Below are 72089 nucleotides of genomic sequence, written 5' to 3'. Positions count from 1 at the left end.
TGAGACCTTTGATTGGTAAGAATGTGGTTGTGTATTTGGATGACATTTTGATTTATTCGCCAGATCTGGAGACCCATTGGCAGAGTGTATGTGAAGTTTTGCAGTAATTGAGTGATAATTTACTCTTTTCTAAGCTGGAGAAATGTGAGTTCGCTGTGCAGAAAATTAGTTCTTTGGGTTACATTGTCTTCAGCGAGGGCTTTGAGATGGACCCGTTGAAGGTTCAGGCTGTGCAGGTATGGCCTAGGCCTATTGGTTTGAAATCTATACAGAGATTTTTGGGTTTTGCCCATTATTACAGGAAATTCATTAAGAATTTTTCTATAATTGTTAAGCCTCTAATCGATCTCACCAGGAGAGGTGCGAATATGGTCCAATGGACTACTGAGGCCATTGAAGTGTTTAAGTATCTCAAAGAGAGGTTCAGTTCAGCCCCTATCCTTATGCAGCCTGATGAGTCCAAGCCTTTTTTGGTCGAGGTCGATGCTTCATCGGTGGGGGTCGGAGCAGTTTTGTCTCAGGAGAACAGGGATGGAGTACATCTTTGTGCCTTCTTTTTGAAAAAAATTTCGGAAACCGAATTGAATTATGATGTTAGAAATCGGAAGTTGGTGGCTATTAAACTCGTGTTTGAACATTGGCATCATTTTTTGGAAGGCGCTAGACTTCCTATTCAGGTTTTCACAGATCATAAGAATTTGATCTATCTAGATGCTGCCAAGCACTTGAATGCCAGTCAAGCTAGGTGGGCACTTTTTTTTTCTCGGTTTCATTTTTCTGTTACCTATATCCCTGGTACTAAGAATGTTAAAGCTGATGCTTTATCTCGCAGCTTCTCTCCTGCGGTCGGTGCCGAGGAGGAGGAGAACATTTTACAGAAAGGAGTTGTGATGGCGGCATTGGACTCCGTCTTGGAGAATGGGATTCTCAAAGCTCAAGATGATGCTCTTTCTAACACTCCCCATGGGAGGTTGTTTGTGCCTAGAACCTTTAGGAGAGACTTGCTTGTGGAGTGTCATGAGTCTCGGTTGGCATGTCGTCCAGGAATTTCTGAGACTAAGAGACTTAACAGTCACAGTTTTTGGTGGCCTGGATGGCAGAAAGAAGTCATCAAGTGGGTGCGTCAATGTACGGTGTGTGCTAGGTCAAAGGCTTCACATACTCCTGCTGCGGGGTTGCTTTGCCCTCTGGAGGTTCCTAGTGCGCCTTGGACGCATCTCACAATGGATTTTATTACTGATCTGCCCGTGTCCGTGGGTTTTACTGTCATCTGGGTGGTCGTGGACCGTTTTAGTAAGATGTGTCATTTGGTTCCATTCATTAAGTTGCCCTGCACCAAGACACTTGCTAAGGCATTTGTTAAGGAGATTGTCAAGCTTCATGGCATTCCCATGGATATTGTTTCTGATAGTGGACCTCAGTTTGTGGCTTGCTTTTGGCGTGCTTTTTGTGACAGGTTGGGAGTCCATTTGTCATTTTCGTCTGGGTATGATCCTGAGTCTAATGGACAGACTGAAAGAAAGAACCAGGATGTAGAACAGTTTTGCAATGTTTTGTGGTGGACAATCAAGAGGTGTGGTCTAAGTTTATGCCTCTCGCAGAATTTGCTCTTAACAATCATACATCCTCCTCAGATGGGTGTTATCCTTTTTTTTGTTGTACTGGGAGACATCCGTCTTTTGGTTCGTTCTCCAAATTGGGGTCGGCGGTGCCAGAGGAGGAGAATTTTTCCGGTGATTTGGAGAGAGTTTGGACTAATGTACGTTGCAACCTTCAAGAGGCTAACAAGAAGTCCAAGAAGTATTTTGACAGGAAACAAAAAGGAGGTTTTGTTCACTGTGGGTGACATGGTTTGATTGTCCTCAAGGAACCTGCGGTTGAGGATTCCCTCTAAACAACTGGGTCCTAAGTTTGTGGGTCCATTTAAAGTGCTTCAGGTTGTTAACCCGTCTGCTGTTAGGTTGGATGTTCCTACTTCCTGGAAGATTAATCCTGTGTTTCATGTTTCCTTGTTGAAAAAGGCGGATGTATCTAATAGGGATGCCACTGTCTCAGTTCCTCCTGTGGTGGAAGACGGCGAATATGAAATTTCACCTATCTTGAATTCTAGATGGCATAGAGGGAGAGTACAGTATTTCGTCTCCTGGAAAGGTTTCGGTCCCAAAGATAACTCCTGGGTAAGGGCAAATGATGTCTCTGCTCCTAGGCTTGTTAGAGCTTTCCACAAAAGGTTTACGGATAGACCTGGGCCTGGAGGATCCGGAGGATCCTCTTAAAAGAGGGGGTACTGTTAGAACCCCCCTGTTTGATTTTTCCATCTTGTGTTTTGCAGTCACGTGACCATCTACCTTTATATTCAAGCTCCGCCTTTTTGGATGTGCTGGACGTCAGTGTTGTTTGTCTATTTTGCTAGCCAGGTGCTTCTGTGCCTATATCTCTCAGTTCGCTTGGTCCTTTTGGGACCTCTAGTACCTTTTTGTCAGTTTATCTTTTGTGTTCTGCAACAACCTTCTCTGTTCAGGAGGTGTCCCATTTTTGTTCCAGTCCTTAGTTCTTTTAGAGACCCCTTCCCTTTATTCTATAGGTCTTCTTTCAGACTAGCCTAGGACTAAGGCAGGTCTGTTCGCTAGAAACAGGCAGCCCACTCCATCATAGGGATTCAGCTTAGTCTTACTGTAAGTAAAGCTTTCCCCTTCTTTCCTTAGTACTTGTTTGCAGATCATAACTCCCTCACAGGGGGTGATGTCATGCCTGGAAGCAAGGAGGGGTTCCCTAATCAGGTTTACCAGCATACAACACTTTCCTGGCTTCAGACCAGAGAGGGGAGCTCTTCCCCTTCAAACTGGAATCTGGAGGTGGGGTTAGAAAGAGTTGTTAGTTGAAGGAGAGTTGGAGTCAGGCAGCGACGAGGATGGACCTGGGGAAGGGAGCTGTGTACAAGCTCGCCCCAGAGGAGAGAAGCGCAAGTGAACCGGATATCGGAGTCCGTGGTTGTGAGGCACTGAAGGCCCAGCAGCAGAATCCGGAAGGCAGGAGACTACAGGTCTCCTGGCCCCACCAGACACCCGGCGGCACAGCAGTACCATAGGGCCCAGCACGGCCATGTGGGAGCTACACTTGAGGAAGGCCCGAGCTGCCTGCCATACGGGTGAGGAAATAGACGTTTTACTCAGGGACCAGGGCCGCAGCTTAGCTTCAAGCTGCAGGGCCAAAGAGAATAGCGCAGCGGGAAGGTCTACAACTCCACCTGGCGAGGTGGATCCCCAACTTGCTTCCAGGCCGCCCGGACCTCTACTACCAGCTAGTACCCATGCCCCGGTCTGTGCTGCCAAACAGCAAGTAAAGCTAAGAGGAAACCGCCATTAATGTGTTGTCTGTTAATTACCTGCGCCCTCAGCCCTGCACGACACTGTCCCAGCCGACAACATCTACTCTTCAAATCATCTACACTGCCTCGGAGCTTAGCTCTGCCTGTGGAGAGCTGAACCAAGTCTGCTGCGTCACCATCAGCTCCAGGGGTTCAGCACTAGAGATGAGCATTGTTCTACTCGAACTGTGCGCCAATCTCAAATTCGAGCTGTTTTGGGCGGTGTTCGAGCCGTTCGGCGAACACGAACAATTTGAGAAAAATTCGGCTGTTCGAGGTTATGTTCGATAACTGTTCGTGCACCAAAATCATAACTGGATTTTTTCTCAGTAATGATGAAAATTAATGTTAATACGCAGTTTGAGTGTACAGCGGGGTGGGGGGAGGGGCAGGGGATGGATCTCTGCAGGAACAATGAAGATCTCCATTTTTTTTTCTCTTTCCCGCATTTGCAGTGGGGAGGTGCAATCTGTCAGCCTATCAGCAGCGCACACACGGAGCGAAGTGCTTTTTTTCACACAAGCAAGGGCATGTGTCATTGGCAGTGTATGTCACATGTCCTTGCCCTATAAGACCAAGCCATTTTCCCCGTCGCCACCATTTTCTCACTGCTGCAGCTGCGTGTTAGACGGCACCGCTGTTGCTGTGTGCGCTATACCTTGTTAATTTCAAGCCAATTTTCGCACAAATCTACAGATAGCTTGGGAGTAGGGAATAGTTGTGATTGCAGTCCTTTTAAGGACTAGGTTACAGCATTTCCTACGACTTTTATCAGGCAGGTCTGTGCTCTTAAATAGATAGATTGTGGGAGTAAAGACTAATTGTAATTGGAGTCCTTTTCAGGACTAGGTTACATCAGTTCCTATCAGTTTTTGCCAGGCAGGTCTGTGCCAGTGCTATGCAAGTTTTTTTCACAGCATTTGGCTGAATCTAGCAAAGCTAATCCTTTTTGGCCTATTGCAGAGTGTGTTAGTCAGTGGAGTAGCCTATCTGTGATGCAAGATATACCACCTGTGTATAGAATACCAATTTTTTTACTGCACCTAGTGAAGTAAAATCTTTTGGGCATAGCATCATTCTATTAGTCCATCTATACTGACCTCCATCAGGTTGCAAATTGAATATAATTTTTTTCTGCATCTAGCTCTGAAAAAATATTCGGCTTCTAGCTGTGTGTGGGACTTGTTCTATTAATCCATCTATACAGACCTCCATCAGGTTGCAAACTGAATATATTTTTTTCTGCATCTACCTCTGAAAAAATTTTGGGCTTCTTGCTGTGTGTGGTACTTGTTCTATTAATCCATCTATACAGGCCTCCATCAGGTTGCAAACTGAATATATTTTTTTCTGCATCTACCTCTGAAAAAATATTGGGCTTCTAGCTGTGTGTGGGACTTGTTCTATTAATCCATCTATACAGACCTCCATCAGGTTGCAAACTGAATATATTTTTTTCTGCATCTACCTCTGAAAAAATATTGGGCTTCTAGCTGTGTGTGGGACTTGCTCTATTAATCCATCTATACAGACCTCCATCAGGTTGCAAACTGAATATATTTTTTTCTGCATCTACCTCTGAAAAATATTGGGCTTCTAGCTGTGTGTGGGACTTGTTCTATTAATCCATCTATACAGACCTCCATCAGGTTGCAAACTGAATATATTTTTTTCTGCATCTACCTCTGAAAAAATATTGGGCTTCTAGCTGTGTGTGGGACTTGATGTATTAGTCCATCTATACTGACCTCCATCAGGTTGCAAACTGAATATATTTTTTTCTACATCTACCTCTGAAAAAATATTGGGCTTCTAGCTGTGTGTGGGACTTGTTCTATTAATCCATCTATACAGACCTCCATCAGGTTGCAAACTGAATATATTTTTTTCTGCATCTACCTCTGAAAAAATATTGGGCTTCTAGCTGTGTATGGGACTTGTTCTATTAATCCATCTATACAGACCTCCATCAGGTTGCAAACTGAATATATTTTTTTCTGCATCTACCTCTGAAAAAATATTGGGCTTCTAGCTGTGTGTGGGACTTGTTCTATTAATCCATCTATACAGACCTCCATCAGGTTGCAAACTGAATATATTTTTTTCTGCATCTACCTCAGAAAAAATATTGGGCTTCTAGCTGTGTGTGAGACTTGTTCTATTAATCCATCTCTACAGACCTCCATCAGGTTGCAAATTGAATATAATTTTTTTCTGCATCTAACCCAGCCAATAGTTTTGGCCTAATACCACAGTTTGGCCACTCAGCTCTGCTCGGTTCCCATCCATTGTTTTTTTGTGCAAACAACTCCAGAGTTGTGAATTAGTTAACCACCAAAATGAGTGGAAAAAGGCCTGCTGCTGGTGGAAAGGGGAATAGGCGTGTTGGGAAGGGGAAAAAAGGTTGTGTCCGTGGGGTAGGTGTTAAAGCAACAGTAACATCTGCAGAAGAAAGACCATCTTCCAGCCAAACTAAAATGTCTACTTCTTTTTGCGGACAATGTGATAAGATCCCTTTCTTACGGCCACGCCAATCGCTACAAATTCCAGATGAGGCACAAAAACAGCAGGTGCTTCAACGGATATCAAGTGCTCCTTTAAGTGGGCTCTCCTCCACATCAACTTCAACATCACAAATACTCCAGTCCTCAAAGGTGTCACCCCAATGGCACTTGCTTCCTCACAGCTCCCAAATCTCCAGCTGCCCGTCTGAGTATGATGTAGAACAGATGGTTGAGTCTGCAGAGCTGTTTACTCATACTATAGCCTGGGAATCAGAGGTCGACTCCAGCGCTTCTGTGAATCCAGACGAGGAAATGATCTGCACTGATGCCCAGAATCTTTATGAGTCGGATCCAGGACCAGACGCAGAAGGTTCTGACCATAATGTAGACCCTCATTCCCAAACTGTAACTCCTGTTGGTGGAGACAATGAGGAAGACGATGATAAGACTCAAATACCTGATTGGAGCGACAACTTTAGTTTTTTGTCAGGGCAGGAACAGGTTGGCTCTGAGGACGACGGGTGTGATAACGCACAGGGTGATGATGATGAGGTTGGAGATCCCACTTACTGTCAACCCACAGTCAGCCAAGAGATGAGGTCAGCAGAGGAGGTGGAGGAAGATGCTAGTGACGACGAGGTCAGGTTGCGCCTTCCTGGACAGAGACGTAGTACTGGAAGCACGTCAACAACTGCATCCTCAAACACAACTCTGCCTCTCACCACAAGTCGTGGTGGCTCTTCAGGTCGCATGGGTGCTAAGCCTTGCATAGCCTGGGCATTTTTTCAGATCGATAAAGATGACCCAACTCGTGTTATCTGTAACATTTGTCAGCAAAAGCTAAGTAGAAGCCAAAAAATACATAGTTTGAGTACTTCATGCATGAACCGGCAAATGGACATGAAGCATAAGTTGCAGTGGGAAGCTCAGTGTGCTACAATGCGGCCTAGCCGGCCGGGCCAACCACCGTCTGCCATATCTTGTGCATCCGCGGCCTATTCATCCTCTGTGACTGGGGGGAAAGCAGTCACACCTGTTTTGGGGCGCAGACCTGCCACCTCTTTACCCGCAACAGCCAGCGTGATTGGCAGGTCATCATTTTCTTTGGAGGTAGTAACACCAGCTGGTGTTGAGCGCTGTCCGACATCGATAGCACCACCTTTGGATCAAGGCAACCTAACATGTCCGCCTGCATCTTCCTCACAGACCGGCAGTTTGCCAGGGACACCCTTATCAACCCCGTCTAAGCACAATAGCCAGCCCTCGGTCCCTCAGATATGGACAAGTAAAAGACCATTTCCTCCTAGCCATGAGAAAGCTAAGAGGTTGAATTTCACCATCTGCAAGCTCTTGGCTACAGAAATGCTGCCTTTCCGACTGGTGGACACAGAGGATTTTCGAGACCTTATGTCCGTCGCAGTGCCCCAGTACCAGATGCCCAGTCGGCACTACTTCTCAAAGAAAGGTGTGCCTGCGCTCCACCAGCATGTCGCACACAACATCACCGCTTCTTTGAGAAACTCTGTGTGTGACAGGGTGCATTTCACCACAGACACTTGGACGAGTAGGCATGGACAGGGGCGTTACATGTCGCAGACTGGGCACTGGGTAACTATGGTGACAGCAGGACAAGGGGCTGCTGTCCAAGTCTTGCCGTCCCCACGAGTTGTGCGTCAATCCTCTTTATGTCAAAGTTCCTCCACTGCTTCTGCCTCCTCAACCTCCTCTCGGTCTCCCACCTGCACCCAAAGCCTGTCTGGTCATGCCACAAGCTTTCTAACTGCGCAGAAGGGATCCTACACACCTCCTTACTATGCTGGCAGTAGGGCTCAACGTCATCAGGCGGTTTTTACATTGAAATGTCTGGGAAATGTGAGTCACACAGCTGAGGAGTTGTGGGTAGCTCTGGAGAACCAATTTCATGAATGGTTGTCTCCACTGGACCTGAAACCAGGGAAGGCCGTGTGCGACAATGCTGCAAACCTGGGTGCGGCCCTTCGCCGGGGCAATGTCACACACGTGCCTTGTATGGCTCACGTGTTGAACCTGGTTGTCCAGCAATTTTTAGCCCACTATCCCAGACTAGATGGCCTTCTGCAGAGGGCACGGTCGCTGTGTGCTCACTTCCGCCGTTCGCATCCCGCAGCTCAGCGACTTACATCTCTACAGAAGTCGTTGGGCCTGCCACTTCACCGGCTAAAATGCGATGTGCCTACCCGGTGGAATTCAACTCTGCACATGTTTCAGCGACTGTGGCAGCACCGACAAGCCCTGGTGCAATACGTTCTGACGTATAGCCTGGGCCAACGAGATTCAGAGGTGGGGCAAATCACGCTGGAGGAGTGGTCTCAGATCAGGGACCTATGAACCCTTCTGCACAGTTTTGAAATGGCGACGAAGATGTTTAGTGCTGACGATGCCATTATCAGCATGACTATTCCGGTGATTTACATGCTGGAGCACATGTTAAACAGAATTCGGAGTCAGGTGGTGGCACAAGAGGAGGTGGAGGAAGTAGAGGAGGAGGAGTTGTATGCGGAAGGGCTAACATCTGCAAGGTCCAGACGGTCGGCAGCACCAAGGCGGCAGGCATGTGAGGGTGGGGGAGATGGTTTTACCAGGGCGCATGGTAGCAGCCAAACTAGTGAGGAAGGTGCAGGAGCCCAGGAAGAAGTGGAGGACGAACTGATGGAAGACTCATCAGATGAGGGAGACCTTGATCACATTTCTGTTGTGCGAGGTTGGGGGGAGAGGACAGAGGAAGGAAGCATGATTGTTACCTCGCCACCAACACAACAGGGACTTGGTGCTCCTGGATGCGCAACACACATGAGTGCCTTCTTGCTGCACTACCTGCAACATGACCCTCGAATTGTGAGAATTAGAAATAATCCTGACTACTGGGTTGCCACACTGTTAGATCCCCGGTACAAAAGTAAATTTGCAGAAATTATTCCTGCCATAGAAAGGGATGCACGCATGCAGGAGTATCAGCAGAGACTGTTGCAGAATCTTACATGTGCTTTTCCACAAAATACCAGTGGTGCACGTAGTGAATCTCACAGTTCCAACTTGCCAACCGTGGGACCGTCAAGTGTTCAGCACTCAAACCGTAACAGAACCACAGTATCTGCTGGTAACATCAATTTTGCGGAATCATTTCACCACTTTTTTAGCCCATCCTTTGCAAGGCCACAGGAGACAAGAAGTCTGACACATAGTCAACGCCTAGAGACGATGGTACAGGAGTATCTCCAAGTAAACATTGAAGCCACGACTGTGTCACTGGACCCTTGCTCTTTTTGGGCTTCCAATCTGGATAAATGGCCGGAGCTAGCCACTTACGCCTTGGAGATCTTGTCATGCCCCGCAGCCAGCGTTCTGTCTGAACGTGTGTTCAGCGCTGCTGGTGGTGTGCTGACAGATAAGCGCACGCGGCTCTCCACTGATAATGTAGACAGACTCACGTTCATAAAGATGAACAAATCATGGATCCGAAACGACTTTTCTACCCCTGTGTCATCCTGGGGAGAGTAAAAGCTTGATGATTGGTTAAAATCACCCTACCAACCGTTTTAAGCTTTCAAATTACTAATCATGTTTATCTGTATCTTGACTGGAAAATAATTTGGGCTTTGTAGCAGTGTGCAGCACTGATCCTATTAGGCCATCTATAATAAGCTTCACCAGATTTAAAATTAAAAATAATTTTTAGCTGCATCTAGCCCGGAAAATAATTTTGGGGCTCCGAGATGCGCAAGACACATAAGTGCCTTCTTGCTGCACTACCTGCAGCATGACCCTCATATTGTCAGAATTCGAAGTAATCATGACTACTGGGTTGCCACACTCTTAGATCCCCCAAACTTTTCGATCAACCTTTTCATTTTAATAAAGACCAAAAAAATGGTCATTTTTGAAATTATAAGCATTAGCAGGTTGTTAGAAACTGAAATCAAACAGTTTTCAACTCAAAACTTTATTCTAGGTGATGTTACATTTTCACATAGGACCCCTTGTTCGAAAGGAGCTTCTGAACTCTCTCGTCCATTGAATTTGTCAGGTTTTGGATGGTTTCTGCTTCAATTGTTTTGCATGAGGACAGAATACCCTCCCAGAGCTGTTGCTTAGATGTGAACTGCCTCCCGCCATCATAGACAATCCTTTTAATGATGCTCCAAAGGTTCTGAATGGGGTACAGGTCAGGGGAGCATGGGGGTCACACCATAAGTTTGTCCCCTTTTATGCCCATATCAGCCAGAGATGCAGATGTTTTATGTGCAGCATGAGATGGTGCATTATCATGCAGAAAAATGATCTTGCTGTGAAATACACGGTTCTTCTTCTTGAACCATGGCAGGAAGTGCTGTTTGAGAAAATCCACATACATTATGGAGTTCATCTTTAGCGCCTTCAGGGATCCTAAAGGGGCCGACAATCTCTCTCCCCATGATTCCAGCCCAAAACATTACTCCACCTCCTCCTTGTTGGCGCTGTAGCCGTGTTTGCGTGGGGTGTCCATCAACCAGCCATCCTCCACTCCATCCATCTGGACCATCGAGCGCTGCACGGCTCTCATCCGTGAACAAAACAGTTTTGAAATCAGTCTTCATGTAATGTTTGGCCCACTGGAGCCGTTTCTGCTTGTGTGAAGTGGATAGAGGAGGTCGACAGGATGGCGTATGCACAGCTGCAAACCTCTGAAGGACCCTGCATCTTGTTGTTCGGGGGACGTTGGAGGCACAAGCAGCTTCAAAAACTTGTCTGCTGCTATGACAAGGCTTTTTTGCCGCTGCTCTTTCAACCTGACGTAATTGCCTGTAGGAAAGAGTCCTCAATTTGCCCTTATCAGCACGCACACGTGTGTACTGTGAATCAGCTACATACTTCTTGATTGCCAAGACACTTCATCCTGATCATCGCACAATGTTGATTGTAGTCATGCCTTGACCTAAACACTCCACAATTTGTTGCTTCTCAGCAGCCGACACATCCTTTTTCTTTCCCATTTTGGCAGAAAATGTAGGCTGCTTAATAATGTGAGACAGCCTTCTTAAGTAGTCTTGCCTTTCATTGGACACACCTGCCAAACTAATTAGCACAGGTGTCTGCAATTGCTTACAGTGATATAAAGAGCCCTGACACACATCACCATCAATGAGTTTAACTGACAAACAAACAAATTCTTCCCTTATCACTCCTAAACACTTTTTGCATAATAATTTGGAACACAGTGTACATGTGCTTTTCCACAAAACACCAGTGGTTCACGTAGTGAATCTTACAGTTCTAACTTGCCAACCGTGGTCTGTATGGAGTTGTTCAATAAAGGGCCCAAAATTAAGATAACATAGATGGGAGAGGTCTCTATGAATAGGAATTCCTAAGTATTTGATACCCTGTGAGGGCCAGGCAAAGGGAAAGTTGGACTGGATGGAATCCTATATGGATTTGGGGAGGGAGACATCGAGGGCCTCAGACTTCGCTGCATTGATTTTAAAATTTGACCATGTAACAAAGTGATCTATTTCAGCCATAACAGCATGGATGGATATATGTGATTGAGTGATATATACTAGGACATCATCAGCAAATAGAGAGCACTTGTACTCGGTGCCTCCCACCTCAATCCACCTAATATTGGGGTTATGGCGAATTGATGAGAGCAGGTGCTCCGTCACTAGGATGTATAAGAGAGGGGACAGAGAACATCCCTGCCTTGTCCCATTGGTGATTGTGAAAGGTGATGAAAATGTTCTGACGCGCCCCCTGGGCCTTGGGACACCCGGAGCCGGACCCTTTTTGGTGGATGCTGGTGGTTGTAGTCTCCGTGGCGGCGACCCGGTTCCGTGGCTCAGGGCGGTCAAACCAGTGGCAGAACTATTTATGTGGTTTTGATGTTTAAATGTCCGACTACGCCACCCGTGGATTGCGGTCAGAGTGAACCGCCGCTGCAGGGCAGACCGCTGAGGCTGGTGTTGTGGGTGCAGCAGAGCGTAGCATAACTCCCCACGGGAGGAGTATAGCCTCAGGGCAGTGTATGCGGAGGATGGGGGTGATGGTGCAGGGCAGCAGCAGTAACGACACGGAGTCAGTGATGCAGTCCAGGGCCTTTACTCACAGTTCTTATTATCCAAACCACGTCTGCAGGTAACGGCTGCCCACGTCGTACTGTGCTCACCAGGTGAGGGGCTCAGACAACTCCCAGATAACTTTGGAGTGCTTCACAGGACCCCCTTTGTGTGTCCTTTGTCTGGCCTTTCTTACCATCCCTTCTGTCCGGCTGCCTCGGGCCTCCTCTTGGTAAACTTGGCGCCAGTTTCCCTGACCCTATGTGGTGCCTTCCTAGCGGGTGTAGCGAGGGGCTGCGCCACATAAAATGTCACAGCCTCCGGTTTCTAGCTGAGGGTCGTTTCCTGCCTCCACTAGTTTCGGGGACCGGTCTCCCCCTTTGGCCTGACCCCTCCACGCAGGTGGATTCGGGCGTGCGGTGGCGACTCGCCCGTCCGCACCCCTGGGATCCCTTCATTCCTCGTTCCTGGAGCCTTCTCCGCTCCTCTTCCTTCCTTCTCCCTCTTCCAGGCCTGGGCCTCTGTTACTAGGCCCGCCTCTGGAGCAGAGCTCATGCAGAGCCCCTGCTCCCTGCCACTTCTGCTCAGACTTCTCTGCACTGAACTAAGATGGTGCCCACCTTTTATACTCCCTTCTCAATGCACCCAGGAACTGCTTCCTCCCTGCTCCTGCACTACAGGGTTCCCCTTCCTCAGTGTTCCCTCCCCCCACTCCAGCCAGGGACAGGGACTGTCGTGCCCATCTCAGAGGCATATTGGTCGCCCTGCCCCACGGCAATGTGGTGTAATGCATGCAGGTGTCGGGTCCTGATCCACACTCCATCCTTATCTGAGAGTGAGATATCACACCTCTGGGTGAGGTGCAATACCTCTGTAGCAACCGAGCCCTCAGGGTGCTACAGTTCCATTTATCTTCAGCCTAGGTGACGTATTGTGATACAGGGCCGTGATTTTGGCTATAAAAGGGTCCCCTAGACCCCTACACCAAGCTTTTTAAGAGAATCATATATGGCGTGCCAGGAGACTCTATGGAATGCTTTCTCAGCATCCAACGAGAGTATCTAATTACAAATTTTTAACTGCATCTAGCCCAGGAAATACTTTGTGCCTAGTAGCAGTGTCTGCTAGTCAGCGGATTATCCCGGCTGTTAAGCAAGCTACACCACCTGTAGTTTAGACACTTAATTTTTTCAAAGGAAATGCTTCGGGACCATGGGATACTCAGTGAAGAGCATCAGGAGTAGAGATGAGCGTTGTTCTACTCGAACTGTTCGCCAATCTCAAATTCGAGCTGTTTTGGGCGGTGTTCGAGCCGGTCGGCGAACACGAACAATTTGAGAAAAATTCGGCTGTTTGAGGTTATGTTCGATAACTGTTCGTGCACCAAAATCATAACTGGATTTTTTCTCAGTAATGATGAAAATTAATGTTAATACGCAGTTTGAGTGTACAGCGGGGCGGGGGGAGGGGCAGGGGATGGATCTCTGCAGGAACAATGAAGATCTCCATTTTTTTTTCTCTTTCCTGCATTTGCAGTGGGGAGGTGCAATCTGTCAGCCTATCAGCAGCGCACACACGGAGCGAAGTGCTTTTTTTCACACAAGCAAGGGCATGTGTGATTGGCAGTGTATGTCACATGTCCTTGCCCTATAAGACCAAGCCATTTTCCCCGTCGCCACCATTTTCTCACTGCTGCAGCTGCGTGTTAGACGGCACCGCTGTTGCTGTGTGCGCTATACCTTGTTAATTTCAAGCCAATTTTCGCACAAATATACAGATAGCTTGGGAGTAGGGAATAGTTGTGATTGCAGTCCTTTTAAGGACTAGGTTACAGCATTTCCTACGACTTTTATCAGGCAGGTCTGTGCTCTTAAATAGATAGATTGTGGGAGTAAAGACTAATTGTAATTGGAGTCCTTTTCAGGACTAGGTTACATCAGTTCCTATCAGTTTTTGCCAGGCAGGTCTGTGCCAGTGCTGTGCAAGTTTTTTTCACAGCATTTGGCTGAATCTAGCAAAGCTAATCCTTTTTGGCCTATTGCAGAGTGTGTTAGTCAGTGGAGTAGCCTATCTGTGTTGCAAGATAAACCACCTGTGTATAGAATACCAATTTTTTTACTGCACCTAGTGAAGTAAAATCTTTTGGGCATAGCATCATTCTATTAGTCCATCTATACTGACCTCCATCAGGTTGCAAACTGAATATAATTTTTTTCTGCATCTAGCTCTGAAAAAATATTTGGGCTTCTAGCGGTGTGTGGGACTTGGTCTATTAGTCCATCTATACTGACCTCCATCAGGTTGCAAATTAAAAATAATTTTTTTCTGCATCTAGCTCTGAAAAAATATTTGGGCTTCTAGCAGTGTGTGGGACTTGGTCTATTAGTCCATCTATACTGACCTCCATCAGGTTGCAAATTAAAAATAATTTTTTTCTGCATCTAGCTCTGAAAAAATATTTGGGCTTCTAGCAGTGTGTGGGACTTGGTCTATTAGTCCATCTATACTGACCTCCATCAGGTTGCAAATTAAAAATAATTTTTTTATGCATCTAGCTCTGAAAAAATATTTGGGCTTCTAGCAGTGTGTGGGACTTGGTCTATTAGTCCATCTATACTGACCTCCATCAGGTTGCAAATTGAATAAAAAAAATTTCTGCATCTAGCTCTGAAAAAATATTTGGGCTTCTAGCGGTGTGTGGGACTTGGTCTATTAGTCCATCTATACTGACCTCCATCAGGTTGCAAATTAAAAATAATTTTTTTCTGCATCTAGCTCTGAAAAAATATTTGGGCTTCTAGCAGTGTGTGGGACTTGGTCTATTAGTCCATCTATACTGACCTCCATCAGGTTGCAAATTAAAAATTATTTTTTTCTGCATCTAGCTCTGAAAAAATATTTGGGCTTCTAGCAGTGTGTGGGACTTGGTCTATTAGTCCATCTATACTGACCTCCATCAGGTTGCAAATTGAATAAAAAAAATTTCTGCATCTAGCTCTGAAAAAATATTTGGGCTTCTAGCGTTGTGTGGGACTTGGTCTATTAGTCCATCTATACTGACCTCCATCAGGTTGCAAATTAAAAATAATTTTTTTCTGCATCTAGCTCTGAAAAAATATTTGGGCTTCTAGCAGTGTGTGGGACTTGGTCTATTAGTCCATCTATACTGACCTCCATCAGGTTGCAAATTAAAAATAATTTTTTTCTGCATCTAGCTCTGAAAAAATATTTGGGCTTCTAGCAGTGTGTGGGACTTGGTCTATTAGTCCATCTATACTGACCTCCATCAGGTTGCAAATTAAAAATAATTTTTTTCTGCATCTAGCTCTGAAAAAATATTTGGGCTTCTAGCAGTGTGTGGGACTTGGTCTATTAGTCCATCTATACTGACCTCCATCAGGTTGCAAATTGAATAAAAAAATTTTCTGCATCTAGCTCTGAAAAAAAATTTGGGCTTCTAGCGGTGTGTGGGACTTGGTCTATTAGTCCATCTATACTGACCTCCATCAGGTTGCAAATTAAAAATAATTTTTTTCTGCATCTAGCTCTGAAAAAATATTTGGGCTTCTAGCAGTGTGTGGGACTTGGTCTATTAGTCCATCTATACTGACCTCCATCAGGTTGCAAATTAAAAATAATTTTTTTCTGCATCTAGCTCTGAAAAAATATTTGGGCTTCTAGCAGTGTGTGGGACTTGGTCTATTAGTCCATCTATACTGACCTCCATCAGGTTGCAAATTGAATAAAAAAATTTTCTGCATCTAGCTCTGAAAAAATATTTGGGCTTCTAGCGGTGTGTGGGACTTGGTCTATTAGTCCATCTATACTGACCTCCATCAGGTTGCAAATTAAAAATAATTTTTTTCTGCATCTAGCTCTGAAAAAATATTTGGGCTTCTAGCAGTGTGTGGGACTTGGTCTATTAGTCCATCTATACTGACCTCCATCAGGTTGCAAATTAAAAATAATTTTTTTCTGCATCTAGCTCTGAAAAAATATTTGGGCTTCTAGCAGTGTGTGGGACTTGGTCTATTAGTCCATCTATACTGACCTCCATCAGGTTGCAAATTGAATAAAAAAAATTTCTGCATCTAGCTCTGAAAAAATATTTGGGCTTCTAGCGGTGTGTGGGACTTGGTCTATTAGTCCATCTATACTGACCTCCATCAGGTTGCAAATTAAAAATAATTTTTTTCTGCATCTAGCTCTGAAAAAATATTTGGGCTTCTAGCAGTGTGTGGGACTTGGTCTATTAGTACATCTATACTGACCTCCATCAGGTTGCAAATTAAAAATAATTTTTTTCTGCATCTAGCTCTGAAAAAATATTTGGGCTTCTAGCAGTGTGTGGGACTTGGTCTATTAGTCCATCTATACTGACCTCCATCAGGTTGCAAATTAAAAATAATTTTTTTCTGCATCTAGCTCTGAAAAAATATTTGGGCTTCTAGCAGTGTGTGGGACTTGGTCTATTAGTCCATCTATACTGACCTCCATCAGGTTGCAAATTGAATAAAAAAATTTTCTGCATCTAGCTCTGAAAAAAAATTTGGGCTTCTAGCGGTGTGTGGGACTTGGTCTATTAGTCCATCTATACTGACCTCCATCAGGTTGCAAATTAAAAATAATTTTTTTCTGCATCTAGCTCTGAAAAAATATTTGGGCTTCTAGCAGTGTGTGGGACTTGGTCTATTAGTCCATCTATACTGACCTCCATCAGGTTGCAAATTAAAAATAATTTTTTTCTGCATCTAGCTCTGAAAAAATATTTGGGCTTCTAGCAGTGTGTGGGACTTGGTCTATTAGTCCATCTATACTGACCTCCATCAGGTTGCAAATTGAATAAAAAAATTTTCTGCATCTAGCTCTGAAAAAATATTTGGGCTTCTAGCGGTGTGTGGGACTTGGTCTATTAGTCCATCTATACTGACCTCCATCAGGTTGCAAATTAAAAATAATTTTTTTCTGCATCTAGCTCTGAAAAAATATTTGGGCTTCTAGCAGTGTGTGGGACTTGGTCTATTAGTCCATCTATACTGACCTCCATCAGGTTGCAAATTAAAAATAATTTTTTTCTGCATCTAGCTCTGAAAAAATATTTGGGCTTCTAGCAGTGTGTGGGACTTGGTCTATTAGTCCATCTATACTGACCTCCATCAGGTTGCAAATTGAATAAAAAAATTTTCTGCATCTAGCTCTGAAAAAATATTTGGGCTTCTAGCGGTGTGTGGGACTTGGTCTATTAGTCCATCTATACTGACCTCCATCAGGTTGCAAATTAAAAATAATTTTTTTCTGCATCTAACCCAGCCAATAGTTTTGGCCTAATACCACAGTTTGGCCACTCAGCTCTGCTCGGTTACCATCCATTGTTTTTTTGTGCAAACAACTCCAGAGTTGTGAATTAGTTAACCACCAAAATGAGTGGAAAAAGGCCTGCTGCTGGTGGAAAGGGGAATAGGCGTGTTGGGAAGGGGAAAAAAGGTTGTGTCCGTGGGGTAGGTGCAGAAGAAAGACCATCTTCCAGCCAAACTAAAATGTCTACTTCTTTTAGCGGACAATGTGATAAGATCCCTTTCTTACGGCCACGCCAATCGCTACAAATTCCAGATGAGGCACAAAAACAGCAGGTGCTTCAACGGATATCAAGTGCTCCTTTAAGTGGGCTCTCCTCCACATCAACTTCAACATCACAAATACTCCAGTCCTCAAAGGTGTCACCCAAATCGCACTTGCTTCCTCACAGCTCCCAAATCTCCAGCTGCCCGTCTGAGTATGAGGTAGAACAGATGGTTGAGTCTGCAGAGCTGTTTACTCATACTATAGCCTGGGAATCAGAGGTCGACTCCAGCGCTTCTGTGAATCCAGACGAGGAAATGATCTGCACTGATGCCCAGAATCTTTATGAGTCGGATCCAGGACCAGACGCAGAAGGTTCTGACCATAATGTAGACCCTCATTCCCAAACTGTAACTCCTGTTGGTGGAGACAATGAGGAAGACGATGATAAGACTCAAATACCTGATTGGAGCGACAACTTTAGTTTTTTGTCAGGGCAGGAACAGGTTGGCTCTGAGGACGACGGGTGTGATAACGCACAGGGTGATGATGATGAGGTCGGAGATCCCACTTACTGTCAACCCACAGTCAGCCAAGAGATGAGGTCAGCAGAGGAGGTGGAGGAAGATGCTAGTGACGACGAGGTCAGGTTGCGCCTTCCTGGACAGAGACGTAGTACTGGAAGCACGTCAACAACTGCATCCTCAAACACAACTCTGCCTCTCACCACAAGTCGTGGTGGCTCTTCAGGTCGCATGGGTGCTAAGCCTTGCATAGCCTGGGCATTTTTTCAGATCGATAAAGATGACCCAACTCGTGTTATCTGTAACATTTGTCAGCAAAAGCTAAGTAGAGGCCAAAAAATACATAGTTTGAGTACTTCATGCATGAACCGGCACATGGACATGAAGCATAAGTTGCAGTGGGAAGCTCAGTGTGCTACAATGCGGTCTAGCCGGCCGGGCCAACCACCGTCTGCCATATCTTGTGCATCCGCGGCCTCTTCATCCTCTGTGACTGGGGGGACAGCAGTCACACCTGTTTTGGGGCGCAGACCTGCCACCTCTTTACCCGCAACAGCCAGCGTGATTGGCAGGTCATCATTTTCTTTGGAGGTGGTAACACCAGCTGGTCTTGAGCGCTGTCCGACATCGATAGCACCACCTTTGGATCAAGGCAACCTAACATGTCCGCCTGCATCTTCCTCACAGACCGGCAGTTTGCCGGGGACACCCTTATCAACCCCGTCTAAGCACAATAGCCAGCCCTCGGTCCCTCAGATGTGGACAAGTAAAAGACCATTTCCTCCTAGCCATGAGAAAGCTAAGAGGTTGAATTTCACCATCTGCAAGCTCTTGGCTACAGAAATGCTGCCTTTCCGCCTGGTGGACACAGAGGATTTTCGAGACCTTATGTCCGTCGCAGTGCCCCAGTACCAGATGCCCAGTCGGCACTACTTCTCAAAGAAAGGTGTGCCTGCGCTCCACCAGCATGTCGCACACAACATCACCGCTTCTTTGAGAAACTCTGTGTGTGACAGGGTGCATTTCACCACAGACACTTGGACGAGTAGGCATGGACAGGGGCGTTACATGTCGCTGACTGGGCACTGGGTAACTATGGTGACAGCAGGACAAGGGGCTGCTGTCCAAGTCTTGCCGTCCCCACGAGTTGTGCGTCAATCCTCTTTATGTCATTTTTCCTCCACTGCTTCTGCCTCCTCAACCTCCTCTCGGTCTTCCACCTGCACCCAAAGCCTGTCTGGTCATGCCACAAGCTTTCTAACTGCGCAGAAGGGATCCTGCACACCTCCTTACTATGCTGGCAGTAGGGCTCAACGTCATCAGGCGGTTTTTACATTGAAATGTCTGGGAAATGTGAGTCACACAGCTGAGGAGTTGTGGTCAGCTCTGGAGAACCAATTTCATGAATGGTTGTCTCCACTGGACCTGAAACCAGGGAAGGCCGTGTGCGACAATGCTGCAAACCTGGGTGCGGCCCTTCGCCGGGGCAATGTCACACACGTGCCTTGTATGGCTCACGTGTTGAACCTGGTTGTCCAGCAATTTTTAGCCCACTATCCCAGACTAGATGGCCTTCTGCAGAGGGCACGGTCGCTGTGTGCTCACTTCCGCCGTTCGCATCCCGCAGCTCAGCGACTTACATCTCTACAGAAGTCGTTGGGCCTGCCACTTCACCGGCTAAAATGCGATGTGCCTACCCGGTGGAATTCAACTCTGCACATGTTGCAGCGACTGTGGCAGCACCGACAAGCCCTGGTGCAATACGTTCTGATGTATAGCCTGGGCCAACGAGATTCAGAGGTGGTGCAAATCACGCTGGAGGAGTGGTCTCAGATCAGGGACCTATGCACCCTTCTGCACAGTTTTGAAATGGCGACGAAGATGTTTAGTGCTGACGATGCCATTATCAGCATGACTATTCCGGTGATTTACATGCTGGAGCACATGTTAAACAGAATTCGGAGTCAGGTGGTGGCACAAGAGGAGGTGGAGGAAGTAGAGGAGGAGGAGTTTTATGCGGAAGGGCTAACATCTGCAAGGTCCAGACGGTCGGCAGCACCAAGGCGGCAGGCATGTGAGGGTGGGGGAGATGGTTTAACCAGGGCGCATGGTAGCAGCCAAACTAGTGAGGAAGGTGCAGGAGCCCAGGAAGAATTGGAGGACGAACTGATGGAAGACTCATCAGATGAGGGAGACCTTGATCACATTTCTGTTGTGCGAGGTTGGGGGGAGAGGACAGAGGAAGGAAGCATGATTGTTACCTCGCCACCAACACAACAGGGACTTGGTGCTCCTGGATGCGCAACACACATGAGTGCCTTCTTGCTGCACTACCTGCAACATGACCCTCGAATTGTGAGAATTAGAAATAATCCTGACTACTGGGTTGCCACACTGTTAGATCCCCGGTACAAAAGTAAATTTGCAGAAATTATTCCTGCCATAGAAAGGGATGCACGCATGCAGGAGTATCAGCAGAGACTGTTGCAGAATCTTACATGTGCTTTTCCACAAAATACCAGTGGTGCACGTAGTGAATCTCACAGTTCCAACTTGCCAACCGTGGGACCGTCAAGTGTTCAGCACTCAAACCGTAACAGAACCACAGTATCTGCTGGTAACATCAATTTTGCGGAATCATTTCACCACTTTTTTAGCCCATCCTTTGCAAGGCCACAGGAGACAAGAAGTCTGACACATAGTCAACGCCTAGAGACGATGGTACAGGAGTATCTCCAAGTAAACATTGAAGCCACGACTGTGTCACTGGACCCTTGCTCTTTTTGGGCTTCCAATCTGGATAAATGGCCGGAGCTAGCCACTTACGCCTTGGAGATCTTGTCATGCCCCGCAGCCAGCGTTCTGTCTGAACGTGTGTTCAGCGCTGCTGGTGGTGTGCTGACAGATAAGCGCACGCGGCTCTCCACTGATAATGTAGACAGACTCACGTTCATAAAGATGAACAAATCATGGATCCGAAACGACTTTTCTACCCCTGTGTCATCCTGGGGAGAGTAAAAGCTTGATGATTGGTTAAAATCACCCTACCAACCGTTTTAAGCTTTCAAATTACTAATCATGTTTATCTGTATCTTGACTGGAAAATAATTTGGGCTTTGTAGCAGTGTGCAGCACTGATCCTATTAGGCCATCTATAATAAGCTTCACCAGATTTAAAATTAAAAATAATTTTTAGCTGCATCTAGCCCGGAAAATAATTTTGGGGCTCCAAGATGCGCAAGACACATAAGTGCTTTCTTGCTGCACTACCTGCAGCATGACCCTCATATTGTCAGAATTCGAAGTAATCATGACTACTGGGTTGCCACACTCTTAGATCCCCCAAACTTTTCGATCAAACTTTTCATTTTAATAAAGACCAAAAAAATGGTCATTTTTGAAATTATAAGCATTAGCAGGTTGTTAGAAACTGAAATCAAACAGTTTTCAACTCAAAACTTTATTCTAGGTGATGTTACATTTTCACATAGGACCCCTTGTTCGAAAGGAGCTTCTGAACTCTCTCGTCCATTGAATTTGTCAGGTTTTGGATGGTTTCTGCTTCAATTGTTTTGCATGAGGACAGAATACCCTCCCAGAGCTGTTGCTTAGATGTGAACTGCCTCCCGCCATCATAGACACTCCTTTTAATGATGCTCCAAAGGTTCTGAATGGGGTAGAGGTCAGGGGAGCATGGGGGTCACACCATAAGTTTGTCCCCTTTTATGCCCATATCAGCCAGAGATGCAGATGTTTTATGTGCAGCATGAGATGGTGCATTATCATGCAGAAAAATGATCTTGCTGTGAAATACACGGTTCTTCTTCTTGAACCATGGCAGGAAGTGCTGTTTGAGAAAATCCACATACATTATGGAGTTCATCTTTAGCGCCTTCAGGGATCCTAAAGGGGCCGACAATCTCTCTCCCCATGATTCCAGCCCAAAACATTACTCCACCTCCTCCTTGTTGGCGCTGTAGCCGTGTTTGCGTGGGGTGTCCATCAACCAGCCATCCTCCACTCCATTCATCTGGACCATCGAGCGCTGCACGGCACTCATCCGTGAACAAAACAGTTTTGAAATCAGTCTTCATGTAATGTTTGGCCCACTGGAGCCGTTTCTGCTTGTGTGAAGTGGATAGAGGAGGTCGACAGGATGGCGTATGCACAGCTGCAAACCTCTGAAGGACCCTGCATCTTGTTGTTCGGGGGACGTTGGAGGCACAAGCAGCTTCAAAAACTTGTCTGCTGCTATGACAAGGCTTTTTTGCCGCTGCTCTTTCAACCTGACGTAATTGCCTGTAGGAAAGAGTCCTCAATTTGCCCTTATCAGCACGCACACATGTGTACTGTGAATCAGCTACATACTTCTTGATTGCCAAGACACTTCATCCTGATCATCGCACAATGTTGATTGTAGTCATGCCTTGACCTAAACACTCCACAATTTGTTGCTTCTCAGCAGCCGACACATCCTTTTTCTTTCCCATTTTGGCAGAAAATGTAGGCTGCTTAATAATGTGAGAGAGCCTTCTTAAGTAGTCTTGCCTTTCATTGGACACACCTGCCAAACTAATTAGCACAGGTGTCTGCAATTGCTTACAGTGATATAAAGAGCCCTGACACACATCACCATCAATGAGTTTAACTGACAAACAAACAAATTCTTCCCTTATCACTCCTAAACACTTTTTGCATAATAATTTGGAACGCGGTGTACATGTGCTTTTCCACTAAACACCAGTGGTTCACGTAGTGAATCTTACAGTTCTAACTTGCCAACCGTGGTCTGTATGGAATTGTTCAATAAAGGGCCCAAAATTAAGATAACATAGATGGGAGAGGTCTCTATGAATAGGAATTCCTAAGTATTTGATACCCTGCGAGGGCCAGGCAAAGGGAAAGTTGGACTGGATGGAATCCTATATGGATTTAGGGAGGGAGACATCGAGGGCCTCAGACTTCGCTGCATTGATTTTAAAATTTTACCATGTAACAAAGTCATCTATTTCAGCCATAACAGCAGGGATGGATATATGTGATTGAGTGATATATACTAGGACATCATCAGCAAATAGAGAGCACTTGTACTCGGTGCCTCCCACCTCAATCCACCTAATATTGGGGTTATGGCGAATTGATGAGAGCAGGTGCTCCGTCACTAGGATGTATAAGAGAGGGGACAGAGGACATCCCTGCCTTGTCCCATTGGTGATTGTGAAAGGTGATGAAAATGTTCTGACGCACCCCCTGGGCCTTGGGACACCCGGAGCCGGACCCTTTTTGGTGGATGCTGGTGGTTGTAGTCTTCGTGGCGGCGATCCGGTTCCGTGGCTCAGGGCGGTCAAACCAGTGGCGGAACTATTTATGTGGTTTTGATGTTTAAATGTCCGACTACGCCACCCGTGGATTGCGGTCAGAGTGAACCGCCGCTACAGGGCAGACCGCTAAGGCTGGTGTTGTGGGTGCAGCAGAGCGCAGCATAACTCCCCACGGGAGGAGTATAGCCTCAGGGCAGTGTATGCGGAGGATGGGGGTGATGGTGCAGGGCAGCAGCAGTAACGACACGGAGTCAGTGATGCAGTTCAGGGCCTTTACTCACAGTTCTTATTATCCAGACCACGTCTGCAGGTAACGGCTGCCCACGTCGTACTGTGCTCACCAGGTGAGGGGCTCAGACAACTCCCAGATAACTTTGGAGCGCTTCACAGGACCCCCTTTGTGTGTCCTTTGTCTGGCCTTTCTTACCAACACTTCTGTCCGGCTGCCTCGGGCCTCCTCTTGGTAAACTTGGCGCCAGTTTCCCTGACCCTATGTGGTGCCTTCCTAGCGGGTGGAGCAAGGGGCTGCGCCACATAAAATGTCAGAGCCTCCGGTTTCTAGCTGAGGGTCGTTTCCTGCCTCCACTAGTTCGGGGACCGGTCTCCCCCTTTGGCCTGACCCCTCCACGCAGGTGGATTCGGGCGTGCGGTGGCGACTCGCCCGTCCGCACCCCTGGGATCCCTTCATTCCTCGTTCCTGGAGCCTTCTCCGCTCCTCTTCCTTCCTTCTCCCTCTTGCAGGCCTGGGCCTCTGTTACTAGGCCCGCCTCTGGAGCAGAGCTCATGCAGAGCCCCTGCTCCCTGCCACTTCTGCTCAGACTTCTCTGCACTGAACTAAGATGGTGCCCACCTTTTATACTCCCTTCTCAATGCACCCAGGAACTGCTTCCTCCCTGCTCCTGCACTGCAGGGTTCCCCTTCCTCAGTGTTCCCTCCCCCCACTCCAGCCAGGGACAGGGACTGTCGTGCCCATCTCAGGGGCATATTGGTCGCCCTGCCCCACGGCAATGTGGTGTAATGCATGCAGGTGTCGGGTCCTGATCCACACTCCATCCTTATCTGAGAGTGAGATATCACACCTCTGGGTGAGGTGCAATACGTCTGTAGCAACCGAGCCCTCGGTGCTACAGTTCCATTTATCTTCAGCCTAGGTGACGTATTGTGATACAGGGCCGTGATTTTGGCTATAAAAGGGTCCCCTAGACCCCTACCCCAAGCTTTTTAAGAGAATCATATATGGCGTGCCAGGAGACTCTATGGAATGCTTTCTCAGCATCCAACGAGAGTATCTACTTACAAATTTTTAACTGCATCTAGCCCAGGAAATACTTTGTGCCTAGTAGCAGTGTCTGCTAGTCAGCGGATTATCCCGGCTGTTAAGCAAGCTACACCACCTGTAGTTTGGACACTTAATTTTTTCAAAGGAAATGCTTCGGGACCACGGGATACTTAGTGAAGAGCATCAGGAGGCACCCCAAGGCATAGGGGCTGGGACTGGCACTATGATGCCTTGCGGTGGACAGCCGAGCTCGATCCTTATAAAAGCTTTTTAACTGCAGCAGCTTTAGTGGACGCTACTGGAGCTGGAATTACGCGGCTGCTGGCATGAGACTTGCCCTCCAATAGATCCTTGTAAATGGATTTAAAGTGTATTCATTCAAATTAGAGGGACAATTTAAATTAAAAAGCTTAGAGCTGCCTCCACCACAGGGGGGCTCTCTCGACCCACCAGCGGACAGGCACCAGTATTGGGAGAGGGGGGCTGGCCATCAGGGTTCACCGCGGCTCTGGCACAAACCCGGCGACACGGAGGTGGCACGGGCAGGAGCGGACTGGCCGTGTCGGCTTCTCACTTTTTGGATTTTAGAAGGGCATGACATGCCTATATCTGTGTCTCCCCCTCCTTTTACTCCTCCACCTCTTTTATTTTCGCATGACTATATGTACTTGTCACTTTTCCATGTGTTAGTTATGTCTTCTGAGCAGTTTGTCAGCTTTTGGACACCTTTGAAGGTGTTTTCTATGTGTTTCTATGTGTTTTTGTTTGCCTGCCATTGGTTTTAACGGTGTTCGAAGGTGTTCGACGAACAGTTCGACGAACAATTCGGCGAACACACGGGTGTTCGACGAACCGAACCGAACTCGAACACTACGGGGGTGGCTCAACACTATTCAGCACCGCAGTGGCGGCCCCATATATCCGCATACCACAGGTGGCGTCACGAACATCATCTCTTAAAACTTTATTCCCCTTTCACTTTCCCTTTAATTGACCGCCCTGTGTCATGGACCGGGTCAATGCCACCGTGACATCCCCCAGCATCGACCGGCCCGGCTACCGAGTATCCATGGCCCAGGGGGCACGTCATGAACAAAAAAGGGAAGGGAGAAGGGAGCCTTTAAAAAGGATCACATAACGCGTTTCTGCTCATAGAGAGCCTTCATCAGGATACACACCTGATGAAGGCTCTATGAGCAGAAACACGTTGTGTGATCCTTTTTAAAGACTCCCTTCTCCCTTCCCTTTTTTGTACATCCATGTCCCTTATGTGTATTCATGGTTTTATGATTTTTTAATAAACCTACAAATATTAACCCCATGTAGAATATCCTCCATGTGATTGCACCACATTTGGAAGATTCAACAATTTTTTGGTTACTCTTTCTTCCACGGGAGCGCCTCCAGAATCCATTTGTCTCAATCTGATTGTAGCATATTTTGTTCATTTCAATTTTAATTTGACCATATTGTGTATTTGACAATGTAAGCATACTAAACTGAAATACAAGCATCTCAAGACTATAACAAACACAACTTTAGATAAGTATAAGTGGTAGTAAGAAAAATCAGAACCCAAGAATCTTAATGACTAAATAAAAAACTTGTAGAGCTAGAAAAGGAAGGATTTATAACCTGTATATGTGTTAAAGGGTTTTTCCACTTTTAGTAAAGTGATCCCCAAAAGTTTGGTGACATCATAATTAAAGCCACGTAGCATTCACTCTTCCCAAATCTTGCACCGGCCCCCTGCTGTTGCTACAACACAAATAATCACTGCAACTAATCACTGAGTTCAGAGACTCATCCCATCTACAGTATCAGTGTGGATCAGCTCAGTGATTGGCTGCAGCAGTGATGGACGTTGTAGTCGCAACAACACCGCTGCAATCAAAACAAAGACTAGAGTAGCAACATTGAACCATTGCTGGTCCAAGGAAGGTGAGTACTATCTGGCTTTGAAGAAATACTGCAAGGGAACAAAGTGCACAAAACATAGGATGATACCCTATGGGGGAGGGTGTGTGCAGTATATTGTGGTGCTTACCTGGGGGTGTTGTGAGAGGCACAACTCCTATAAATTATTGAATGTCAGCTGCTGTGGTCTCATGGAAAGGAGATAAAAATCCTCCAGGATTTACTAGACAGTTGTAGAAGTACCACAATGAATCGGCTGCACTGCTGAAATAATACGGTTCTTCACCAGTAGTGGATAGGGTTTTTATTATCTATTCCTTTCAGTGCCGGACCGGCACCTTTTTTTTACAAGAACAAAAAAAAACAACTATATTTAGTTTTTTGTTCTTGAGAATAGCGCCAGACCGGCACTGAACCAAATTAATAATAAAAACCTTATCCACTACTGGCAAAGAATTGTGTTATCTCAGCAAGGCAGCGGATTCATCATGGTTTTTTATTTAAAGCACCACTCTAGGGTTTTTTCTTCACCGCAGGAGTGGTGCTTTAAATGTAAGTCCACTGCCCCGGTCATATACTCACCCTCCAGCGTCTTCACCGTTTTTCAGCTCCGCTCCAGTCCCGCGGCGCCATCTTGTGAGCGCCGCTTTTGACTGGCCAGAAGTCAAAAGCTACATCACAAGCTCTCAATGCAAGTCTATGAGAGCCAGAACAAAGCCACAACAAGCCTCTCATAGACTTACATTGATTAGTGACCTCCAGCTCGCTCCATAAAACACTGGAGCAGCCAGCAGGTCACAAACTATAGGAGATGGACTGGAGCCCCACCGAAAACAGATGAAAACGCCGGAAGGTGAATATCAGACAGGGGGCAGGGGACTTAGATTTTAAGCACCACTCCAGCTGTGAAATAAAAAAAAAGCTGGAGTGGTGCTTTACATAAAACTTATGGCTAATTTGGACAAGCCAATAATTGGGGAAAGAGAGTTTGTAGGAACAAAAAAGACTTGTCTAAACTGACCAGAAAACACCTTTACTTAAGAGCAAAATATGTAGCTTAAAAAATCTTCGTTATCAGCAGCATATCACCCCTTGAAAACAGCAGATGTGCTGTTGATAATAAACAGACATTTTATGGGTATAGAACAATTGTATTATCGATCATTCTTTAGAGTGTTTGCCAGCCTTGACCACGAATCGGCTTGTATATAAGATATTGGATCACGTATCAAGAAAACAAGAACATTTATATGATTTTTTAATAAATGTTTACGATCAATCAATGCACTCAAGTTTACGATTACAGGCTGGCATGCAAGAAGATGCAATTGTAACCAGTCTATGGAATGTTGTGGGAGCTCAATAGCCTGGACTCAAGACTGATGTAGCAAACGATAAGAGAGATTTCAGCAGCTGCTGTTGATGTATTTGGCTCAAAGAACATGGAAAATGAGGAGGCACCATACCGATCAGATGGATAGTTAGCTCTCCGATCATTGTGATTCCTGCTAGGGACAGCAAAAAGAATGAGTGCAAGAAACTCTCTGAACAACTGGATAAAGCTGTGCTCACATAATGCAGCACTCTTCATCAGATTTTCTCCCTATTCTCCCATTCTCACTTTCTTCTCACAGACATCAGTCCAGGGGCCCGGTTTCACAGTCTTGCAACAGTGGAACCAACTTTCGGATCAGTGCCTGGTGTGAACGATTACATAAAAAACAATTCAGATTTGTCCTCCAGCGATTTAATTAAACAACTAATAGAAAATACAATAAAAGACCAGCTACTGTATATGTGTCCAAGGAGATGGGCATACTGCCCATTCTCCCTCTTGAAGATATGAGAACTGTTATGATGTGTAATGTGTATTGGGACATGCGTTAATAGTGATAGTGCTCCCGGCAATAGGTAGAGTTAGGGTTAATGTTTTGAACTAGCCCAGATTGAGAGAGGCTAAGTTGAAGGGACAGAGTTTCCTGTCAGGAAGACAGATAAGGACGAGCGTCCACCAGAAGCAGACCTATGGTCTGAATAGTGAGATCCAGAGGAGAGGAATGAAAGTAACCAAAGGAAAGAGTGATGCACCAGAGACAGGACGCCTAGCAGTACGGCCCTGAGTTTACAACTCAGAGACGTAACTGGCCAGGACGGAACAGGGAAAGCAAGACAAAGAGAGTGCGCCATGCGGGAGTTCTGTGGTGTCAGCAAGCGGAGAAGCAAAGTATCAGCCATAGTCTCAAACTAGTTCCCCTAAGGGGAAAAAGGATTCAGAACTGTGGGTTGAAGTATAGGACTCTCACTTACTGGACTGTAGAACTGTGGGGGTTGAAAGAGGAACTTGGGGGAAGAAGCAAGTAAGCCTGGAAGAGTAGAGAGACCGTGTGTGAAGTTGCTCCATGTTATAAAAGAAACATTCGTGAAGTTATGCACCCTTTATCTATTGTACATAGTTTCCAGCAAGTTACTGTTCAGTAAAAAACAGTTTTTGGTTGGCTGGTGGTTTCTCTCATTGAACCTCTCAACACCTGGTCCTGACCAGCTGAAGTCATCGGCATCATGTGGCCTGCAAGGGCATAGCACCACAGTAGACAAAGCCCACACAGACAGGACCCCCAACTTCATGTAACATGACAGGGCATGGAAGTCGAGTACCTCGCCCACGGCTACCGCCTCGCGCCACGTTACACGTGCACAAAGTCTTGACAAGAAAGTTTATCATACGGAGGGGTGTAATGACCACGGTTGCAAAGATCACGTCTGCAATCAAGCCCATGTAGGTAGGGGTCTGCCGACGCCAGGACAAACTTCAACTGGATGTGCGTCCTCAGACACACATTCAGTTGAAGTGAATTGCGGCGCACATAGCCGTCTGATCTGTGCATGGCTATACACGCTGCTGGCAAATCAGGCATGCACATGACTGGGAATGCATGGCAGTAACATCATGTGCTCCTGTCACTTGCACCCTGAAGTCACCTGGCAACTTCAGAAGAGGACAGTGCGCGACAGGGGAGTGGAGGGAAGGCGAGTATAATGGTTTATTTTTTTCTGTGCATTACAGAACAGAGGCAAAATTGGGGACATATACCGGGATGGGGGAAATATATATAATACCAGGATGGGGGCTATATGTATATATACCAGGATGGGGCCCAGGCATGTGGGATATATATCATACCAAGATGGGAGATATACGGTGTATACCAGGATAGGGTCAAGGATAAAGGACATATATACCAGGACGGAGATATATATACCAGGATGGGCCCCAGGATAAGAAACATATATACCAGGATGGGCCCAAAATGGGAGATATACAGGGTGGTCCAAAAGTAGGTGGACAGAAAATAATAACATTTATTTTGATTTATATATAAAATTATATTTACTAACATAAGCATAACATTGACAATTAAATTTTATTCTGAACAATAATACAAAAGCCCTTACATTTTATCAACGCAGGTGCTCAAACTGTTTTCCATTACAATTTGCATAGCTTTGAAGTCCGCCTCTTACGCTTCGACAAACTTTTTTGCACAAGTCTCTTTGGATATTAATTTCTTGAAATGCATCTCTTATGTAATTTTTCAAATCACTGACACTTTTTGGTTTTCGACTATAAACTTTGTCTTTGAGTACTTCCCAAAAGAAAAAATCCATTGGGGTCAAGTCTGGTGATCGTGCCGGCCAATCAAGTGGGCCTCTTCAGCCAATCCATTTATTAGGAAATGTTTCATCAAGATACTCGCAGAGTACTCTTGAATAATGTGGAGGGGCCCCATCTTGTTGGAAATAAAGGTCATTTGAATTAGGCTGTTGCTGTATCTGGGGAACAACTTGATTCATTAGAATTTCGAGATACTTATCTCCTGTGACTGTTCCATCAAAAAATATTGATCCTAAAACACCAAAACTTGAAATACCACCCCAAACATTGACACCAGGCTCATTTCGTTGTTGCTCTAATGTTAAATGCATGTTCTCATTATACCAGTAAATACAATTATGTCTGTTAATATGGCCGGATAATCTGAAAGAAGCTCCATCACTCCACATAATGTTATCTAAAATTACTGGATTATCTTCAATTTCGTTAAGCATAATCTGACTAAATTGCAGCCGCCTGTCTGGATCAACCTCCAATAAACCATGAATTAGACATGGACGATAAGCTTTCCACCCAATAGATTTCAGGATTCGCATGATAGAAGCTCGTGAAATTCCCAATTCCAAAGAGGCTCTTCTGGTGGACTTTTTTGGACTCTGAACAAATGTTTCAGCAACAAGTTGTTTATTATCTTCTGTACAGACTGTTTTGGGTCGACCAGTTTTTGGAGCATTAAGGATTGAGCCAGTGGCATTGAAATTGTCACAAATGCAGTAAATGGTTTGTCTCTTTGGGGCTTGAATACCAAATGTTTCAACCCAATTTGCTCTAACGGTTTCAGCATTTTGAGATTTCCAATACTCTGTTAAAATCCATTTTCTTTGATTTGTATTTAAATTATTTGTCATTATGTGTTATCTGAATTATCTGAAAAGAAAACAGATTTGGGGGAGATCTATCTGTGAATACTAGATCTGTGAAACTGGCTCAGTTGCCCTTAGCAACCAATCAGATTCCACCTTTCATTTTCCAAGTTTGTGAGGAATGAAAAGTGGAATCTGATTGGTTGCTAAGGGCATCTGAGCCAGTTTCACTTTACACCATGTTTGATAGATCTCCCCCTTCATAACCTTATTACACTTTCTGTCCACCTACTTTTGGACCACCCTGTATATATACCAAAATGGGGTGTATATATATATATATATATATATATATATATATATATATATACCAGGATGGGGCCCAGGATAACGGACATATATACAGGATGGGGGGTATATATACCAGGATGGGGCCCAGGATAAGGGACATATATACTGGATGGGGGGTATATATACCAGGATGGGGCCCAGGATAAGAGACATATATACCAGGATGGGCCCAAAATGAGGGATATATACAGCTCTGGCAAAAATTAAGAGACCACTGAACAGTTTTCTATTGGAAAGCATGGAAAGACTGGTAGAAAGCATGCCATGACGCATGAAAGCTGTGATTAAAAATAATGGTTAGTCCACCAAATATTGATTTCTGAACTGTTCTTGAGTTAGAACATGAGTAATTTGAGGTCTGAAAGCACTGTTTCTTTTTCAGTATTTTGACGCTTTATCATTTGCTGCAAATAAATACAACATTTTTAGCTTTGAATTTCGGAGACATGTTGTCAGTAGTTTATAGACTAAAACAACAATGTACATTTTACTCAAAAATAGACCTATAAACAGAAAAATCAGAGAAACTGAAAATTATACAGTGGTCTCTTCATTTTTGCCAGAGCTATATATATAATACCAAAATGGGGTATATACAGGTGCTTCTCACAAAATTGAATATCATCAAAAATTTGGATTTGGTTTAGATTTATCTATTGTGTATTCACTTTGCATTTTGTTAATTTCTAAAAATAAACTATAAACACTTTTATTTTTTAAAGCATTCTTACTTGACTGCATTTTTTCCACACCCTAAAACTTTTGCACAATACTCTACATATACAGTGTATATGTACAGGTGATTCTCACTAAATTAGAATATCATCAAAAAGTTAATTTTTTTCAGTTCTTCAATGCAAAAAGGGAAACTCATATATTATATTAGAGTTAGTGAAAACAGGGTGATCTATTTCAAGTGTTTATTTCTGTTAATGTTGATGATTATGGCTTACAGCCAATGAAAACACACAAGTCATTATCTCAGTAAATTAGAATAATTAACAAAAAGACCTGCAAAGGATTCCTAAGCATTTAAAAAGGTCCCTTAGTCTGTTTCAGTAGGCTCCTCAATCATGAGGAAGACTGCTGACTTGACAGATGTCCAGAAGTCAGTCATTGACACACTCCACAAGGAGGGTAACCACAAGGAGGTCATTGCTAAAGAAGCTGGCTGTTCACAGAGTGCTGTATCCAAGCATATTAATGGAAAGTTGAGTGGAAGGAAAAAGTGTGGTAGAAAAAGGTGCACAAGCCACCCGGATAACCACAGCCTTGAAAGGATTGTTAAGAAAAGGCCATTCAAAAATTTCGGGGAGATTCACAAGGAGTGGACTGCTGCTGGAGTCATTGTTTCAAGAGTCACTACACACAGACGTATCCAGGACATGGGCTACAAGTGTCGCATTCCTTGTATCAAGCCACTCATGACCAATAGACAGCACCAGAAGCGTCTTACCTGGGCCAAGAAGAAAAAGACCTGGACTGTTGCTCAGTGATCCAAGGTGTTGTTTTCAGATTAAAGTAAATTTTGCATTTCATTTGGAAATCAAGGTCCCAGAGTCTGGAAAAAGAGTGGAGAGGCGCACAATCCAAGCTGCTTGAGGTCTAGTGTGAAGTTTCCACAATCAGTGATGATTTGGGGAGCCATGTCACCTTCTGGTGTAGGTCCACTGTGTTTTATCAAGACCAAAGGTCCACACTGCCAAAAGTACCAATACCCGTTGTTTAAAAACAACAGTATCACTGTGCTTGATTGGCCAGCAAACTCTCCTGAACTTAACCCTTAACCCCATAGAGAATATATGGGGTATTGTCAAGAGGAAGATCAGAGACACGAGACCCAACAATGCAGACGAGTTGAAGGCTGCTATCAAAGCAACCTGTGCTTCCATAACACCTCAGCAGTGCCACAGGCTGATCGCCTCCATGCCACGCTGCATTGATGCAGTAATTGATGCAAAGTATTGAGTGCCTTTACATAACATACATTTCAGTAGTCCAACATTTCGGATTTTAAAATCATTTTTCAAGCTATTGTTATAAAGTATTCTAATTTACTGAGATAATGACTTTTGTGTTTTCATTGGCTATAAGTCATAATCATCAACATTAACAGAAATAAACACTTGAAATAGATCCCTCTCTTTGTAATAACTCTATATAATATACGAGTTTCACTTTTTGTATTGAAGAACTGAAATAAATTAACTTTTTGTTGATATTCTAATTTAGTGAGAAGCACCTGTATATACCAGGATGGGGCCCAGGATAAGGGACCTATATACCAGGATGGGAGGTATATATACCAGGATGGGGCCTGGTATAAGGGACATACACACGTGGTCAAAATTATTGGTACCCCTCGTTTAATGAAAGAAAAACCCACAATGGTCACAGAAATAACTTAAATCTGACAAAAGTAATAATAAATTAAAAATCTATGAAAATTAACAAATGAAAGTCAGACATTGCTTTTCAACCCTGCTTCCACGGAATTTAAAAAAAAATTATTTTAGGAAAAAGGCCTGGACAGAAATGATGGTACCCCTGAAAATAATGTGACAAAAGGGACATGTTAAATCAAGTTGTGTCCACTAATTAGCATCACAGGTGTCTACAATCGTGTAATCAGTCAGTGGGCCTGTATATAGGGCTACAGATACTCACTGTGCTGTTTGGTGACATTGTGTGTACCACACTCAACATGGACCAGAGAAAGCAAAGGAAAGAGTAGTCTCAGGAGATTCGAAAGAAAATTATAGACAAGCATGTTAAAGGTAAAGGTTATAAGACCTTCTCCAAGAAGCTTGATGTTCCTGTGACTATAGTTGCACATATTATTCAGAAGTTTAAGATCCATGGGACAGTAGCCAACCTCCCTGGACGTGGCCGCAGGAGGAAAATTGATGACAAATCAAAGAGACGGATGATGCGAATGGTAACAAAAGAACCTAGGAAAATGTCTAAGATATTAAAGGTGAACTTCAAGCTCAAGGAACATCAGTGTCAGATCGTACCATCTGTCGTTGTTTGATCCAAAGTGGATTTCATGGGAGACGACCAAGGAGAACACAATTGTTTAAAAAAAATCATAAAAAAGCCAGACTGGAATTTGCCGAATTACATGTTGACAAGCCACAAAGCTTCTGGCAGAATGTCCTATGGACAGATGAGACAAAAAATGGAAGTTTTTGGCAAGGCACATCAGCTCTATGTTCACAGATGGAAAAATGAAGCATATCAAGAAAAGAACACTGTCCCTACTGTGAAACATAGAGGAGGCTCTGTTATGTTCTGGGGCTGCTTTGTTGCATCTGGCACAGGATGTCTTGAATCTGTGCAGGGTACAATAAAATCTCAAGATTATCAAGGGATTCTAGTGAGAAATGTCTTTCCCAGTATCAGAAAGCTTGGTCTCAGTCGCAGGTCATGGGTCTTGCAACAGTATAATGACCCAAAACACACAGCTAAAAACACCCAAGAATGGCTAAGAGGAAAACATTGGACTATTCTATTGGCCTTCTATGAGCCCTGACCTAAATCCTATTGAGCATCTTTGGAAAGAGCTGAAACATGCCGTCTGGAAAAGGCAACCTTCAAACAATAGACAACTAGACCAGTTTGCTCATGAGGAGTGGGCCAAAATACCCGTCGAGAGGTGCAGAAGTCTCATAGACAGTTATAGGAATTGTTTGATTGCAGTGATTGCCTCAAAAGGTTGTTCAACAAAATATTAAGTTAAGAGTACCATCATTTCTGTCCAGGCCTATTTCATGAGTTTAATTTTTTTAAAATTCTGCGGAAGCATAGTTGAAAAGCAATGTCTGGCTTTCATTTGTTCATTTTCATAAATTTTTAACTTATTATTACTTTTGTCAGATTCAAGTTATTTCTGTGACCATTGTGGGTTTTTATTTCATTAAACGAGGAGTATCAACAATTTTGACCACATGTGTATATACCAAGATGGGGGATATATATACTAGGATGGGGCCCAGGATAAGGGACATATATACCAGAATGGGGGATATACAGCTCTGGCAAAAATTAAGAGACCACTGAGCAGTTTTCTGTTGGAAAGCATGGAAAGACTGGTGGAAAGCATGCCAGGACGCATGAAAGCTGTGATTAAAAATCATGGTTAGTCCACTAAATATTGATTTCTGAACTGTTCCTGAGTTAAAGCATGACTAATTTGAGTTGTGAAAGCACTATTTCTTTTTTAGTATTTTGACGCTTTATCATTTGCTGCAAATAAATACAACATTTTTAGCTTTGAATTTCGGAGACATGTTGTCAGTAGTTTATAGACTAAAACAACAATGTACATTTTACTCAAAAATATACCTATAAAGAGAAAAATCAGAGAAACTGAAAATTTTGCAGTGGTCTCTTAATTTTTGCCAGAGCTGCATGTATACCAGGATGGAGTCAGGAAAGCCAATCTATATACCAGGATGGAGGATATATATATATACCAGGATGGGGTGGGCCTGGTCCAAATCTTACACCGGGGCCAATCGGACTCTATTTACGACACTGACCACAAGAGAATTAATATAGTGATAGACAGTTGTCTTCAGGATCAGAAATTATATTTTGGAGCAGAAATGGTTGAGCAAGAAATTACTGCAAACAATTACTACATATACTTATCCAGCAAACCTTCAATTTTTTTTACTTTTTGATGGAGATAAACTTTACATATTCCAGTACTTCTGGCATTTTTAAATTTGGAATGAGAAATGTCTAGAAATGTCAAGAATAATCCATTGAAAACTGAAAAGTTCACATTTTTTGTTAGGATTTCAGCATGGCACTGGGGATAAATTGTTTAAAATCAGTCTTACAAAAAGAATTTTTCTGTAAATCAAACAGGGGTCAGATGGTCAAACATGTCCATCTGAATATGAATCTCCCCAGATTGTTTTATTAGCGCTGCTTGGGAGTGCATGATATTCAGTAATGTGTCCCTATGATTTATTTCTTTTACCGGGTTTTCTAAATAGACATATGCAATGTACATCTGTTAGACCTATTTTTTTACTTTCACATATCCTGCAAAGAATGTTCTGCATTGGAGGGATCATTTAAGGCTGTCACTTACGTATCAAACACTCTGCTGTTTCTACCATAGCTATGAGGACAAACATGAATATGTAAGCCAGGTGTTCTTTTAATGGTATGCACAGGTTGGAAAAAACATGGAATTGTCTGTCATTTTCTCTTTGATACTCCAACACATAATGAGAAGTTCAGTCTGCTGTTATCAACTGAGTTTTTTAAAGAAAAATAGAATTCTTGACTTTTGTTTAGAATATCATGTCCAGCTCATCATTATAGGTGATATATAGAAGTGAATATTATACAAGCCCAAAAAGTTTTGACTAAAAATGAGTGGATCTGGCGAGATTCAAATTTGGCAAATCAAAAGGATTTTACCATGAAATTCGTTTTGCAGCAAATTTATTCTCCTAGAATTGAATGTCTTTTATTATGTTCTGAGATTATGGCACATTTTGGGACATCACAATCTTACAATGTGCATGCACAGGGACGTCCCGACCGAGCCTAGTCATATCTGGAAGTTCTGGTCTACAGTGCGCATCGTAAGGCTGGGGAGCACAAGGCGATGTCACGATGTTGTGACCTTATGATGCAGTTGGGCAGAGACGTCCCAGGCCTTGTCACTGCCAGAAGTCCAGGACTAGCGTGAAGAGGCCCGGAGTCGGATAGGGATTAAAAAATACAGTGAAAAATAAAATAAGTTTAAGTATAAATAAAATACGTTTTAAAAAAATATTAGAAAAAAGTAGCAAAAAAAAAAACAATAAAATGTGTTACCTAAAATGGTGCCACTAATAATTTTAGCTAAAAAAAAACCTCAAACCCTTATACAGTTCCATCGAAGGTAAAATAAAAACCTTACGGGTCTCAGAGAATGCCGACACAAACATTTTTAATTTTTTTTAACAAATTTCACAATATTTTTAAACCACTACAATAATAAAAAAAACTATACAAGTTTGACGTAAGTCATAATTATACTGATCTGGAGAATCCTTTTAACAGGTAATTTTTTATCACACACTGAACTCTGGAAAAATGAAACCCAAAACACAAAGTCCAAGTTGCAATTTATTCACCAATTCACTGCACTTGGAATTGTTTTGTTTGTTTTTTTAGTAGATCATATAGGAAAGCGAATGGTGTCAGTCAAAATAACAACTTTTCCTGCAAATAAACAAAGCCCTCGACTGAAAAAAAATAAAAAGTTATGGCTCTGGAAGAAGAGGGAAAAATGAAAGAACAAAAGGAAATATGTCTGTCGTTAACGTATTACAGTCATTAGGCTGGCAGCAATATGGAGCAAGTAAGAGAATATGTCATTATTAATGGCACGTAGGAAAAAGCTGTGGGGTAAAGTGCGCGCAATAGGGTGATCTTGTTTATGGAAGAGAGAAAAAAAGTAAAAAGGTGTTGCTCACCTAGGGGATTGTACAACGCCCCTGTTTGAAATTCCACCTGCTGCTGCCTCGTGGCTGAGGAGAAGCCCCAGGTAAAAATTCTCTGTATAGGGAATAAACGCAATTTGAAGATAGGCTGCGCGGATGGAAAAAAGTCTCTTGCTGCAAGGTACTTCTATGAGTGGTCTCTCATTCAGACAACACATCTCAATGCCTTACCGGCGTCTTTTTCAAGTCATCTGTTGGTTTTTCATCACTTGAAAAAGACGCTGGTACGATGTTGAAACGCATTGTCTAAATAAAAGAACCCTCACTAAATTAGCAAGACACTCTTTTCCATCCGCACAGCCTATCCTCAAAGTGCTTTTCTTGCTTATACAGAGAATTATTAATGGCATGTAGATATGCACGAGGCAAATGGCACAGTTATGGTGACGCTGTGACAGTCACTGTGATAAAGAAACAGAGTCTGTTATGTTTTTTGAAGACATTGTTATGGGATCGCTGATGGTGACTTGTAAATGTGAATGTGTGTATATGTAATTAAGAAATATATATATATTACTTTGTTTCCTTTCTTTTATTATCTCCTATGCATTTAGTACATCGTTTTACAAAAATTATTGCCCCCACCACAGTCACTACAGTTAGAAACGTTGCACGTTTCATTATTATTCATAGAACACAATAATCAATGGTCATCATTTTGAATTGTCATGAGTCTTCCGTGTCCATTGTGTACAAAAATGATTTTATATGTATTTTAGATTTTATTTAGTCACAATTCCTATTCTCATTTACAGACCCATCCCTTTTCCTCTACTTCTTATATAAATTTTCCGTTCTAGCCTACAATTGTGTTGTGGACCCTTTCACATCATTTTCCTACCTCTGGGAACCCTTCTCCTTGATACAAAATGATTCAATATTTGGCAAATAATAATCCATCTTCAGGGAGGGTATTCACTTTGCATGAAGCTGAGGCAGCAGGAAAACAATGGCTCTGAAATGAACAGAAATATAATCGCTCATTCTAAGACTGTGCTTTGACTTTATTCACAATTCCTGTTAGTCTATTTTGCCATAATTTTACACCAGAAAATGTAAAAGCTTTGTTCAAAACTGGTGTGCAATGTTTTTGTGGAAAATTAAAATCTTACTCTATATTAAAACTACTTTGTATAGTTATGTGGTGGGTAGTTTGAATGCGTGTGGAGTCAAAGTTATTTTTACAATTGTAGATTAATCTATATTTTTACTTTTACCCTCATGATCCTCTCCACCCTTCCTTGACCTTTACATCTACAGTTCATGAACCATTGCCTCCCTTCCTCATTTAGGACTTGACGTTTCCACTATGTGTATCATATGCAGTGAACACAACTGCACTTTTTGTGCTAGAATAGAACCTTATAAGGTAAGGGGCATGTAACTTCTGACAGAACTTTTACTATGTAGTTGACCCTACCCTCCATCCACTACTGCTTCAATGCCAGCTACCCTGAAGCTAAAACTGCAATTAGGCCCTGGCTACACAACACGTGATTAATCTCTGTCAATGGGTTTCATGAGCCTATTATAGATCCTTCATTAACTGTAGCCTAAAAATATATGCAGCGAAATGCAGGGCTGCAAGAATCATGTAACACAAACCTTAAATGGCAATTTAAAGTAAACTACCAAATGTAATATATGTACAGTACAGACCAAAAGTTTGGACAAACCTTCTCATTTAAAGATTTTTCTGTATTTTCATGACTATGAAAATTGTACATTCACACTGAAGGCATCAAAACTATGAATTAACACATGCGGAATTATATACTTAACAAAAAAGTGTGAAACAACTGAAAATATGTCTTATATTCTAGGTTCTTCAAAGTAGCCACCTTTTGCTTTGATGACTGCTTTGTACACTCTTGGCATACTCTTGATGAGCTTCAAGAGGTAGTCACCGGAAATGGTTTTCACTTCACAAGTGTGCCCTGTTAGGTTTAATAAGTGGGATTTCTTGCCTTATAAATGGGGTTGGGGCCATCAGTTTTGTTGTGCAGAAGTCTGGTGGATACACAGCTGATAGTCCTACTGAATAGACTGTTAGAATTTGTATTATGGCAAGAAAAAAGCAGCTAAGTAAAGAAAAACGAGTGGCCATCATTACTTTAAGAAATGAAGGTCAGTCAGTCCGAAAAATTGGGAAAACTTTGAAAGTGTCCCCAAGTGCAGTTGCAAAAACCATCAAGCACTACAAAGAAACTGGCTCACATAAGTACCACCCCAGGAAAGGAAGACCAAGAGTCACCTCTGCTTCTGAGGATAAGTTTATCCGAGCCACCAGCCTCAGAAATCGCAGGTTAGCAGCAGCTCAGATTAGAGACCAGGTCAATGCCACACAGAGTTCTAGCAGCAGACGCATCTCTTCAACAACTGTTAAGAGTAGACTTTGTGCAGCAGGCCTTCATGGTAAAATAGCTGCTAGGAAACCACTGCTAAGGACAGGCAACAAGCAGAAGAGACAAGTTTGGGCTAAAGAACACAAGGAATGGACATTAGACCAGTGGAAATCTGTGCTTTGGTCTGAGGAGTCCAAATTTGAGATCTCTGGTTCCAACCACCGTGTCTTTATGCGACTCAGAAAAGGTGAACGGATGGACTCTACATGCCTGGTTCCCACAGTGGTGCATGGAGAAGGAGGTGTGATGGTGTGGGGGTGCTTTGCTGGTGACACTGTTGAGGATTTATTCAAAATTGAAGGCATACTGAACCAGCATGGCTACCACAGCATCTTGCAGTGGCATGCTATTCCATCCGGTTTGCGTTTAGTTGGACCATCATTTATTTTTCAACAGGACAATGACCCCAAACACACCTCCAGGCTGTGTAAGAGCTATTTGACCAAGAAGGAGAGTGATGGGGTGCTACGCCAGATGACCTGGCCTCTACAAGTCACCAGACCTGAACCCAATCGAGATGGTATGGGGTGAGCTGGACCGCAGAGTGAAGGCAAAAGGACAAACAAGTGCTAAGCATCTCTGGGAACTCCTTCAAGATTGTTGGAAGACCATTTCCGGTGACTACCTCTTGAAGCTCATCAAGAGAATGCCAAGAGTGTGCAAAGCAGTCATCAAAGCAAAAGGTGGCTACTTTGAAGAACCTAGAATATAAGACATATTTTCAGTTGTTTCACACTTTTTTGTTAAGTATATAATTCCACATGTGTTAATTCATAGTTTTGATGCCTTCAGTGTGAATGTACAATTTCCATAGTCATGAAAATACAGAAAAATCTTTAAATGAGAAGGTGTGTCCAAACTTTTGGTACGTACTGTGTATATATATATATATATATATATATATATATAGATAGATAGATAGATAGATAGATAGCTAAATATATATATATATATATATATATATATATATATACACTGCTCAAAAAAATAAAAAATAAAGGGAACACTCAAATATCACATCCTAGATCTGAATGAATGAAATATTCTCATTGAATACATTGTTCTGCACAAAGTTGAATGTGCTGACAACTAGATCAAACAAAAATTATCAATGGAAATCAAATTTATTAACCAATGCAGGCCTGGATTTGGAGTCACCCCCAAATTTAAAGTGGAAAAACAGACTTTAGGCTGATCCAGCTTTGATGTAATGTCCTTAAAACAAGTCAAAATGAGGCCCAGTATTGTGTGTGGCCTCCACGTGCCTGTATGACCTCCCTACAATGCCTGGGCATGCTCCTGATGAGGTTGCGGATTGTCTCCTGTGGGATCTCTTCCCTGACCTGGACTAAAGCATCCGCCAACTCCTGGACAGTCTGTGGTGCAATGTGACGTTGGTGGATGGAGCGAGACATGATGTCCCAGATGTGCTCAATCGGATTCAGGTCTGGGGAACGGGTGGGCCAGTCCATAGCTTCAATGCCTTCATCTTACAGAAACTGCTGACACACTCTAGCCACCTGAGGTCTGGCATTGTCCTGAATTATGATGAACCCAGGGCCAAACGCACCAGCATATGGTCTCACAGGGGGTCTGAGGATCTCATCTCGGTACCTAATGGCAGTCAGGCTACCTCTGGTGAGCACATGGAGGTCTGTGCGGCCCTCCAAAGAAATGCCACCCCACACAATTACTGACCCACTGCCAAACCGGTCATGCTTAAGGATGTTGCAGGCAGCAGATCGCTCTCCACGGCATCTCCAGACTCTGTCACGTCTGTCACATGTGCTCAGTGTGAACCTGCTTTCATCTGTGAAGAGCACAGGGCGCCAGTGGCGACTTTGCCAAATCTGGTGTTCTGTGGCAAATGCCAAGCATCCTGCACTGTGTTGGGCTGTGAGCACAACCCCCATCTGTGGATGTCGGACCCTCATACCACCCTCATGGAGTCGGTTTCTAACCATTTGTGCAGACACATGCACATTTGTGGCCTGCTGGAGGTCATTTTGCAGGGCTCTGCCAGTGCTCCTCTTGTTCCTCCTTGCACAAAGGCGGAGGTAGCAGTCCTGCCGCTGGGTTGTTGCCCTCCTACGACCCCCTCCACGTCTCCTGGTGTGCTGGCCTGTCTCCTGGTATCGCCTCCAGCCTCTGGACACTACGCTGGCAGACACAGCAAACCTTCTTGCCATAGCTCGCATTGATGTGCCATCCTGGATGATCTGCACTACCTGAGCAACTTCTGTGGGTTGTAGAGTCCGTGTCATGCTGCCACGAGTGTGAAAGCACAACCAACATTCAAAAGTGACCAAAACATCAGCCAGAAAGCATTGGTACTAAGATGTGGTCTGTGGTCCCCACCTGCAGAACCACTCCTTTATTGAGTAAGTCTTGATAATTGCCAATAATTTCCATCTATTGTCTATTCCATTTGCACAATAGCATGTGAAATTGATTGTCAATCAGTGTTACTTCCTAAGTGGACAGTTTGATTTCACAGAAGTTTGATTTACTTGGAGTTATATTCTGTTGTGTAAGTTTTCCCCTTATTTTTTTGAGCAGTGTATATATATATATATCTATATATATATATATATATATCTATATATATATATATATATATGCAATGGGGAAAATAAGTATTTGATCCCCTGACGATTTTGCAAGTTTTCCCACTTACAAAGAATGGAGAGGTCTGTAATTTTTATCATAGGTACACTTCACCTGTGAGAGACAGAATCTTTAAAAAATCCAGAAAATCACATTGTATGATTTTTAAATAATTTATTTGCATTTTATTGCTTGAAATAACTATTTGATACAATAGAAAACCAGAACTTAATATTTGGTACAGAAACCTTTTTTGCAATTACAGAGGTCAGATGTTTCCTGTAGTTCTTGGCCAAGTTTGCACACACTGCAGCAGGGATTTTGGCCCACTCCTCCATGCAGATCTTCTCCACATCTTTCAGGATTTGGGGCTGTTGCTGTGCAACATTGAGTTTCAGCTCCTTTCAAAGATTTTCTATTGGGTTCAGGTCTGGAGACTGGCTAGGCCACTCCAGGACCTTGAAAAGCTTCTTACGTAGCCACTCCTTAGTTGCCCTGGCTGTGTGTTTTTGGTTATTATCTTGCTGGAAGACCCAGCCACGACCCATCTGCAATGCTCTTACTGAGGGAAGAAAGTTGATGACCAAAATCTTGCGATACATGACTCCATCCATTCTCCCTTCAATACAGTGCGGTCGTCCTGTCCCCTTTGCAGAAAAGCACCCTCAAAGTATGATGTTTCTCCCACCATGCTTGACGGTTGGGACGGTGTTCTTGGGGTTGTACTCATCCTTCTTCCTCCAAACACGGCCAGTGGAGTTGATACCAAAAAGTTAAATTTTGGTCGCATCTGACCACATGATCTTCTCCCATGCTTCCTCTGGATCATCCAGATTGTAATTGATGAACTTCAAATGGGCCTGGACATGTGGTGGCATGAGCAGGGGGACCTTATGTGTCCTGCAGGATTTTAATCCATGATGGCATGTTTCGATACTAAAAGCAATGTTTGAGACTGTGGTCCCAGTTCTCTTCACGTCGTTGACCAGGTCCTCCCATGTAGTTCTGGGCTGATTCTTGATCTTTCTCATAATCATCCTTACCTTATGAGGCGAGATCTTGCATGGAGCCCTGACGGAGAAAGATTGACAGTCATCTTGTGTTTCTTCCATTTTCTAATAATTGTGCAAACAGTTTTTGCCTTCTCATTAAGCTGCTTGCCTATTGTCCTGTAGCCCATCCCAGCCTTGTGCAGGTCTACAATTTTGTCCCTGGTGTCCTTAGTCAGCCCTTTGGTCTTGGCCATGGTGGAGAGGTTGGAGTGTGATTGATTGGACAGGTGTCTTTTATACAGGTAATGAGTTCAAACAGGTGCAATTAATACAGGTAATGAGTGCAGAATAAGAGGGCTGTTTAAAGACTACCTAACAGGTCTGTGAGAGCCAGAATTTTTGCTGGTTGGTAGGTGATCAAACACTTATTTCATGCAATAAAATGCATTTTAATTATTTAAAAATCATACAATGTGATTTTCTGTTTTTTATTTTTAGATTCTGTCTCTCACAGGTGAAGTGTACCTACGATAAAAATTACAGACCTCTCCATTCTTTGTAGGTGGGAAAACTTGCAAAATCGGCAGTGTATCATATACTTATTTTACCCACTGCATATATATTATATAGTATATAAAGATATATATATATATATATATATAACAGAAAGGGAAAAAGTTGATCAGAATTACATTGTTGTACCCCTCCGTGACACGAGCTAACATAGGGTTCTGTAAAAGTTTACACTAACTTATTACAAAAATGGTGGTATGTCTGACAAGCCAAGACCTCACCCACGTGTTTTTTTTTTTTTTTTTTTAGAAAAATTGCATGGGCAGTGGAAAAAGCACATTTTTGTGCAAGTATGTGTACAATTATGGATCAAAGTGCAACAGTGAATGGACAAAAAGCACTATTAATACAAAGGTAAAACATATCCACATATTATTGCCACAGTTGATGTCTGTTGGTTAAACTTTCATATAATGGTAAACTGGATCTATTTTTTGTAACCTGGCCCTGGATAATGAATATCTTCTTATAGTTCTCCTTTAAAACCTCATGCACACAACTCTATTACATTCCTTTATTGTATAAAAATTTATGAGCCTATAAGGTATCATTAACAAAGAAGTAATGGCATGAGTCTTAAGGAATTCTTCTTCTGTTCACTTCTATTACATTGAACTATAGTGACATTGTACATTGCAGTTCCAGCTCTTCGCACACAACTTTTTCATATGCTTGAGGCCTCATATGTAGAAATAAATATAAAATATACATGAAAAAACTGTAGAAATAGATAAGCATATATGTGTAAATTATCTCTAATGTTCTAGAAAATTAAATATGAGATCAGATCCACTTTGCCCAATTACAAAAACTGTTTATCTGAGCTTTTCCCTCTTCAGCCTGAACTTGCCATTTTTGGTGTTCGTTTATTTTATCAACTATTCTTTCTACTTGGCATGGAAACCAAGCACAATTTTTGTATAATTATCGGAAAATACAGATTCATGTTTAAATAGTAGTCATTTTGATCACGTCTGGTTAGATCAAGCAGTAAGAGCTGGAACTCAAAGACAAGATGATGAAGTCGGTGGGCAACGAAGCCCTGACAGATTGTTGACTCATTTCAGTGATGTCATATTGCTCGGGATTGGGGAGCTTGCCAACGCTTTGCTATTTACGCTTTTGCTCATATGTCTAGAAAGTTATTTATCCAGACAGCTTGTTTGTTTTAAGTTCAGAACCAAGTCTCAGTGGAGGCTGAAAAGGTTCCCTTCCCCTGGTGCAGATGCTAATCGAGGATTAAACTTTGTACCATTTTGTCCACTGAAATGAAAAGATAATGGGAGACATGAGGATAAGTGTAATGAAGAGGAACAATGGAGAGTTTCTCAGGGGTTAATCCAGCTTCATCACTGCGCACAACAGAGTTAATCTACCTAAAGTAGGATTTAAACAATATTATAAGTGAAAACTTACTACTTGGAGATTGCTTCATAGAAGACACTATTTGTGCAGAAGATTGTAGAATTAGGAGTCAGCGGGGCAGAAGTTGGAGGTCTGTCGGAATCCTTGTTTGTCTCTCATGAGGTCTTGTTTTATCCAGATAAATGTTTTCCACTTTGGCGTCTAAACAAGATGCCCAGGAACAAAAAGAAAACTACTTATCCCTCATCTTTAGGCCACGAACAAAAGAACTGTTGGTATGTTAACCTCTCTTCTTGTATAGTCAACTGAGTTAATAAATGTTAAGAGTCCACAGAAAGGGTTGGCCAAAATAAAGGCATAAGAAATAAAGAAGTAGCTGGTGAACTAATTAATTTGTGCAAAAAGTTTGGCCAATACTAAAAAATAAGGTCTAATATAGTTTTTTTCATTTGCACTGATATTACTACAACTACTATTATTAATATCCTTAGAATTACTTGTATGCATTTATAGGCTAACAATATTAGAGATCTGCAGTTAGAAATGTTACATCCTACAATGTTAAAATGTAATATTTTATCTCTTGATGGCGAATGCTATTAAAGAAAGAGATGCAACAGATGAAATTAAAGGTCACAAAAAATAATTGATGGAAATGAAGGAAAAGCTTTCTAGGATGATGCAATAGCGAAGGATTCTATATACAACATATTATCTTAGATCTCTAGTCAAATATACAATGTCAGACACTAACAATATTGTGGAATATTATGCTCCTGCCCTTTGTGACTCAACTGTTTAAATACTGTCTTATATACAATTCCTAATGTATCACATTATAAATTGTCCAGGCAAGAATATATATGCAAAGGCCAAGTCTTTGTAGCCTATAGTTATTTACAGCGCTGAGTGCTTATGAAGTAATCATACAAACAAACTCGTATACCTGTTCATAATAAGTTGAGATAACTTTACATAATAATGCAAATAATTTGATTATGTCATAATTTGATTAGTCATGTGGCTGACTACTTATAATGAAATTTTAATTGTAGTCACTTTGTACAAAGCTATGCACAGACTACTATTTGGGTTGTTTAATTGTTACACCATTGAGAAATTGAATATACATATAGTGTACATCTTACAACTGAAACTGTTAGAATAACTGTAGGCCTGCCATCAATATTTTCACCTTCTAAAATGATCATGTATGATTATCTACATGTAACATGTGATGAGGATCATAAGCAACAATCACAAATAGTTGAATCATACACATTATTGGAACATGTAAAGGCAAATTTAGTGATATCTGCATTGGTTAGTCCCTGATTATTTAAGAAAGCAAGTAGGTTAGGACCCTGTAAAGATACTTCAACATGGGATTTGCATCTTTAGACAAATTAGTCAATATTTTGGATATACATGAAAATGACTCAAACAATTAATTAGCCATGTTCTTGTTTTTAAATTCCTTTGGAGCCATAGACTCTTTGGGGGGTCAATTAAAAAGAATGGATCATTTAGATGTCATAAAATTGTCTAAAGGTCCCAAACATATTAGATAAAAGTTCGCCAAACCCACTGATTTCAGAGAGATCTGACAGCCATTTAATGTTTATGGAGGCCTTTTGACCCCCCAACAGATGTTGTTGGGGGAGAGAAGGATAGTCTGCTGAATTTCAACTGCCAATATTTTTGTTCTAAGCAGAGATAAACCGCTGCCAGAGGAGTCTGACAGTGGCTGTTTCACAGAAAACACAGAAATGCTTGACTGACTCTGCACATTCAGAGTCGGGAGAGAGGTCAACTGCTATCTAATGTGTATAGTTTGAGGGTGAGCATATTTTTGCAGACACATTATTTTAGTTATTTCTTTTTCCACCCAAAAAGATTTCAGTTTATTTTTCAACCAAATTGTGCAGAATATGGGTGACATTAACCCCTTCACCCTCCAGCTTGTTTTCACCTTCCTGACCAGGCCAATTTTTTCAATTCTGACCAGTGTCACATTATGAGGTAATAACACTGGAGCATTTCAACATAGCAACATAGTAACATAATAACATAGGTTGAATAAAGACCTAGGTCCATCAAGTTCAACCTTTCTCCCCAATTGTACTCCCTAAACTAACATACTAACTTACTGGGACTAGGCCTCACAAATGTATTCTTACCATTTTTATTATTACTGCACTATATCCCAGTGATTCTGAGATTGATTTTACATGACATGTTGTACTTTATATTAGTGATAAATTTAGGTAGATATGACTTGCGTTCATTATTGGAAATATCAAAAATTGTATGCCCTTAAACAGATAGTTATAGCACACAAAATAGATAACATTTACCACATGTCTACTTCACATCAACATCATTTTTTAAACATAATTTTATTTTGTTAGGTAGTTAGAAGTGTTAAAGGTTTATCAGTAGTGATGAGTGAGCACTAAAATGCTCGGGTACTCGTTGTTCGAGTCGAGCAAATTGCTCGAGTACTCCGACCGAGTAACAAGCCCAATGTAAGTCTATGGGAAACTTAAGCATCTTTCCGGCAGCTTCCCCCGGAGGTCTGCAGAGAGCCTAAAAATTGCCCAAATCGATGGGAACAGTGCCCAAATGACATGGGAACAGCATGGGGAAGACCCCTGGAAACATTTCTGACTCCCAGGTCAATGCTGTCAACAATGTTGTCAGAGGTATTACACCACTTTTATGGACTCACAATAAAACATACAAAAAGGAAACCAAAATGGATTTTCCTGGGAAATATGTTAAGGAACATCCTTTCCAGGGTAATGACTTGTATATAAGGCAAAATAAATATACAAAAACAAAAATGCTTCAATAATGCTGCCAATAATTTGGATTCAACCAAATACCCATTTAAAGAGACATAGAAGAGGGTCTCGGTAAAAAAAAAGTTCCCATTATAAAGGAGCAGGTCTCCTATAGTGATAATGCCCATGCTGTGACTGCAAGGGCTGCCAAAATTTGAGAAAAATCCCACTAACAATTTAAAGACACATAGAGCTGGGCCACAGTAATGACATGTTCCAATTAGAAAGGAGAGGGTCTGCTATTCAGTTATAGGGTATGCAGTGAGTCCAACGGCTGCCAAAATGGAGGAAAAATCCCACTAACAATTTAAAGACACATAGAGGTGGGCCTCAGTAATGACATATTCCCATTAGAAAGAAGAAGGTCTCCCATACTGTTTCCCTATACAGTGACTGCAATGGCTGTCAAAAATTTGGAGGCACTCCAATGCCCCTTGCAAGAGACGTAAAGGTCGGAGGGCCTCCTGAAAACAATGTCCCCATTATTAGGAAGTGGGTGTCCCATACTGTTTGCCTATGCAGTGAAGCAACGGCTGCCAAAATTTGCAGTAACTCCAATGCCCCTTGCAAGAGTCGTACATTTGTTTTTATCGTACATATGGTGGTGATATGGTGGTGGAGGACGAGGATGCGGAGGAGGAGGAGAAGAGCAAATAGACAAAATCAGAAAGCATATACCCAAGCCTGGGTGTGAAGATAGAGGTGCAAGGGAATAGAGTTAGACCTCCCAAAAAAAGACACTGTATTTGAGTTTACGTTGCTATCATTCGGTGGTGTTGAGAAGTCTGGCCCAATCCAGCCCTTGTTCATTTTTATCAGAATCATCCTGTCAGCATTTTCAGTTGACAGGTGGATGCACCTATCGGTTATAATTCCACCGGCCGCTCTAAAAACCCGCTCTAACAAAATGCTAGTGGCAGGGCAGGCCAGGACCTCCAAGGCGTAGAGAGCCAGTTAATGCCACGTGTCCAGCTTGGATTTTCAATAATTATAAGGCACGGAGGATGTTGGTATGGTTGGCAAGGTACTCCCTCAGCATCGTCCGCAACTTTTCCCTCATTGAGAGCATACCCCGCGCATCAGGGCTTGTGTGATGGGAGGGTCTGAGAAAACTGTCCCAGAACATTGACAGTGTAACTCTGCCTCTGCTAGATTGCATTTGTGTCTCTCTCACCTGTACTCCTTGGTTGTCCAATGAACTGTGACCTCTGCCACCAGCGTTTTCAGATGAGAATTTGTTTAATAATTCCGCAACAAGAGCCTTCTCATACTGCCCCATTTTATTAGGCCTGTTCTGCGCGGGAATAAGAGACATAAAGTTCTCCTTGTAGCATGGGTCTAGAAGTGTCACCAACCAATAATAACTGTCATCCAAAATTTGGACAACGCGAGGGTCACGGGAAATGCAATGTAACATAAACTCAGCCATGTGTGCCAGACTGCAAAGGGGCAAGACTTCCGTGTCTTCACCAAGAGGATGACTGCCCATGCTCTCCTCCTCGTCCTCCTCCTCTTCCTCCTCCTCCCTGTCCTCAGGCCATCCACGCTGAACAGACGGTATGACAGTTGTGCAGGTAGTACCGTCTATAGAGCAGGAAACTAGCTCCTGTTCTTCCTCCTCCTCCTCTTCCTCATTGTCACCCAATCCACGTTGGGATGAGATGAGGCTGGGCTGTGTGGAATCACCCTATATGGTTCCTTGCTCCATCTCGTCGTGCTCCACCTGCAATGCATCCTCTTTAATTGTGAGCAGAGAGCATTTCAGAAGACAGAGAAGCGGGATGGTGACGCTAATTATGGCGTCATCGCCGCTCACCATCTTGGTGGAGTCCTCAAAGTTTTGGAGGATAGTACATATGTCTGACATCCATGTCCACTCCTGAAGTTTTATGTGTGGAGTCTGACCTGTATACTGACAGCCTTGTTGATGCTGGTACTCAACAACTGCCCTCTTCTGCTCATAAATCCTTCCCAACATCTAAAATGTAGAGTTCCAAAGCGTGGGTACATCGCAGATCAGTCGGTGAGCTGGAAGCTGCAAATGCTTCTGAAGCATGGCAAGGGCGGCGGAAGCTGTAGTTAACTTTCTAAAATGGACACACAGGCAGCGTACTTTGACAAGCAGATATGGCAGATCCAGGTAGATTTTGAGTAACCGCTGAACCACAAGGTTAAGCACATGGGCCGGGCATGGTACATGTGTGAACTCGCCTGAGAGCTGCCACCAGGTTCCAGCCATTGTCACACACAACCATGCCTGGCTTTCAGAGCTGTTGTCAACTCTTCAGCATTGTGCGGTTTGTCACCTAACCATATTAGCTTCAGCACAGCCTGTTGGCGCTTGGCCGAGACAGTGCTGCAGTGCTTCCAGCTTGCGACTGATGTGGTCATTTCGGAGATGGAGGCTAAAGAGAAGGAGGAGGAGGAGGAGGTGTAAGAGCTGTAGACTGTGGGGGCAACCCTGATTGACCCAGGGCCCGCAATCCTCAGCGTCGGAAGGACGTGTTCCGTCCCACGGTCTGACTGGGTCCTGGCTTCCACTATATTAATCCAGTGTGCCGTTGGCGAGATGTACCGTCCCTGCCCACAAGCACTTGTCCATGTGTCCGTGGTTAGGTGGACTTTCCCAGTAACTGTGTTGTTGAGGGCACGTCTAATGTTGGGGGACACGTGCTCGTGTAATGCATGACACACCAGGAGAAATAGTGGTGGCTGGGGACCGAGTACTGAGGGACGGCCGCTGCTATCAGGTTGTGGAAAGTTTCCGTCTCCATGAGCCTAAAAGGCAACATTTCGAGCCCAAGCATTTGCGAAATGTGTGAATTTTAGTAGTGTGGCCTGTGGGGCGTTGGCTGCGTATTTGTGCTTGCGTTCCAAGGACTGGGGTAGGGAAAACTGAACGCTGCGCTGGGACAAGGACGTGCTTGCTGATGATGCTAGTTGAGTGTGTTCAACAACAGGTGCAGGGCGGGAGGAATCTTGGCATGCGCCATGGACAGGGGATTGGTGTGCACGCACAACAGCGGAACAAGCAGTGGTGTCACCTGCAGACACTGTTGCTGGACCCTGGGGTTTTGCCCACTTATTCGGGTGCTTTTCTGCCATGTGCCTGATCATGCTGGTGGTGGTCAGGCTGCTAGTTTTGCTACCCCGTGTGACCGTGGCTGCTCCAATATTTGGGCATTGCTACACAAGTTCTCCTCTTGACTCGCTTGAAGCTGGCCGGGCGATAGGTCCGAATCTACAAATGGAAAAGTGAACAGTTCTTCGGGGTGTCCAAGTGTGGGATCAATTGTCTCCTGGCACTCGGCATGGTGGGAGGAAGGAGGATCAGGGTGAGGAATATGCAGTCCAGACTCACGGCTACTGAGACTTGACCATGTGGAGGACAGGGTGGTGGTGGTGGTGGAAAAGTGACTGTAATCATTATATGCTATCCAACCAACAACATTTTGACACTGCTCTGTGTTCAATAGTGGTGTTCTGTGGTCCCCTAGTAATTGGGACAGGAAAGTCGAGCGACAAGATGTGGGGGTTTGTTGTGGCACAATTTCAGCTTACCCATGGCCACGTCCTCGGCCTCGGCCTCTGCATGCACCATCACCATCACATCCACTTCCCTGTCCTGTGCCACACACCTTGCCCATTGTTAATGGAGGACAATATTTTCCACGTTCACAAGAAATGGCTGATTTTGCAACACAGTTATATGTTATATGTCTGACAGAGAACCACAATTTTAAATAGCAGGCCTGTAATTTACTAATATAATTCCCCATAGAGCAGAGACCTAGTGTGAATAGCATGACTGATACACTGCAACAGAATGGAATTGGAAGAAATGGCTGATTTTGGAACAGTCTTATAGGTGATATGTCTGACAGAGAACCATGATTTTAAATAGCAGGCCTGTAATTTGCTAATACTATTCTTCACAGACAACTAGTGTGAATAGCTTGACCGACACACAGCAACGGAGTGAAAATGGAAGAAACTTCTGATTTTGGAACAGTCTTATAGGTGATATGTCTGACAGAGAACCACGGTTTTAAATAGCAGGCCTGTAATTTGCTAATACTATTCTTCACAGACAGCTGGTGTGAATAGCTTGACCGACACACTACAACGAAATGAAAATGGAAGAAATGGCTGATTTTGGAACAGTTTTATTGGTGATATGTCTGACAGAGAACCACGGTTTTAAATAGCAGGCCTGTAATTTACTAATACTATTCTTCACAGACACTTAGTGTGAATAGCTTGACCGACACACAGCAACGGAGTGAAAATGGAAGAAACTTCGGATTTTGGAACAGTCTTATAGGTGATATGTCTGACAGAGAACCACGGTTTTAAATAGCAGGCCTGTAGTTTGCTAATACTATTCTTCACAGACAGCTGGTGTGAATAGCTTGACCGACACACTACAACGAAATGAAAATGGAAGAAATGGCTGATTTTGGAACAGTCTTATTGGTGATATGTCTGACAGAGAGCCACGGGTTTTAAATAGCAGGCCTGTAATTTACTAATACTATTCTTCACAGATACTTAGTGTGAATAGCTTGACCAACACACTGCAACAGAATGGAAAAGGAGGTTAATATTTTCTACGTTCAGTTTAAATTTCTGGATTTTTATCGCTGAAATATGGAACAGATCTGGCTTTATTCTGCAGTGAGAACAAGCAAATGGAGCAGAAAAATTATGTACTCTGGACTGCTTTTTAAGCAAATAACCAGGATTAAGATAAAAAAAATTTGCCCTGGCCCAAGATATCTGGGGCTATGTCTACAAATATCTGTAATGTGCTGTATGATACACTGTAGTCTGCCACATACACTGCCTGCCTAGCACTGATTATATGCAGCTGGATTAGTCCTCAGAAGGACTGCTAGTTCAGATGGATATATATATATGTTGTGGAATACCTATACTAACAGGACGTTCAATGGACCCTCTTGCACTATATGCACTGCAGTCTGCCACATACCCTGCCTCCTTGCCTAACTCCTGCTATCACCACTGAATATATGCAGCTAGATTAGTCCTCAGAAGGACTGTTAGTTCAGTTGGATATATATATATGTTGTGGAATAACTATACTAGCTATGAAGAAGCAAATCTCTCCCTGATGCAGCAGCACCTCTCCCTGGTCTGCCTGATTCCGAGGTACACTGTGACGAGCATAGCGGCGCCAGGTCTTATATAGACCTGATGACGCTGTGCGGCCAGCCAATCACTTTAATGCCCACCACCAACATGGCTACGGCATTACAGTGTGTGGCTGGCAATCCCGGCATGTTCATTGGCTCTATAAAGAGCGCCAAACATGCAGGGAGGGGACCCGAGTTCCCGCCCGAGCAACCCAGAAATACTCGCCGAGCTTGTTGAACACAGTGTTGCTCTGGCGAGTACCGAGCTGTGGCGAGCACGTTCGCTCATCACTATCAGCAATTGATAATTTTTCCAACAAATTTTACAAACCCAATTTTTTAGGGACTTAAGTGCCAGAACAGCAGAATCTCCTCTCTAATTACTTAATTTTGGAAATTACACCATTCTGGGAATTTATCTACAGGTGTAGTGATGATTTTGACTCCATGTGTGTTTTCCAAAATATTTCGATTTGAGAGTCCTCAGTGGTTGATACCTTTTATTGGCTAACTGAAAAGATCGTAACAGGTTGAAAGCTTTCAAGACTACTCAGGCCTCTTCATCAGGCTAGTATAACTCAAAATCTGAAGAGTCACATATTTATACACAATATGTCACAGAAATAATGCAATAGATGAGACAGGTGATGAAATGCAGAGCTATTACTACGGGAGAGATAAACATTTCTGACTGTAAATATTTTAGCAGTTCTTAGATAAGGACTGTGAAAGTTTTATTGTTTGGTGCAGTGTTGTGATGACCCCACAAGTCTGATGGCCACATTCCTTATTTGATGTTGAATGACATAAATCCATGTGACAGACTCATTTCTGCTCTGAAGGTGTCAAAGGTCACCATTAGTTTATATCCTGAGACTCTCCTTTCTCTCTGAGATTTGAAGTTACCTTTTAATACTAGTAATTTCATGTCTTTGATGCTGTGATCAGGGGAACAAAAATGCTTGGCTACAGGTAGATCTATTCTTTTTTTTTTATTGTGTGGCGATGATGATTTGGTACATATAATTAAGTACACTACATTAGATGTGATACAGCTGAAAGTACCTGGGATCTTGTAGTCCTGATGTGAGTTGGGTATCTTCATCTTGTCTGTGGTCACTATAAACGGACAGGTTTTACATTTTTTCTGGTTGCAAGGATCTACTGACTAACACGGTACAAAAAATATATGTGTGTTTTTCAGAAAGCAGTAGTAAATGTTACTGAGTGAAAGTTGCAAATCTGCCATCGTAGTGCCCATACATTGCAGTGCCCAGTATGTTGTAGTGCCTTGTACATTGTAGAGCCCAGCTCGTGCTTCTTAAGACATGGCCCCGTAAATTAGGCAGGGTCTCATTACTACAAAAATGACAAACATGTGGACACTAAATGTGGTTTAGGCACACTGTGGGGCTCAGAAGGGAGGGGGGTATTTGGATTTGGGAGTGCTGAATATCTTTTAGGGGGCGAGGAGAGATATTGCTTTTACAGAGCCTTTGTGCTGCCAGTTATGTGGTATACAGTCCCCTATATTTTCATTGATAGATGACAGACCTGAGTTGAGTCTTGCTTCTCTTGTGGATTGTGAAACTGTTGTTGGAAACACATTACATTACAATTTGGAGCACATTGTGCTTCCATCTTCCTCATTATAGGGAATCTTCTGTTGTGGGTTCCATCTAAAACACATATTTCAGAGATTCACATGGAAACCTCAATGTAAGCGCTCAGTGTAGAGTGAAGGATAAATATGAGCCGAGCCTTACTGCGATCTTTAGGAGGCAGAATGAACAAATCAACAGCAGGTCAAGAATTAGTTCTATTTATTTTTACGCCATTCCTCGTGCGGAATGAGTGATTAGACATCTTTATTCTTCAGGTTGATGTGATTACAGCGATACCAGATTTACATTGTTTTTTTATGATTGGCTGCTTTTTATTGCAAAAGCTATAAATTTTTATATTTATGCCGACAGAGTCACATGAGGGCTTGTTTTTTTGTGGGACATGTTGACGTTTTTATTGATACTATTTTTGGGTGCATAACATCTTTTGATTGCTTTCTATTCTGATTTTTGGGAGGCAGACTGAATAACATCCAGCAATTCAGGAATTGTTTTTTGGGGGTTTATTTTATGCTGTTCACCGTGTCATAAATTTATTTTTGCTCTTTATTTTGTGATTTTTTTTAAAAAATATTTCTACAATTTTTTTCAACTTTTTTTACTTTTTTCTTAGTCCCTCTATGTGACTGTAACCTTTTTCACTCTGATCTCTGCAATGCATAATACCTGTCAGTGCCTCACTGACAGAAGCCTTTTAGACCATGCTCTGAGCATGGTTTAAGAAGCTTGCCATAGCTGGCTGACCTGTAGGTCATCGTGACAATCTCAGGTTGCAATGGCAATGATCGTGCCCTTGCAATTACGTTTTGGGGGAGCCGGTCAGAAGGGAGAGGGAACCCTCTCCCAGCCTTTTAATTGCTGCAATCGATATCAATCGCTGTATTTAGGGGCTTAAATTGCCTGGGGCAGTGCGGGCACCGCTCCTGGTAGTGTCAGCCCGGTCTCAGCTTTAATTTAAGCCAAGTTCCTGGGTCGATAGCCCGAGCAAAGCTCCTGTACCCCACACGATCGCCATAATGTACTCATACGTCAAAGGTCGAATACCCCTATCCAACAATAACATATGGGTACATCAAAGGTCGTGAAGTGGTTAAAAGTCGAAAAAGTTCTAAAATATTTTTTCTTGGTACGATTTTTTTACATCACAAAAACCTGTCATTTTAAAAGAGGTGTGTAGACTTTTTGTATCCGCTGTATGTTCTGTATTTATTGTGCACTCCTCAGGATTGAAATTGCAGCATCAAAAAAGAACAGTCATGGCGTTATGAAAGTCACAGGATCGATAGACATGTTAATGATATGCATGAGCAAAATGCAGACTGGCGTTGTGTTGATAAACAGCTCCTAGAAGAAATGGCCATACAATTGGTTTCAAAACAATTGAATCAACAGCTGTTAGTGTACCTGAAATGAAGACTTGAAGGGTTCAGTTATCATTCAATATGCCACTCCATGCCATAATCCCATGAGTAGGACCAGTCTTAATTTCCTTTGCGAAGGCCTCTTCATGGCATGGGCCAATCTGTCTTGTCAGATTCTAAACATGTTTAGTGATTAGTGATGAGCGAACGTGCTTAATGATACTCGGATATCACTCAAGTATCTGGGTGCTCGGATGCGCCCGGCACTTTTTCTGGAATGAATTAGTCATCCATACAGTTTTACGTGCTTTGTGTTACATTACGGTGATATATTAAACTAAAAAAAAAAATAACACTTTGCCTGCTGCAGGTGACCAATTTTTCTTCTTTATTAAAAATAAACTTGGTTTCCAGAGATCTAGCAATTAGAAAAAGCGTACAATATGGTGGGTTCGTCCGCTCACGGTCAGTGTCCTTTAGCACAAACACTCTGAGGGTCTCCACGCCTCCAGCCTAAATGAGACACTCGGTCTCCATTTTATACACACGCCCTGGGCTGGTGGGCTGGGGATATGTGAGCAGCCAATCCCACCCGTCTTTTATGACTGCTCGTAAAATCCGGCCCTGATACGCCCAATTAACCCTCTCAGCACTATGTGTGCTGTAGCATACTTTCCCGGTTTTACATCACTGAAGCTACCAACCTCAGCGATACATATCTCCCCTCAAGGACATGTCCGGCAGCTATCTTACAAGTGCCATAACAGCCTGGTGCAGCGTGCTCTAACAGCTTGGTTAACAATGCCATGACAGTCTGGTGTAGAGTGCCATAGCTGCCTGGTGCAGCATGCCCTAACAGCATGGTGCAGCATGCTCCAACAGTCTGATGCAGCGTGCCTTAACAGCCTGGTACACAGTGTCTTAACAGTCTGGTGTAGAGTGCCAAAACAGCCTAGTGTACAGTGCCATAACAGCCGCCTGGTGCAGAGTGCCCTAACAGCCTGGTGCACAGTGCCATAAGAGCCTGATGCAGTGTGCCATAATAGCCTGGTGCAGCGTGCTTTAACAACCTGGCGCAGCATGCCATAACAGCCTGGTGAACAGTGCCATAACAGCCTGGTGCACAGTGTCATAACAGCCTAGTGTAGCATACCTTAAAAGTGTAATAATCTGCTGGCCACTTTCTCTTCTCTACTATGTACTTTTTGGGGCCGGAAAAAATGAGGAGAGCATCAAATAGGTGATGTAGACATGGTGCTTCAGGTGGTGGTGTAGCTGCTGCAAGAAGAGGAAGTGGTCACTCTGTGCCTGCTACGTGCCCAAATGAAATACCTTTCTCTGGTGCACGCAGGTGACAGAACGTTCTGCGTAATTTCGTAGGCCTAAGTAGCGCTGGAAAAATTGTGAGGCCCTGTTGAGGCATTATCTTCCACCCAGTCCCCTGCTGAAAGTGCAGAGATGGCACCTGCGGACCATGGTCATCTGGCTTCCACTTCAACCCCTTGCAAATCAGCTAAGCAGTCTGAGCCCCAAGTAATGCAGCAATCACTTATGATTTTTTATGACTCTGTTGGCTGGGGTTCCGTGGCCCATCCACCTGGCCCTGCCCCACAAATGGAAGAGATTCAGTGCACTGATCACTGATGCCCAATCACTTGCTCAGTTGGAGGATGAGTATGTGAGAGGGTTAGTGCACAAGGTCAGAGGACCACAACAGCTCATCTCTGATGATGACAAAACACTAATGCCAACTGCTGCATCTTTCTGCAGTGTGCAGACCGGCAAGGAGGGCAGGTTTGAGGAGTGGGTGGAAGATGATGCGGGGGATGATGAGGTCCTAGACTCCACATGGAGTGAAGGCCATCCATGTGACATGCACAGTTCGGAGGAAGAGGACGTTGCCATGCTGCCCCAGCTGCACAGCAAATGAGGGAGAAGGGTACAAAAGCACAGCGGCCGCCCCCTAGCCAGTACGTCATGTGCTACTGCCCACCGCACCAACAAACTGAGCACACCAAAGCCAGAGAAGCTCCCTGGCGTTGCATTTCATCAGGCAATGTGCTGATGTCAATAGACAGGTGGTTTTCAGGTTGTGCAGTCAGAGCCTGAAACGAGGCGTAAATGTTCTGAACCTGCGCACCACCTACATGACGAGGCATCTGCATTCAAAGTGCGAGCTGCAGTGGAATACACATCTGAAAAAACAGGGAAAATCGGAGGCTCCTCCTGTTCCCTCTTCTGCTGCGGCCTCTTCCTCCCACTCCCAATCATCAGGGCCACCAGGCTCACAGTTAAGAGAGGATGTGAAAGCACCACAAGCACTAGCAGTATCACCGAGCATCTCCACACCATGTCATAGAAGCATTCAGCCCTGGTCCTGAATGACAGCATTTCAATATTCCTGGACTTTGAAATGCTGGTGGTGGCTGTCCCATAGTACGCGCTTCGCATCCGCCACTACTTTTCAAGGCAGTCCATCTCTGCCCTGCACACATGTTGCAGACAAAATCAGGTGTGTACTGCGCAACTCTATCAGTGGCAAGGTCCACATAACCACCGATACGTGAACCAGTAAGAATGACCAGGGACATTATATCTCCCTAACTGCCCACTGGATAAATATAGTGATCCTAAGACAGAAGGCGTTCTGGCATGTCCTACCACCACCGAGCATTGCTGGACGTTTCTCTATCCATGTTGCCTCCTCATCCTACTCCGTTTCCTCCACCGCTTCCTCATTTTGTCAGAGTAACACCTGCACCACTAACTTCATCACAGCCAGGGGGAAATGACAGCAGGCTGTTCTTAAACTCATTTACTTGGGGGAAAAATTCCACAAAGTGCAGGAGCTGTGGACGAGGATCAGACAACAAACCGTTGAGTGAACCTCAAGCACGGCTTGGTGGTGTGTAATAACAGGCAAATTCTCATAGCATTTTTGGGCCTAGCCGACTTGAAGCACATCCCTTGTCTGGCGCATGTGCTGAATTTGGTGGTGCAGAGCTTCCTTAAAAATTACCCCAATATGCCTAAGCTGCTGTTAAAAGTGCGGGCAGTGTGTGCGCGCTTTCAACGTTTTGCTCGCCTGTCTGTGTTGCAGCGTCATTTCTGCCTTCCTGATCACCACCTCATATGTGACGTACCCACAAGGTGGAACTCCACCTTGCATATGCTGGAGATACTGTGTGAGCAGCAGCAGGCAATAGTGTAGTTTCAGCTGCAGCACACACGGGTGAGACACTCTGGGGAACAACACCACTTCACCACCAATGAGTGGGCCTCTATGCGGGACGTGTGTGCTCTGTTGCACTGCTTCGAGTACTCCATGAACATGGCCAGTGCTGATGATGGCATCATCAGCGTTACTATCCCACTTCTATGCCTGCTTGGAAAAACACTTCAGGCGATGATGTATGAGGTGGTGGCACAGGAGGAAGAGGAGGAGGAACAGGGACCGTTCACACCACTATTAGGCCAGTCATCCACACATGGCTCGGAGGGTGGGTTTCTGTACCCAAAGTGGCCAGATACACAACTGTCCAGCCAGGGGACTGTTTTGGAGGATGAGGAGAAGGAGGAACCATGTTCGAAGCAGGGAGGCACTCAAAGCAGCTCACAGGCATCACTGGAATGTGGCTGGGGGGGGATACAGAGGACCCAGACGATACAGCTCCCACTGAGTACAACTTCTCATTGCCTCTTGGCAGCCTGGCACACATGAGCGAGTACATGCTGCTGTGCCTGCGCAATGACCACGGTGTTGCCTGTATTGTTACCAGTGCAGATTACTGGGTGTCCACTTTGCTGGATCCCCGCTACAAGGACAATGTACCATCCTTACTGCCATTACTGGAGTGGGATCGGAAAATGCGGTAATACAAGCCCACGCTGCTAGACGCACTACTGACAGCGGGGGCTCAGTGGAAGAACAAGGCAGAGGAGGAGGAGAAAGTCGCCAACACAGCTAAGGCACCATCTCCACCTCAGAAGGGAGGGTTAGCATGGGCAAAATGTGCAAAACATCCTCAGCACGCCACAACATCCGGCACCACCATCTGATGCGGTCTGTATTAGCAGGAGGCAGCGTTTCAACAACATGGTGGAAGAGTACGTGTCCACACGTCTCCACTTATTGAGTGATGGGTCTGCCCCATTTAACTTCTGGGTCTCCAAATTGGACTCATGGCCTGAGCCTGCCCTGTAAACTCTGGAGGTGCTGGCCTGCTCTGCGGCAAGTGTACTGTTAGAATGTGTATTTAGCACGGCAGGGGATGTGATCCCAGACAGGCACATCCTATCCATTGCCCCCTAGCCCTTACTTCAACCATTTTATAGCACCAAAGTTTGGGCCTCCATTGGCTTCCATGGGTTTCGGGGTAAAGTTTGGGTCAAATTCTGCTGCCCAAACCAAACTTTGGATTACAGTTTGACCGAACCTGATGAACCCGAACATACATGGATCTGCTCATCTGGCATATAGATAAATCAGGCATGTCCAAAGGATTTAGACCGAGTTTCAGCTCTCACAGACCTACCGTTTTTCAAGATATTCACACAAAACAATGCAACACAAATAATAATTTATAGCCGAACAACTGCACCAATCTGCCCCAAATTTGAGTTAAGATATTCGCCAAAATATGGAACATGAAAACAAATGTTAATTTACTAACAAATGACTGAACCAATCTGCCCTAAATTTGGCATGTAGGTAAATTAGCCATTTCAGGTTTTAAACCAGGTTTCAGTTCTCTCAGACCTAGTGTTCTTGAGATATTTGCCACACAAATGCAAACCTTTCATTTTAGCCAAACAAAACAACCACTCTGCTCCAAATTTGCCACAAAGGTAAATCAGGCATTTCTGATCAGGATTCAGCTCTCTAGGCCTACCTTTTTTGAGAAATTTGGCAAAAAACGGAACACAAACCCAAATAATAATATATCACCAATCTGCCCTACATTTGCCACATAGAAAAATTAGGAACATCGGAAGGCTTTAGCTCTTTAAGAATGTAATACTATAGTGTTCTCAAAATGTAACTCAAATGCAAACATTAATTTACGACCAAGCGACTGAACCAATTTGTCCCAAATATGCCACATAGCTAAATCAGGCACTTTGGAAGGTTGTACACCTGAATTCTAGGACATAAATTTTTTTAAAATATTCTCATCAGAAAGCATAATACTGAAGCGTTTGAGATATTCACCAAAAAATGTAACTCAAAAGCAAATATTAATTTGACTAATTTATTATTCCAACCTGCTGTACTTTTTAGCACTTTGGAAGGTTTCATATTAGGTTAATGCTCTCTAGGTCCTATGGTTCTTGAGATGTTTGCTATAAAAATGGAACAAAAACACAATTATTTATTTACAGCAAAACTGCTGGACCAATCTGCCCAAAATTTACCACACAGGTAAATTTGTAACTTTGAAAGGTTTTAAACGAAGTATCAGCTCTCTAAAACATACTCACCAAAAATGTAATACGAAAGCGGTCTCAAAAAGTTCGGCAAAAAAGGAACACAAATACAAACATTAATATACGACCAAGCGACTGAACCAATTTGTCCCATATATGCTACATAAGTAAATCCAGCACTTTGGAAGGTTTTGCACTGGGATTCAGCTTTCTAGGACCTACAGTTTTTCGAGCTACTCATCTAAAAATGGAATACGAAAGCAAAAATGAACTTATGGCTGACTGATTGGACCAATCAGCACCAAATTTGGAATGCAGGAAAATGAGGCACTTCCGAATGTTTTAAACTAGGCTTTAGCTCTCTAGAACCTTCTATTCTTTAGCTAATCGTCTAAAAAATAGAAACCAACTCAGCAGCAAACAAAATTTTAATCACAAACAACAAATAGTTAAAGCAAATACTCCCATGCAAAGCCAGGTAATTCTGCTGGTGTGTATATACACTGCTCAAAAAAACAAAGGGAACACTCAAATAACACATCCTAGATCTGAATGAATCAAATATTCTCACTGAATACTTTGTTCTGTACAAAGTTGAATGTGCTGACAACAAAATCACACAAAAATCATCAATGGAAATCAAATTTATTAACCAATGGAGGCCTGGATTTGGAGTCACTCCCAAAATGAAAGTGGAAAAACACACTACAGCCTGATCCAACTTTGATGTAAGGTCCTTACAGTCAAAATGACGCTCAGCATTGTGTGTGGCCTCCATGTGCCTGTATGACCTCCTTACAAAGCCTGGGCATGCTCCTGATGAGGTCCCAGACCTGGACTAAAGCATCCGCCAACTCCTGGACAGTCTGTGGTGCAACGTGACGTTGGTGGATGGAGCGAGACATGATGTCCCAGATGTGTTCAATCAGATTCAGGTCTGGATAACGGGTGGGCCAGTCCATAGCTTCAATGCCTTCATCTTGTAACTTTATTCTTTCATGAGTTATTTACAAGTTTCTCTTTGTTTACAGCCATTGACATGTTGCAGAGGTTAACACGTGAGGAGCGGATAGAAATTGTGTTGATGTTTGGTGAACACAGTACCCGGGTCATTGCAGCAGATTTCAATGCAAGACACCCTACGAGTCCATCCATCTCCCATGCTACAGTTAGGAATCTGCTTGCCAAATTTTGTGAAACAGGTTCAGTGTTGGATTTGCCAAAATGTGGATGCAAGAAAACTGTCACTAATGAAGAAACATCCATGGCTGTCCTAGCTTCATTCAGCAAGAGCCCACAGCCGCATGTCACTGGAGAGTGGCATCAGTCGAACATCCCTTCGACGGATATTAGCTACTCACAAATGGCACCCTTACAAAATCCAGCTGCTGCAGCATCTCAACGAAGATGACCCGGAATTTGCAGAATGGGCAAAACAAAAATTGGAACAGGACCCACAGTTTACACAGAACATTATGTTCAGTGATGAGGCAAACTTTTTTGTGAATGGTGAAGTTAACAAACAAAACCACCGCTATTGGTCTAACACTAACCCACAGTGGATAGATCCCCCTCCAAGACTGTTGGAACACAAAAATTGATGGTATGGTGTGGTATATGGGGTACAAAGATAGTGGGGCCAATCTTCATCAATGGAAACTTCAATGCCACTGGATATCTGAAATTGCCACATGATTATGTGTTGCCCTCTTTATGCACTGAAGATGGTACGTTCCCTGAGATTTTCCAACAAGATGGTGCACCACCACTTTATGGGTGTCAGCATTATTACATGAACAGTTTTCTGGAAAGTGGATTGGCCATTGTGGGCCAGTTGAAAGGCCACCAAGGTCTCCCGATCTGACCCCCTTAGACTTTGGGGTCATCTGAAGGCAATTGTCTATACTGTGAAGATTCGAGATGTGCAGCATCTGAAACAACGGATACTGGAAGCCTGTGCTAGCATTTCTTCTGCGGTGTTGCTATCAGTGTGTCAAGAGTGGGAGAAGAGGGTTGCATTGACAATGCAACACAATAGGCAGCACTTTGAACACATTTTATAAGTGGTCATAAACTTGGAAATGACTCATGAAGGAATAAAGTTGCGTTAAAACCAAGCACACCATTGTTTTTCCTATGAAATTCTCAATAAGTTTGATGTGTCACATGACCCTCTTCCCATTGAAAAAATAAAGTTGGATCCAAAATGGCCGACTTGGAAATGGCTGCCATGGTCACCACCCATCTGGAAAAGTTTTCCCCCTCCCATATACTAATGTGCCACAAACAGGAAGTTGATATCACCAACCATTCCCATTTTATTTAGGTCAATCCATATAAATGGCCCACCCTGTGTATATATATATATATATATATATATATATATATATATATATGTATATATATATATATACATATATATATATATATATGTATATATATATATATATATATGTACAGTGAAGGAAATAATTATTTGATCCCTTGCTGTTTTTGTAAGTTTGCCTACTGACAAAGACATGAACAGTCTATAATTTTAGGTAGGTTAATTTTAACATTATGAGATAGAATATCCAAAAAAAATCAAGAAAATCACATTGTATAAATTAGATAAATTTATTTGCATTTTGCAGTGTGAAATAAGTATTTGATTCCTCTGGCAAACAACACTTAATACTTGGTGGCAAAACCCTTGTTGGCAAGCACAGCAGTCAGATGTTTTTTGTAGTTGATGATGAGGGTTTCGCACATGTCAGGAGGAATTTTGGTCCACTCCTCTTTGCAGATCATCTCTAAATCATTCAGATTTTGAGGCTGTTGCTTGGCAACTCGGAGCTTTAACTCCCTCCATAAGTTTTCTATGGGATTATGGTCTGGAGACATGCTAGGCCATCCATGACCTTAATGTGCTTCTTTTTGAGCCACTCCTTTGTTGCCTTGGCTATATGTTTTGGGTCATTGTCTTGCTGGAAGACCCAGCCACGACCCATTTTTAATGTTCTGGCAGAGGGAAGGAGGTTGTCACTCAGGATTTTACAGTACATGGCTCCATCCATTCTCCCATTGATGCTTTTAAGTAGTCCTGTACCCTTAGCAGAGAAACACCCCCAAAACATAATGTTTCCTCCTCCATGCTTGACAGTGGGGACGGTGTTCTTTGGGTCACAGGCAGCATTTCTCTTCCTCCAAACATGGCGAGTTGAGTTAATGCCAAAAAGCTCAATTTTTGTCTCATCTGATCACAGCACCTTTTCCCAATAGCTCACAGAATCATCCAGGTGTTCATTGGCAAATTTCAGACGGGCCTGCACATGTGCCTTCTTGAGCAGGGGGACCTTGCAGGCACTGCAGAATTTTAAACCTTTAAGGCGTAACGTGTTACCAATGGTTTTCTTTGTGACTGTGGTCCCAGCTGCCTTGAGATCATTAACAAGTTCCCCCCATGTATTTTTAGGCTGATCTCTCACCTTCCTCATGATCAAGGATACCCCACGAGGTGAGATTTTGCATGGTGCCCCAAATCGATGTCGATTGACAGTCATTTTGTATTTCTTACTTTTTTTTTAGTATTGCACCAACAGTTGTCTCCTTCTCACCCAGTGTATTACTTATGGTTTTGTAGCCCATTCCAGCTTTGTGCATGTCTATGATGTTGTCCCTGACATCCTTAGAAAGCTCTTTGGTCTTGCCCATGTTGTAGAGGTTAGAGTCTGACTGATTAATTGAGTCTGTGGACAGGAGTCTTTTATACTGGTGACTATGTAAGACTGCTGTCTTTAATGCAGGAGTTGAATAGGAGCGTCTGACTGGTCTGTAGGAGCCAGAACTCATAATGGTTTGTAGGGGATCAAATACTTATTTCTCACTGCAAAATGCATATAAATGTATCTAATTTATACAATCTATCTCTCAATGTTAAAATTAACCTACCTTAAAATTATAGACTGTTCATGTCTTTGTCAGTGGGCAAACTTACAAAAACAGCAAGGGATCAAATACTTATTTCATTCACTGTATATATACATATATATATACTAGATGGTGGCCCGATTCTAACGCATCGGGTATTCTAGAATAGGTATGCGGCCGATCGGGCGCAATCAGCAGAGCTGTGTTTAAATTTTGCGCCAAAATCGCTGATTGGTCGAGGCCGGCAACCGTGACCAATCAGCAAAGCGGTGTTAAAATTTGGCGCCTATATCGCAGATTGGTCACGGCCGGCGGTCGCGACTAATCAGCAGAGCGGGGTTTAAATTTGGCACCAATAATGCTGATTGGTCGCGGCCAGCGAACGTGACCAATCAGCAGAGCGGTATTTAAATTTGGCGCCAATAATGGTGATTGGTCACGGCCGCGACCAATCAGCAGAGCGGTGTTTAAATTTGGCACTAATAATGCTGATTATTTGCGACCGGTAACCGCGACCAATCAGCAGAGCGGTGTTTAAATTTGGCGCCAATTTCGCTGCTTGGTCGCGGCCGGCCACCGCGACCAATCAGCGAAGTGGTGTTTAAATTTGGCGCCAATATGGCTGATTAGTCGCAAGCACCGGCTGTGACCAATCAGCAGAGCGGTGTTTAAATTTGGCGCCAATATTGCTGATTGGTCGCGGCCGGCGACCGCGACTAATCAGCAAAGCGGGGTTTAAATTTGGAGCCAATACTGCTGATTGGTCGCGGCCAGCCACCGCTACCAATCAGCAGAGCGGGGTTTAAATTTTGCGCCAATACTGCTGATTGGTTGCGGCCGGCGACCGCGACCAATCAGCAGAGCGGGGTTTACATTTGGCACCAAAATTGCTGATTGTTCGCACCCGGTGGACGCGCCAATCAGCAGAGCGGGGTTTAAATTTGGCCCCAATACTGCTGGTTGGTCGCGGCCGGCGACCGCGACCAATTAGCAGAGCGGTGTTTAAATTTGGCACAAAAAACGCAGATTGGTCGCAGCCGGTGGTTGCGACCAATCAGCAGAGTGAGGTTTAAATTTGGCGCCAATACTGCTGATTGATCTCGGCCAGCGACCGCAATCAATCAGCAGAGCGGTGTTTAAATTTGGCGCCAAGCTCGCTGATTGGTCGCGGCTGGCGTCTGCGACCAATTAGCACAGCAGTGTTTAAATGTGGCGGCAAGATCGGTGATTGGTCTCGGCCGGTATTTAAATGTGGCGCCCAAATCGGTGATTGGTCGTGGGAAGCGGCCGCGACCAATCAGCAGAGCGGTGTTTAACTTTAGCGCCAAGATCACTGATTGGTCGCGTGCGGAGAGCGCGACCAATCAGCGAATCGTATTAGTGAGGACCGGGGAGCGCCGCTGCCTGTGCGGATACTTCTGCTGCGAGAAGCTGGGAGATGAGCGACTGCTCGCAGCAGAAGTATCCGGACCCGCAGCGCCTATCCCCGATCCTCCCTTGACACCCTAGCCGCTGATCTCCCCGCAGTATCCGCATGGTGTTACAAAGGTCCGGACATTTGTGTTAAAAATCGCTGATTGGTCGCTGGCGCTGCCTGCGACCAATCACCGATTTGGGCGCCAAATTTAAATATCGGCCGCGACCAATCACCGATCTTGGCTCCACATTTAAACACCGCTGTGCTGATTGGTCGCCGACGCTGGGCGCGACCAATCACCGATTTTGGCGCCACATTTAAATAGCGTCCGCGACCAATCAGTACAGCGGTGTTTAAATGTGGAGCCAAGATCGGTGATTGGTCACGGCCGATATTTAAATTTGGCGCTCAAATCGGTGATTGGTCGCGGGCAGCGCCAGCGACCAATCAGCGATTTTTAACACAAATGTCCGGACCTTTGTAACACCATGCGGATACTGTGGGGACATCAGCGGCTAGGGTGTGAAGGGAGGACCGGGGAGCGGCGCTGCGGGTCGGGATACTTCTGCTGCGAGCTCCCGCTCATGTCCCGGGTTCTCGCAACGGACGTATCCGCACAGGCAGCGCCGCTGACATCCATGCGGCTAGGGTGTGAAGGGAGGACCGGGGAGCGGCGCTGACATCCAATTGGTCGCGGCCACTATTTAAATGTGCCGCACAAATCGGTGATTGGTCACGGTCTTGGCCCGCGACCAATCACTGATCTAGCCGCAAAAGTTAAACACTACTGTGCTGATTGCCCGCGACCAATCACCTATTTGGGCGCCAAATTTAAATATCGGCCGAGACCAATCACCGATCTTGGCTCCACATTTAAACACTGCTGTGCTGATTGGTCGCGGCCAATATTTAAATGTGGCGCTCAAATCGGTGATTGTTCGCGGTCAGCGTCCGCGACCAATCAGCACAGCGGTGTTTAACTTTTGCGGTAAGATCAGTGATTGGTCGGGTCCGAAGACCGTGACCAATCATCGAATCGTCTTGGTGAGGACCGGGGAGCGGCGCTGCCTGTGCGGGTACTTCCGCAGCGAGAACCCGGGACATGAGCGGGCGCTCGCAGCAGAAGTATCCCGACCCGCAGCGCCGCTCCCCGGTCCTCCCTTGACACCCTAGCCGCTGATGTCCTCACAGTATCCGCATGGTGTTACAAAGGTCCGGACATTTGTGTTAAAAATCGCAGATTGGTCGCTGGCGCTGGCCGCGACCATTCACCGATCTTGGCGCCAAATTTAAACACCGCTGTGCTGATTGGTCACCGACGCTGGGCACGACCAATCACTGATTTGGGCGCCACATTTAAATATCGGCCGCGACCAATCACGGATCTTGGCTCCACATTCAAACACCGCTGTGCTGATTGGTCGCGGACGCTATTTAAATGTGGCGCCAAAATCGGTGATTGGTCGCACCCAGCGTCGGCAACCAATCAGCACAGCGGTGTTTAAATGTGTAGCCAAGATCGGTGATTCGTCGCGACGATATTGAAATGTGGTGCCCAAATCGGTGATTGGTCGCGGGCAGCGTCCGCGACCAATCAGCACAGTAGTGTTTAACTTTTGCGGCAAGATCAGTGATTGGTCGCGGGCCAAGACCGCGACCAATCACCGATTTGTGCGGCACTTTTAAATAGCGGCCGCGACCAATTGGATGTCAGCGCCGCTCCCCGGTCCTCCCTTCCGCATGGATGTCAGCGGCGCTGCCTGTGCGGATAGTTCCGCTGCGAGAACCCGGGACATGAGCGGGCGCTCGCAGCAGAAGTATCCCGACCCGCAGCGGCGCTCCCCGGTCCTCCTTTCCGCATGGAGGTCAGCGGCGCCGGCGGTCCTTCCGCTGCTATCAGCCGGGAGATGAGCGCCTCGCGCCGCTCATCTCCCGGCTGCATCTCCGTCCCGCAGATGGGTCCGGCGGTCGAGGTCCTACTGCTGGTACCGGCCGGGAGATGAGCGCCTCGCGCCGGTCATCTCCCGGCTGCATCGCCGCTAAGCTCCGTCCCGCAGATGAGCCGCTAACGGCCGCCATCTTTTTTCAGAAATCCCTCGGCGCTGATTGGCCGCTGCCGGACCAATGAGCGACGCGGGATTTCCTGGACAGACAGACAGAAAGACAGACAGAAAGACAGACAGACAGACAGACAGACGGGATAAGACAATTATATAGTAGATATATATATATATATATACTGTATATATAGTATATAGTAGATATAATCTACTTTTAGAAATAATCCACATTTAAGGCATTTGTTATTTTTTATATGTCTAACTGTATATTATAAGTCAAAACCCCATTAAAAACTATTACTTAGATGAAAAGAGGGGGAAGTGGTGATGGTTAACATTACAAAATTGTTTGTCCATATGTGCACGTAATGGAACATAAAAAGAAGAAAAATGAAATTCAACAAAATAAATAGATACAAGGTTGTTGTTTTCCTCTCCTTGAAGAAAATGTCTTTTATCTGTGTCAGCTTAAGACCTCAAGAATTACAAAAGAACACAAAAGTTCTTTGTGGTATGCAATGATAAAAGCAAAGCATGAAATAAAATGATATGGACAGAGGCTTTTCACACAACACTAAACAGATTTAGCCTTTGTATACAGATTAAATATGTTTTTCCACATTATTCATGTGAGAGATATTTCCTAGTCCCATATTAGTACACGTTACTTCCAGTAATACTGCGCATAATTGCAGGGTTCATTGAAAAACTCTTACTGACATCGTATCATTGAAGACATACTCGAAAAGTTGATGTTCAAAGAACTGTGCTAGCATCAGTCTGACAAAATAATAATAGGTTTCTTAGAGGATGTTGGCGGTATTGTAGTTATTGTTTTTGCTATGATACTGGCACATTGCTGAAACTGTATGTATTCACTATAGTTAAAAATTGCAATTGATGGTTCAATTGGATCCTTATAAAATTGGGTTTCATTTTATGATTGTTACCTACACTATAGTTGTGCGCGTGTGAACTTTAAAACACTGATTATATGTGTTTGGGCAATGTAATTATAAGGGTAATGACTACATTATACTTTGAGGATTGGGAACCAGTAATAAATGGACCCTATGTAAGGCCTTATTCAGTGTTTTTAACGTACGCAAAAAAAATGTAACGTGTCATCTATGTTCTATGTTTGGTCAGTGTGTCATCTATCTGCGTTTCATCAGTGATTTTCACATATGGATATATAAATTACAGAGTTTCTCCTATTCATTGCATATAGATTGTAAACTTGCGAGCAGGGCCCTCACTCCTCCTGTAGCTGTTGAACTATGTATTACATTGTATTGTTTTTATTATCCCTACTTAATTTTAAAGTGCTGCGGAATATGTTGGAGCTACAGTATATAAATAAAAAATATTATATAATCACAGACAGCCCACGGATTGTGCTGTCTGTGATTGTTGCGGACCCATAGATTTGTATTGGCACTTTTCTTCCATGTCTCTGTGCTTTTTGTATGGACACATGGTCCGTGAAAAAACACGGAAGTATAAATAGCAGCATAGTTTTTACTGGGTACGTGTAATATATGTGTTTCTCACGGATAGAACATGAAGTTCCAACACGGATGTCTGGGTGAGGTCTTGGAATATATCCCCACTTCCTGATATCGAAGATTACTAAAAGCAAGCTATTATAATAATTATCATACATATAAGGCTTAGTTTACATATCACATGTGAATCTTCCATCCAGCATTTATGTCCTTAGCATTCTCTGGCATAGTGTGGCACTCAGTGGAGTAGATTAACTCAGCCCAGCCCACTGATAACAGCTTCTTCCATGGTGTCACATATTGGGGGCATGGATTATTGTGCTATGTGATCTCTCCCTGTCGACCCCGTGATATTTGTCTGCTGCTAATTCACAGCTACAGTATGAAGTGAGAACTTCCCTCCTAGGTTGGGTCACAAGGAGGCTGTGCAGAGGCAGCCACTGTCCATTCATAATCTATTCTCACCAGCACTGCTCTCCCTCCCTCAGTAGTCCTCCTGCATTACATTTACTCACCTGAAGACAGTGCACATTCAGGGGGAACTGTTGGGGATTTAGTCTGACAGTCTTTGTCAGTGACACGGCTGCAGCAGACATTCTGATACTGTTCTCAGGCTGAGGAGGCACATATAATACAGGAGGTGTACTGGGGAGGGAGAGCAGTGCTGGTCAGACAGTAACTGCCTCTGCACAGCCTCCTTGTTACAGGACTTTAGAGGGAAGCTCTGACTTCACAGCTGTTAATTAGCAGCAGGCAGATGTGGTGTCCGGCAAGCAGAGCACAGAACCACTCTCGCTCAAGAGGTGTGTCTTGAAGTCAGAGGGGTAGCTATGGTTTTGATTCGGGGGGGGGCAAAACTTCTGAGTGGGCCCCTAAGCAGGTAACCCCGATTACAAAAATCGTGGTGCACCCAGATAGTGGATGTAGGAGAACCTCAGCGGATGACTGATACTA

Source organism: Phyllobates terribilis, unplaced genomic scaffold (genome assembly GCF_046119375.1).
Source record: "Phyllobates terribilis strain yellow unplaced genomic scaffold, ASM4611937v1 Scaffold_2__4_contigs__length_985480577, whole genome shotgun sequence".
Classification (NCBI taxonomy): domain Eukaryota; kingdom Metazoa; phylum Chordata; class Amphibia; order Anura; family Dendrobatidae; genus Phyllobates; species Phyllobates terribilis.
This window is presented reverse-complemented; position numbering follows the sequence as displayed.